The sequence below is a fragment of the Benincasa hispida genome, chromosome 3, assembly GCF_027475165.1.
Source record: "Benincasa hispida cultivar pf3 chromosome 3, pf3_genome.v1.1, whole genome shotgun sequence".
In the NCBI taxonomy this organism is placed as follows: domain Eukaryota; kingdom Viridiplantae; phylum Streptophyta; class Magnoliopsida; order Cucurbitales; family Cucurbitaceae; genus Benincasa; species Benincasa hispida.
Window position 1 is genome coordinate 60,994,011 of NC_143480.1, and position 72,089 is coordinate 61,066,099.

A 72,089-nucleotide genomic window follows, 5' to 3' on the forward strand; every position below is an offset into this window, starting at 1 on the left:
AGTAACGTTGTCTTTTGAATTAGAGTCATAGTTAAATTGTTAGTTCTTCCATTTGTTCAAATCATCTTGTTATCATTAATTGTTCATGCATTTGGCCTTGAGCGACCTCAATCTGGAAATCCTGCTTTTTACTTTTTCAATTGACATTGTCTTTTGCATTTTGTTTCTGAAAAACAGGACCCAAGGAGTTCATTGCTCTGTTTTATGGACTTCAAAGCTGGAGGGTAAGTTGAAGACTTACTATTTTAGCTAACATTATTTGTTGGTGTACGTCTAATTCTGTTAAACTGATTTTTTATTGAGTCTGTTTCAGGGTATTTTTGAGAGATTTGATTCAGACAGAAGTGGAAAAATAGATTCCAAGGAGTTGCGAGAGGCACTTTTGAGTTTGGGCTTTGCAGTCTCACCCATGGTCTTGGACTTACTGGTGTCTAAGTTTGACAAAAGTGGTGGGAAAAGCAAGGCCATTGAATATGATAATTTTATAGAGTACGTCTGTCTTCCTTACTCTTGATTTTATGTGGTACTCTTTTTATAATGAGAGGTTCTGAGTTATCCTTCTTTAATGTTAAGTTTCCACTTCCATTAATCACTGCTCTCATTATTCTTTTCTTTTTGCAAATGCAGGTGTTGTCTTACTGTCAAGGTGAGCCTCTGACTATTTTTATTTGCACATATCTTTTGTCTATTACAATATGAACTGTTTAAAGGTGATGGATCTTTGAATCCACATGCACATGCTTATTGTGCAATCTGTGTATTTTTAGTTGTCTTCATTTCGTTCCACTCACATATTGATGCCTATGAATGCCCCGAACACCTGTTACACCAGTTTTAACTCCTGTAGCTATGAAGTAGTTACTTATAATCCAATTTCACTATGAGAAATTGCTGTTGTTATTTTCGTTTTTTCCCCCCTTTTCATGTAACATTCAATGTTTTCCTCATACACTGATAGTTTAAATAAACTCCTCGTATGAACCTTTAACCTGATTCTTCAGCAACAAGACCATTTTGATTTTTGCAGCTTCCAGAAACATTTTATTGCCATGGGCAGAAAAGTAAAGACCTAAAACTAAAGTGATTTTGATGTAAAATTTTACAGGGACTGACCGAAAAATTCAAGGAAAAGGACACCACATACTCTGGTTCTGCAACCTTCAGTTATGAGGCTTTCATGTTGACTGTCTTACCATTTCTCATCGCATGAGGAGTTTTTCATTGTTCGTTCGAGCATGTGTATTCAGTGTAAAGCTTGATTTTCTTTGGCTTTTCCTTTCGATTTCCGTCATGTTTGATAGAATCTATTGATGTAGCCTTATCCTTATCAATGCTCTAAGTTTGTTTTTTGGTATAAATTGGCTATCTTAAGTATTCAATGATAGTTCTACGAATGTCTCAACTGTTATATGTTTTCCTTCCTGGATTTCCAATTTGGCAATTTGACAGTAAAAGTTAGGTCATTGTATCTTATATTTATATGATGAACTTGAAATTGCAACAGGCATTGTCATTCTGCTTTTGATGATAAATATTGTGGATGAACTTGGGACAATTAAATTGCAAGTGATTCTGGGTTGATGGCAATAATAATTTCACAAAAACAAGTCAAAACATCTTAATTTCTTGTCATTTTATTTGTACTATTTGCCTGGTCTTTATGTACCTGAAAAGTTAACTTGTGCAGGTGGGATACAATGGAGCTGTTATTTGTTTATTTTTGGCTTTGGTTCTTGTACTTTTAAATTTAGTTTATTTTTATTTTTGTACTTTTAAAATACTCATTTTGGTTTATACTTTTTTAATTTTGGTTCATTTTAGTTGACAATAAATTATTATTTATTTATTTATTAAATAATTGTAAAGTTTCATAATAAATAATAAATAGTCCTTGTGGTAGGTATTATTTAGAGATTTTTATATAAAACATCTTCTTTAGTCTTTAGGCCATATATTTTAAAAATATTTTTAAATTTAATTTGTTTTCAAGGAATACTTTTATTGTTATTTTTGGATAAATTTAGCCTTTTTATTATTTTTATGTCTTATTTTCATATATATTTCCTTATTTACAAAGCTCCCCTATGATAGAATGAGAAAATATATTTAATATGATTTTTTCTCATTTTTAATAAAATGCATTTAATATAATTTTTTTCCACTTTTAGTTGGAGGAAGAAAATGTTTTTAACGTTTGATTTTTGATATTATGTGATATATTCATTGTTTGTTTTGAGTACTATTTGTTTTTATGTAATATATTCTATTGTTTATTTGGTATATATCCGAGATTTGATATGCATGCATTTCTAATTAGGTATTGCTTGTGTGCTTGTATCATATTCCCCTGATGTTTGATATATATGTCATTCTATTGCAATTTTTCTATGTTGGTCTGACTTATTTGAGTTTGTCTTTTATAGTTCATTGTTTGGTTTGAGTTTGTTTATATTTTGCGTTATTATCTCATATATACCATAGTTTAGATTCATGGTTATTTTTAAATATACATTAGAACATTTGTCTTGGATGTTTGCAAATATTTTAACCAATATATGAAATATACTAGTAAGATTGACTAAAATCTATTTAAGTAAATTTAACAAAAGCTCTCTAACAAAAGTTGCTAATTCTTAATTAATGTGATCGATTTAAATTTAATTGAAAACCTTGTGATTTTCAAATAAACAAAGCAATGTATCATAGTATATAAATCAGAAATAAATTTAATGTGTATATCATAAAACAGAAAGTCTCAATAAAAAGTTGAAGATATATATCATAGTATATATCCTAAAATCATACGACATATATCACAATATATATTGGACATCCTACAAAGTTTCGAAAAATCGAAGAATGAGAAGTACATATACTACATTATATATAAAAAAATCTTACAAAAACTCTGACAAATCGAAGAAGAAGAAGTATATATCTCAGTATATATCGAGGAATCTTATAAAAGCTTCGAAAAATCGAAGCATCATGTGTTGTCTCTCATATTCAACGACGTTCTAAACCCGATCTACCTATTTGCCCATCTATGCGTTCATGCGTGTTTGTGACCACCTCCCGCCATGAATATCTTGTATAAGTTCATCCCGATCTGCCTGTGGTACTCTGACCTATACGTGTCGTCTTATTATTTGAAATCCGAAAGTATATGGATTATTTCAAATATACCCATATATATCCAATGACTAGATCAAGATCCATCGTGGACACCCATTTGCACACGTTGTCATCTGTCTGCAACCTCAAATTTGGCTTCATCGTGCTCTTCTCCGATCCCTCGTTCATCCGCAGAGCCCTCTTTTGCTTGCCGATTTCAAAGGAGGGGGAGATGATTTTGTAATTAGAGGAAGCCATGAGCGAAGGAAGAAGAAAAAGAGGGTGGGGGGAGAAGAAGAGAAAGAGAGAGGAATAAACGTAAGAAAGTTTGGGGGAAAATGAGAAAAATGAGGAATTTAAACAATTTTTTTTAAAAAAAAAAATTTAAAAAGGAATTAATGAATGCACGAATACACAAAATCATAGGCTATGCATGGAGGAGGTCCACAAAATCCTACGGTTTTTTTTATATATATTTTTTAATTAATAAAAATAGTGGATGAGGGTCTTAATGGTAAATACATCACAACATTAGTAAAAATTTATAACTTGTTGGACTATTACATTAGTAAAAATTTGTAACTCGTTGGATTATTTATGTAATAAATAGAGTGTAGAAGACAATTGTGTAATATATATCTACAATTAAAGCGTTTTATGTAGAAAGTCCTACTATTTAAAAGGATTTAAAAAACCATATGGATTATCAAACTATGTAAACTAAAATCTAAATTATAAAATCATATAGATTAATTTTTAATTTTATCCAAACCATAAAGACCAAACTTGGAATTTAACTAATTTAATTTATAATACATTACATAATACATATTTTGATTTTAAAAAATTGAATTGGGTTTATAATATGACATACTATCTCTATATATTAAAATAAGCTACGCAGGGAGAATATTTAACATGTCACTTTTGCCCTTACATTTTTCATAAATTTCCAAATGGTCCTTCATCGAGTGGTTGTGACTTTTTTAGTGCAGGTGTCCGTTCGAAAGACAGTGGAGGTGACTTTTCCAATTAAAACCCTTTATAGAAAGATACATCATTTACGAAACAACGCAACTCAAACGAAACCTTTTATCCAAGAGATACAAATAGGCACATATCTAACTTTTTCCATTTGGAGTCCAAACTTTGGTCATGGGCATTCAACTCTCTCTTCTACCTCACTTTACTTCATTATTAAACTGAAGAAACTCGAGAGGAATAATATCAATAAATTCACTTTGTGAAAATGGAAGAAATAAGGATCGTCAATCCAAACGCCTAAATGACGAACAATAGAAGAAATATTCTTAGCCTGAACATTTTGCATGTGGATAGTAAATCTTTGATCGGAGCGATTTTAAATGGTTAGTTTTGTTATTTTGCTCTTTTGGATATTGTATTGAAATCTATTTGTTTGTTTTTAGATTTTGAAGAATTTTGATTTAGAAATTTATTTATATCCAAAAACTCAAATGTGAAATGAAGAAAAAATCTTCTCAACTGCCTATATGGATAATGGATCTTTGGAATAAGTGAGAAATTTATTTGTTTGTTTTTAGATTTTGGAGCGATATGATTTAGAAGTTTGTTTATACGAAGAAACCCAAATGCAGAACCATGAAAATATCTTGTAGGTAGATAATGGATGTTCGTAACATGCTAACTTTTTTTGGCAATTTTTTTGGGATATTGTATTGAAATGTGCTTGTTTGTTTTTTTTTTTTTTTTTAATTTTGAGTGTTGATTTTGATTTCTTTGTGAGGAATTTGATTTATGAGTTTATTTACTTGGAAAGATGGAATATGAATTTCAAATGGGGAGCGTATAGAAGATGTTTGATGCTTTGGGTCTTTGACTCAATTGGAAGATTGATTCAAATTAGTGGCAATTTATTCATAGCTTTTTCGATTATAATTGAGGATAAGTGTAACGATTTATTTAAATTTATTTATTCCAACTTTTAATCATCCCTTCAATTTTGTTTTCATTTCTATTTTGCATGAAATTGAAAAGAAAGAGATGCTAAATAATCTTAAAAGCCAAATAAGGTACGTTGCCCCTTCACTTCCCTCACTTGATTTTATAGATTATGGATCAAATGATTTGTTTTTTACTCAAATTTTCCTAATTTCAATGTAATTAGATAGGAAGATTCACATCAGTAAAATTTATTTCAACTATTAATTAGGTCAAATGTCTACTAAAGATTGGTCGGAAAAATCTATTATGACTTGATTTATTCATTTTCCATCTTTTAAAAATATTAAATTTATTTGAATATTAATAATAAATTGACAAACGTAAATGACTAAATTATATATTTGAAAGCTTAGTTTAAGACTAAGTGTTAGCCACAACCAAATAAAAATATTATTTTACTTTATTGACTTTTATAAGGTGAAAATTTGAAAAGAAGATATATAACCTTTTGACCAATCAAATTGTGCTAAGAATGTTACCGTTTTATCACTTTTATTATGAATTATTTTAAAATTTATTCTTTAAATTAATTATAAATGGCCGACCTAAAAAGTAATATAATTGTATATAAATCTATATATATAAAAGCAAAGCTAAATATTTGAAATAATAAACATAAAAACTATATGGCAAATAATTGTGCAATTAATACAAAACTTAAAAAAAAAACACAGTATTTTAAATTTGATTTGCACATTCATTTTATACCATATATTTTATATTGTAATGATAATGATCTAGTTCGAATTTTATAAAAAAAATATTTTAATTGATAAAGCGCATCAATAAATAAATTTTTTAGGTTAACTTGCTTGTTTGTTATTAAACTAGTATTTCTAAACGTTTTTATCTTTTTTTAATATAATTCTACATTTTAAACTTTAAAATTCAAATTCTAGGTATAAAGAAAACATACAAATATTAGTTTTCAAAATTTGCACGATTTGGATCACAAAATCTGAAGATGGTTTTCAAAAATAGAATTTACGTTGTCTGTCAAACATATATTCACTGAACTCAATAAATTTAGAAACATAGAATAGAATCCGATTTCTTGAATTCGATAATATCCGGAGTAAGAGACTCAAACTTCTAAACTTTTGATTGAGAATGGAGTTTTATTTAGTTTGATGTGTGGTAAAGCACAAGTACAAGAAGTTTATTAAGATAAGTACAAGTAAGGAAATTTGGGGACCTTCATAACTCTCCAACCTCTTACAAGCTCAAAAGAGATTATGATGGACATTATGTTTTTTTTTTAGTCAAAAGTCTTAAAGGAAAGCTCACAACTAAACTATATTTGACATTCAAAGTAGAATTTACTACATTTCTAACTTATCCTTATAATCAATAAACTCATCTTCTCATACATTTGCCCTCTCTACTTTTGAGATATAAAGATTTTGATGTCAAAAGTTCTTTAGGGTGGGCCTAGCGGTTGGGTGCATAATATAAAGGGAAATTGAATTCGTAGCACTAATTATACTTTCATTTAAAAAAATAATAAAATATGGAAATATTTTGAATTATGGCAAAATGTGTGAATTTTAATCGAATCCCTTTTTTGTTAATCCTAAAATATCTCCTTCAACTTCTTTAATTACACTAATTAATCCATCAAATTTATAATTGAGGCTATGTAGATTTTCTTTCAGATTTTCATTGTGAACTAAGTTTCTTTTTACATGCGGATGTTTTGGCATAAACTTCGTTTATTAATTTGAAATATCTTCAAATTTGTATTTAATCATTCTTCAATCTTGAAATGTTGTTTTGATTTTTTAAAGCTCATATTATATTATCTTTTCTAACTGACTTTATATATATATAAGATATTCAATCCTAACTCAATTATTCTGTTTTAAATTATTTTTATCATTATCTTTATTATATTTTCATTTTAAACATTAAATATGAGGACACATCTCATTTTTTTTATTAGCTATTCTTATTTTTAAAATCTAAATCATCATTATCTTTATTTTAATTTCGCAAATATAGTGTTTAGTTCATAATTTCTTGTTTTCATCTATACAATCAACTTTATATTTCATAAAATTAGATTATAAACGACCATAGTCAACTCTCGATTGAGTATCCATTAGGTCTTTTATTATTTATTGTTCTCAACTTGTCTCATGGCTTGTTATGACTATTCAACGATTGAAGATTTTATGTTAATAGTAAGTGAGATGAAATAACCACCACCATCATGACTTTCGATTTATTGAAATTTTTGTCAATACAAACACATCTTTGTTCGATGGAGAGCTCTGGAGAGCTTTGCTAGATTGACAATCAGTCGATGGAGAGTTTTGAAAAAATATGTCTATGGAGTAGTTTGATAATGAGCTAGAGGGTTTGAGACTATTTTTATTGGTTATTTTATTCAAGGTATGAAGTGACTGATACAAAACCTTTTGTTTAGGGGGAAGATGAAAAGTCTACTACATTTCAAAAAGACCTTTTTGTTTTTGGGAAGAAATTTGAAGATTGATGCATACATAATCTACCACCTCAAAGTATGTTGGTTTTAATGAAAGTTGTTTAAGAATTTTTGTTAATAAGGTATAAACATCTCTTTTACATGAATAGGTTAATTTGGATTTTTATAAATTCATAATTATTTATTTTTAAATTTGTTTTTCCATTTTTTGAAAAAATAGTTTGCTATTTTTTCAAATGAAAAGTTAAAATCTGTTATTCTAATATAAAATGCGCCTTTTATGAAAAGTCTCAAGGTAAAGTCTTGGACCTAGGGGTTTTTTCATGATTTTTAAATGATAATAATAATTGTGTTTTTTCTTTTTTATGTTAATTTTTTTTTTAATGAAGTTGAAATGAACTTTTTTTCCACTTCAACTATATTTTTTCTCTTCTTTATGTATTACTTTTATATATAGTGTGCCATACAAAAAAAAAAAAGTCCTCGTTTTTTTTTACACCTTATGCTTAAACTCCATAAGACTATGGTGTTAGAGCTTAAAAAAGACGGTTATGGTAAGGGTTGAATGTGATTATTCTTCATCTTTCTTAGTTGAGACTTGAAAATTTTTATTTATAAAGGCCCCAGAAGGAAGTGTCGTACTAAAATCCTAACCGAGGAAATACTTGTATTACTACTTAGATTTTTACACGGTGGCAGATATGTTTAAACGACAATTAACCACTTCAGTTTGAACTCGGTTCGTAGGCGATTGGTTGGAGGTTTGTTGCAACTTTGTGCCTTTGCAAGTAAAGATTTCAGTTAGACAATCAATGGTAATCTTTTCTCGTCTATAAAGATGAGCAATGATATTCTTTGGGATTTTGGTGTAGCTTCATTGCATGCTTGAAAAATGTAGTAGTTACCATGGATGTTTTGTGGGAAGACTCCATTTGAAATGGCCCAAGTTAAATAAATGATATATGGCAATATATATCCTCGGCCAAAAAGTTAGGTTCAAATTTTCTCATTTTCACATGAACTAAAATTTTTTGTATGACCCCCTTTTTTAACTATTTGATTTTAGGTTTTATTTTAAAAATTAAGCCTATAAATACTCATTCCATCTCTAAATTTCTTCGTTTTGTTATGTACCTTTCTACTACTTTTTTCAAAAACTAAGTTGAGTTTTGAAAACTAAAAAAAGTAGTTGAACTTGTCTTTGTTTTTGAAATTAGAGTTTAATTTTTTTACTTAAGAAAAAAAAAAACCACGGTAAAAAATTAAGGGAAAGTAAACATAATTTTCAAAATCTAAAAATCAAAATCTAAATAGTTACGAAACATGGCGTAAACTTCTCAAAATTTGTGGCTGATGATTATTATATCATCCTATATTTAATTTGACGTGGGAATTGGTTGAGTTTAGCTAGGTATGTGAATCATGTGATAGTTCTTGTGGTGCCAATTGTCTACTCTTTTAACAAATCCCTTGATAGTTCCCAAGCTTTAAATGTTTGAGAAGTAATTGAAATACATAATACAATAATTTTTAAATGTTTCAAGATCTTTTATCTTAGATTTTTATTTCAATTTTAAATTTTGTATATGAAGCAATTGAATCCTAACATGAGCCATGAAGTATAAATAGAGAAGGTTCCATTTGTATGTTGCTTGACCTCATAATCCTTTTTGGTGGACGATCATAGGATCTCTAAAATTAAGTAGGTTTAGTTTGAAGCAATCTTAATTAGTAATGTCTTTTGTTGGTCTGTGGAGATAACATTTACTCTTATAAGTATTTAAAGTAAGTAACGTATATATCTAAGATTTCTTGATTATTATGAATATTTTTGAACACTAATATTATGATTGAGACATTTGCATCACTCATGATATTCACTAGACAATTTTTTCCCCCCACAAGACTTAAGAATTTTTCTATGTACTCTGATTTATGGGGTTTTAACTCTATTATAAACGAATGAGCCTTTTAACTTAATTGCTGATGATTAAAAAAAGTCCAATTAATTAAATTTCCTCCCTTATGTGAAGCACATTATGCCACGTCACAGACTTAAAGAGAAAAAGATGAGTAAAAAGAAAAAGTCTTTTGTCTTACTCGAGAAACTTCTTCAAGTTAAGTGGTTCGGTCTAATAGACTTAAATCCACTTTCAAAGGTATGATTTCTTTCTTTATTCAAGTGATTTTTAAGTTGTTTCCAGGGCTTTACAAAAAATACCTCACAAAAATTGAACTCTCTTACTTGGCACGCTTACGAGAGATTTACAAAGATTAAGAGTAGTTTGTTATTTTAGTTGTTGATAGCCTTTTAACAAATTTCGTTTTTCTTATATGAGGTGAGCTGGAGAAGGACTCAGTTGGAGTTGCTTTGAGTTAAGGTAATTCTTAATTCACTTTCTTTACAAACTCAATTTCCGTTTAGATTATATTATTATAGGTACTTGAAATTATGATGCATTGACCAAACGTGTATTAAAGTAATCTATGAACCTAATACAAGTGCAGAAGAGTCTAATTATGTAATATTTTTTTTTCTTGAAGAAAGCCTCATTATATAATATTGAAGATACAATTTAGGATATAAATACACTTAACATTATGATAGGTTCTGTGCTTAACCCAATAAAAATAAAAATAATTAATAATTAAAAAAAAACCCTTCACTTATGTGGAGTATAAAATTGAATTTTTCTTCCATCTAGTGCTTGTGTTGGCCTTGCATTTTTCTTCAAATCCTAAAGAATGAAACATGCAACACAAAATAATAATAACATAATAATAACAATAATAATAGTAATAATAATAATAATAACAATTAATAAATAATGAAAGAAGTATAAAAATTATGTATTATTTGATCTATGACTTGAATTAAATTTATTGTTTATCTATAAATTTTCAATTCTCAATTAAAATATGTGTATTTTTAAATTAAAATAAAGAAGAAATGAAATACACAAAATAAATTATATATTTTCAAACAAAATTTTAAAATGAGAATAATAATGAGAAAATAGTTTCCTTTTTATCTCTATATTTTCACATTTTTAAATTTAGTTATCCTACTTTTCCTAAAATTAATCCTTACTTTTATTTAAAATTAATTTTTACTAAATCATTGCTAAAAGATAAAGTAATAATTTTAGATAGATATTTTTCAAAACTAATAAAGGGAAAATTAATAGTTTTTTTTTCTTCAAGAATTAATAATAAATTTAACACAAGAAACTAATTTTAAAATTTATCGAAGGAATAAGTTTTAAATTGAAATAGGTCTTAAAAATAGATGATAAAATAATATAATGTTAATCTTCATAAAACAAAATTTCTATTATAAAAAAAAAAAAAAAAAAAAAAGCACCACACTTAAACAATTTTTTTTTTAAAAAAAAAAGGAAAAAAAAGAAAAAAAAGAAAAAAAGGAAAGGAGAACCACTCACCTCATGTATAGCATTTTTCAAAGCTCTCACTTGTTCCCTTGAAACTGTTCTTACCTACAACAGTCAAATGATACTTGGTTGAAATCAAACAATATTTCTATAGTTTTAAAATTTCTTTCTAAATTGTTTTTTTTTTCAAATATAATCAAATGAATTAAAATATTTACATAATATAGCAAAATTTATTGTAATAGACTACTATTTATATCTATCTATATAGACATAGTTAGTAGTCTATCGTAATCTATCGTTGATATACTATGATATTTTGCTATATTTGTAAATATTTTTAGCAGTTTTGTCATTTAAAATAATTTTCCTATAAAAAATTATTGTTATGCTTTTTTTTTTCAAAATTTTTAATTAAAATATAATATAATAAAAAAAAGTGTTGTACATGACCATAATTTTCAAACCCAATAACTAAAACATGTTATTGTACTAATTTAGTAGGTAATAATATATGGTATGTTTGGTTTAATTTTTCATGTGTTTAATTTTGAAAATAAGTCATTTTGAAAAATAAAATTGAATTATTAGACAACTACTTAAAATAATTTTTGAAATACTTTCGAAGTGTATTTTAAACCGTTTTTACAAAAAAGAATTTAAATAAATTTTTAAGTCATTCTAAAAATGCTCATAGTCTCCATGTTTCAAATTTTGTATAGATGTATCGACCACCAAATTAGAAATCAAGATTAATTTAGTAGAATTTTTCACAGTAGGAACTTAATTACAAACTTTTAAGTATAGATAAAACAATTACAAACTAAAATTCAAGGATTAAATTGTTAAAAAATAATTTTTTTAGGAAAACAAATCTGATCAAATAGAAGTCTAAACAAAAAAACAAAAAAAAAAAAAGAATTATATTACTTAGGTTCCATTAAATAACTTTTTTTTTTAAAAAAAATTAAATATATAACCTCCAGATTCTATGCATTTTTATCATTCAGATCAAGTTTTGAAAACTAAAAAAAAAAAAAAAACACACTTTTAAAAAAATTTGTTTTTATTTGTAGAATCTTATAAAATATTTTAACGTTGGTTTAAGAAAGGTGATAATCATAATTAAGAAATTAGACATAAATTAAAAAAATAGAAAAATAAAAAGGAAACGAATGAAGAATAAGAAGAAGAGAAACCTTCTTTTGAATAGTCCAAATAACACCTTCAGTACAAGGAGGAACAGTGAGGGAACCAATGTATCTGTAATATTTTCTTCCACCAAACTTGATGTCTCCTGGATTCACTATCCCTATTTCTTTTTCTTCTTTCCCTATTGATTTTATGTGGTGGAATAACTATTTCCACACAACAAAAATAATCATCATCAATATTACAATTTATTTATATATATATATACTTTTTCGGTTCCTTAAGTTTTAGGTCTAGTTTTTATCCGATTTCCAAGTTTCAAGATGTTACGTATTTAGTCTTTAATTTTTTAGTTTGGTTTTAATTTAATCCATAATTTTCAAATATTGTACTTTATATTTCAGATTTGAGCTTTATATTAATTTGGTCGCCACTTTTGATCTTGTTTTTCATGAACTACTATTTAATGAAAAATTGATGTTAGAAGTGTAAATCTTAAATTTAGGGATCAAATTGAAATAAAATTCAAATTTTAAGGTAAAATTGTAATATTTTGAAATCTATAAACTAAATTGAAACCGAACTCAAAATTTATAGAATATATTTTGAAACGTAAACATCGTATTGAAACTAAATTTAAAAGACTTAAAAGACTACAAATTATCTTGAAACTCACTTGGTTTCTACAACAATTTCATCATATGTAAACAAGCACATTCCAAAGTATTAACCTAAAATTGAATAGATAAATGGATCCAATTATTTCTAGATGGTAATTCATTATTTAATTTTTTTTTTGGGATTAAAATTTTGTTAGAACTTTTTATAGTTTGTATTTTTAATTATGTGACTAGTAATATTGATTTATTAGATAAAAAAATAAATTTTATATATAAAAGATTCTAGTAGGTCTATGGTTTATATTTTTTTATTAAAAAAAGCCGAGAATAGGTCAAGGACCTATTAAACACAAAATATAAAAAAAACTTAGGGACTTATTTGACACAAAATCGAAAGTTTAAGGATTTGTAATATACTTGACCTAATAGACACAAACCTGAAAGTTTTAAAAACCAATTAGACAATTTTTAAAGATTTAAGATTGAATAAACGGGAACTAAAATTGTCAACTCTAGAAAAAAATTACTCCTTTTATCCCCTAACTTTTGAGTATAGTTATCATTTGGTTCTTAGATTTATGAATTTTGCACTTTTACTTTTAGAACTAATGCTCATTGGTGCAATAACTTTCTATTAATTAATTAAAAATAATAACGATGTGGATTTTTTTAATAAATTTTAATAGTGAGTGAAAATTAATATTAACTAATTTAATTGTTTTAAATTAATTAGAAAGAGAATTGATACAAAAGACTAAAATTGTGCACTAGTAAAAAAATAAAGTACATAATCTTGAAAGCATATAAATCAAATGGAAACGGAACTAAAACTTGGTAAAAGATGTATTATTCTGAGATCTAGAGACCAAATAAAAACTAAACTCAAAATTCAGAGATAATAATGTAACGATTTGACGCTTATAAATCAAATGAAAACTAAACAACTCAAAACTCAATAGTAAAAATGAAACATTTTAAAATTTAAGGATTAAAAAAAAACTAAGTCATTTAAAATTAAGAAGGAAATGCATAATATTTTGAAATTTAAGGACCAAAAATCATATCCAAAATTCAAAGACCAAGAAAGATACTTTCATTTTAGGTTAAAATATCATTTTGATCTCTAAACTTTGAAGTTTATTCAATTTTAGTCCTCGTACCTTTAAATATCCAATTTTAATTATTGTACTTTCAGTAAATCTAAAATTTAGTCCCTTTACTTTTTCATTGTTGACTTTTTTTTTTTTTTTTTTTTGTTATTTGTTAATATTTTCAATATAAAGTTTGAAAACATATTCACATATTATATTTCTTTGCATGAAAGTTATTATTATTATTTAGTCAAATTTGATGAAAATTAAATTCAATAGACTAAATTTAAGGTTTATTGGAAGTATAAAAATTAAAACGAAACATTTGAAAACGAATTTCAAAGTAGAGGAACCAAAATGATATATAATTTTTTATATTAGGCAAATTACAAAAATTACCCATGAAGTATGGTGGTAGTTACAATTACACTCTCAAACTTTTAATTGTAAAAGTTTAAGTTTGAAGATCGAGTTTGACCCAATTTTAAAACCTATATAAGTTTGAGGGTCCCACTATTTAAAATTAAAAGTTTAAAAGTGTAATTACAACTATCACCATATTTCAGGGATGATTTTCATAATTTACCAAAAATTAAAAGTTTAAGAGTATAATTACAGCTAACACCATACTTTAGTAGTGATTTTTACAATTTACCATTTATTTTATTTAGCATGAGAAGAGAAATGAGAAAAAAAAAGAGTATAAAAGTAAACGTACTCTTGAAAGGAAGCGATCAGGGCGTCCAAATTTGTATAGAATTGCAACCACAGCGGTCTCATTATGATCGTTTGTATGAACTACATGCATCTCCAAATCATATCTATAAAGTTTTTAACAACTTCATGTCAATTATCATATCAAAGATCGATGATTTAATTTTACAATTGAACTAAAAGAACGAAAAAAAAAAACTTCTATTTTGTTGTTTTTGGTATTATAAATCTTCGACCGAAGTTTACTCAATGGAGAAAGTCTTTTTTTTAAAAAAAAAAAATTTGTTATGACTAAATAATAATAATAGTTGGATTGAAGTATCGTTTTAGACCCTATATTTTGAAGTTTGTTCAATTATAGTCTTATACTTTTAGTAGATCTTATATTTAATCTTCATTACTAGTTTATTATTGTTGATTTTTTAGAAAGGTTTTTGTTATCTATTAACTTTTTTTTATATAAATTTTAAAACATATTTAGATATTGAATTTTCTTGCATGAAAATTATTTTTAACCAATTTCGATAAAAATTAAGTTTGAGAGATTACTTAAGACTTTGAAAATACAAAGACTAAAATCAGACATTAGGACTTAAAATGATGGTTTAACCTAATTATTATTATTATTATTCTGCAAGAGATGTAAAGAATGAGTGTCTTAAGTGCTTTAAAAAAATACTTTTACGTGAAAAAGACAAATGTTTTTAAATACTTAACCTTTGGGATCATAACACGTAAAGTATATTATAACAAAAAGTCCTTCAATCGATCAACTTCAATTTATCTAACAAATCATACTGGAGATCGTTAATAATGAGATAAACTAAGGTCACATACGATGTGCAGACTCACTACTTAACGTCAAGTACTACACAAACTAAACCCGTGAACCAAACACCCTAAAGTAGAGATCATTCTATAAATTTAATGTAATTTGCAAATATGGAGAGAGAGAAAAAAAATGAGAAGAAAGGAGAAACCTTATTCCATTGAAAGAATGTTCAGATGGGGCATGCCAATGACATTGGGATAATTTGTAATGAGTCCCATTGATTATAATTTTTCCAGCATCTTTTTCCCACCTTATCTGAAAGAAAATAATGATTATTAAAAAATAAAAACTTAATTCATCAATTTATTTTCGCTTGTTAAAAATATTTTCAAATATTTTCAAAGACGGTACTCGTATTATTGATCACTTCTAATTTTATGGCTAGAATTTTGCTAATACATTCATGATCCCGTGGCTATAAATATTGTCTAATTAGATTATTCTTTAACAATTACACATTTTTCTCATATATTCTAGAGAGTTCTACAATATGTTCTAAGCATCTAATGCAAGTAATTTCTAAAGCATATTCTGATACTTGATACTTCTCGAAACTGGACTTTTGTCTGGACTAGGTCCAATTACTTCTAACCTAAAACCAACACAAAATGTATTCTTTGTTAAATCTATCAAACATAAACAAAGTTCTAGATAATACTTTTTTAAAAATTAAGACTTTGTTTGGTAATCATTTAGTTTTTTGTTTTTGTTTTTGAAAATTAAGTTTATTTTATCCACATCTCTTACAATGATTTGCATCTTTCTTAACTACAATTACTGAATTCTTAGCCAAATTCTAAAAACAAAAACAAATTTTTGAAAGCTATTTCTTTTTGGTTCTCAAAATTTAGCTTGGTTTTTTAAATAATTGGTGAAAAGTGAATAACAAAGAAAGAAATTTGGAGCTAAATAATGTCCATAGCCTGAATTTTCAAAAACAAAAACAAAAAATAAAGTGGTTACCAAACGGGTCATAAATTACAAATTTGGATAGATTTAGAATGGAAAAAAAATATTTAGGTTTATCTCCGAGAGAACCTATTTTTGTGCATCCCACCAAAATTGTTCTATCATAATATGATATATGGCAAATTAGCTATTTTTATTTATTTTTTGAAATATATTAATTATTTTTTGTAGGGGTGTTCATGGGTTGGGTTGGAGTACTTTTAGACCCAACTTAATTGTTCGGTTCCTAAATTTCTTCAATCCAAATAACTCTTATTAAAATATGAACCCACCTAACCTAACTATGAAATATTTGGGTTGAATTGGTTCAGATTACTCGAGTCATTTATTTAAATTTTTGTTCTAAAAATAAGTAAAATATCAATATATAGAAATTTGATTTAATTATTTTTATATATTGAATTAAGACTAACATCTCAATTTCAATTTGTGTAATACAAATTTTCTTTCCAAAGTGCTAAAAAAACTACTTTTATAAGTTGTTAGAGAATAAATTATATAAAAAACAATGAAAATAAAATAAATATATCGTAAGTAAAAAAAACAATACATTTTAAAGTAAATAATAAGTTCAGATTGGTTTTGGTTATTTTAGATGAACCCTTGAACCAACCCGACCCAAAAGATTTTCATTATTTGAACCTAACCCAACTCAAACCGCATAGGTTGAGTTGGGTTGATCGGTTTTTTCGAATCATCTGGTTTTTTGAACCCCTAATTTTTAGAGTGAGTGATAGAAGGGGGCAGCTAAGATACACCCAAGTATTACCTTTTAGAATGTAGTCTTATAATTTATAATTGAAATTTTGTCCCTAAAATTTGTTCCTAAATAGTTAATATGATAGAAAAAATGCTACTTTCAAAGTCATTCTCGAACATAGTGTGATATAATAAAACTACAGGTATGTCAATGAAAATTAACGACAAAACGAATGATGGAACGAATATTACCAAAACGTCGTGTCCTCGATTCTTGACGACAGCTGGGGCAGGGTTGTAGTCCCTTCTGAGTTTTCCAAGCTGAGGAAGAACTTGAACATCTTCTTCAACGATATTAATGGGAGATTGATACTTTCCTTTCTCACAAGATTTCCAATCCGATTTTAGCTTTCCCCATTCTTTTGGTCCATTTCCATTTCCCTCATTGTAACTAAATGGAGATTCATCACCTACATTTGCATGAAATCTAGGTTTTCATTTCTTAACGTGTCGGTGATAACGGTTTCACTTTTCGTTTTTAATTTTTGATATTTATGTTTCTTTCCTCTCAACTATTTTACTATCGTTTAATTTTCACCATATGTAAAGAAAACATTTGAAATATTAGTTAAATTTCAAAAGCTAAATTATAAGGAATATCCTTGAACTTTGTCATTTTGTTTCAAAAATACTCTTATACTTTCAAAAGTTACCTATTATTCTTGATTATTTATCAACGTTTTAAAATAGCCTTGGAGTTGAAATTGAGATATGAACATGAGTAGCAATAAATTTAGATCACTGGATTGTTTAGATCATCACCACACAGTTTAAGTCATGATTTCTGTTAGAAATTTTAAAGGATTTTTACACCAAGGGTATTTTTTAAATGTGTATGAAAGTTCAAGAGTAATATTGTAACGTTGGAAAGGATAATAAATAATCATTATAATTTAGTTAATTTAAAAAATTAAACAAATGTTTTTCTAAAAAGAAATTAATTTTAAAATTTGGCTTAATTTTTGAAATATTATTACAAAGTATATATGATAAAATAAAGAAACTTTTAAGTGGATTTAGTATTTAAAAGTTTAATTTTTAAATATCAAATTACCAAAAAAGAAAATTAATAGTTATATGTACAAGTAAAATAGGTTCACTAGACATTATTTACTAGTAAAACTATCCATTTTTGTCATTGCTCATCTGTAATCTTGTTATCTTAATAAAATAAAATAAATACATAAAACTATAATATTGTTTAGAAAAATAAAACTAAATTTATAAAAAGAAATTTGGTGGAGGCATGTCAGAGTTTTTTTTAAGTATAATTGGAGTAGAGTATTTAAACCATTTATCTTTAATTTATTAATATATTTATATATCAATTGAATTATATTCGATTTCACGACGGATAGATAAGACTTTCCTTATGTTTTATTTGAAAAAAAAAAAAGAAAAAATTATAAATTCACTTGATTCATGATCCCATGTTTGGAGACAGGAAATCATGTCAGTACTGTAAATATGTAGATTTCTTGATGTTTTTTTGTCTGAAACATGTCACCTAGATTTCAAAAAAGAAAAAAAAAATTTCAAAATTTGAAATTAAATTTCCATATTTTAACTTAGTCAAATGTCAAACATTTATTTCTCATCACGAATCTTGAAAAGAAGAGAAATTTATGATTTTGAACCATATAATCAAAATTATACCAATTATACTTTGAACTACAAAAACTTTCATTTTAGTTCTTAAAATTTGATTTTTTTTTTTGGATAAAAAAGTTTGTGTTTATTTATGTGAATAAATCTAAGTACATACAAAAAAAAATTTGGAGGTTAGGATTATAAAAAAAAAATCATATACAAAATAAAAGAAATTGAGAGTCACGGTTTTTGGAGGAAAAAAACATGTATGGTTCATATATGCATCAATGTGCCTTTATTATTATTATTATTATTATTATGTATGTGATTAGATTTGTTTGTATTAAGGGTGTTCGTGAATTGGGTTGAGTTGAAACACTGCTTGAACCGAACCCAATTGTTCGGGTTGTGAGTTTCTTCAACCCAAATAACTCTTATTAAATAATGAACCCAACACAACCCAACCATGAAATATTTGGGTTGGGTTGGTTCAGGTTGCTTGATTCTTTATTTAAATTTTATTGTAAAAATAAGTATAATGTTATTATAAAAAATTTTATTTAACTACTTTCATATATTGAAATAAGATTAAGAGCTCAATTTGAATTTGTAATATGAAAATCAAAGTGTTAAAAAATTATTTTAAGGAATTGTTGGAGAATAACTTATCCAGAAAAATAAAGATATTAAATCAAATTAAAATCAATATATATAATATTGTAAGTAAAAAAATACTTTTTGAAGTTTATAATAAATTTAAGTTATTTCGAGTTGGTTTGGATTATTTAGGTGAATTCATAACCAAGTACCTAACATAAAATTTTCATTTATTGAATTCAACCCAACCCAAACAACATAGGTTGGATTGGGTTGATCGAGTTTTGTGAGTTATCGTGATTTTTTTAACACCCTTAATTTGCAGAGGCAGATACAAACTTTCTGCTACGTCTATGAAAATTTAACGGCAAAAGCCTATCGATTACAAAATAAAAAAATTGAAATTTTTAGAGTTAAAATGATACATATTAAATGTTTGAGATATAAATCAACAACTCTAGAGAGTATTTTGATAATTTTATAACCAAATACAAATCAAGCTTTATTCCGCTACAATAATATAAAAAACTAAAAACTAAATTTCACTCAAACACAATTCTTTCTCCATTTCTCAAGGAAGAACTTCATAGATTTAAAAAACATAAAAAAAAAAAAAAGAATAAAGAAAAAATAATCAAAACAAAAACAAAAAGAAACAAATTTTCTTAAAGAGAGAGACAAAAAAAGAAAAAGAACATTTTTCATCCACCATAAAAAAAATAAAGAATAAGAAAATAAAACTACAAAAGAGAAGTGACTAAGTACGATGTGACGGATCGTTTTACATGGATAAATATAAAAGAAACTATAAAAATATTTTAAATCTCTATCGAAAAATTACATAAACACGTACAAATTTCAGATCTATATTCAACGATTATTGATCGTAATAAGTCTCACATTTAAATTTTTTTTCATAATCTAGAAAGAGAAAGGAAACATACCTACTTCAGATTGAGATGCCATGGAAATGGAGGAGAGAGAAAATGAAGAAATAAAGAAGAAAAGAAGAAAGAGAAAAAGGAAATTTTGGAAGAAGAAGAAGAAGGCCATGGCTGCTCTGCAGCTCTAAAGCCTATCCCCAAATTCAATTTTCTTTCTATTTACTTTGTATATATTTATAGTAATTTCTAGACAACATAGGGACAATCTTTTTATAGTTGGAATAAGAATAATTATTATTTTTTCTTCAACAAGCATCATTAATATTTTCTTTTATTATAATATAATTTTGGTTCACATACTTTAAAATCTGAAAATAACTCTTAATTTTCGTCATTTCAATTGTTAGTTTATTACTGATTTTCTCAAAAACTTTTTAGGATCTTTTTTTTGTGAAATTCTTATAAATAAAAAAATCTAAAAAATATTTACATTTTATAAAAAAAAAAAATTCCAAAAATGGAAGTTTTTAATATAAAATGTAAATAATTTTAAATATTTTAAATATTCTTTTTTAAAGTTTCACCATAAATTTTGAAAATCTATAGTGTAATTTATTGTAGGAAAATTGATTTTATTATTTAACCAATTTGATTAAAAAAAACTAATTTTGATCGACTAAATTTTATAGATTAGGAAATTAAAAAAAAAAATTGGTTATTCAAAAGTAAAAAATTAAGATTGAACAAGTATGATGACCAAAATTCTATTTTACTTTTTTTTTTTTAGAAAATAAAAATAATAATGAAGGAAAATTATTTCAAATGGTAAAACTATTGAAAATATTTACAAGATATAGCAAAATTTTAGAACTATCAATAATAAATGTTAATAGACACTGATATAGTCTATCAGTGTCTATCAATATCACTATCAACATCTATAATTCATAGTTCTAAAATTTTATTATATTTTGTAAATATTTTGGTTTATTTTTTTTATATTTAAAAATAGTCCAATAATGAATATTAAGCAAACCGAAACTGGAAAAAAAAAACTGAAAAATATTGAATGTCACTTTGATATGTGGTGTGTAGAATTCTCAAAATTTTCCTTTTATTTAAACGTTACTAATTGATTAATGCTTGAAGGAAGAAAAAGGAAAGACATTCTTTTATTATTCGAAAATTTAATGCGTTTCTTAAATAAGTATTATAAAGATAATTACAATTACTTAAAAAAGAATATATAAATACAATAAAATTGGTAAAAATACCATCAAATAGATTTATAGTCTTATACTTTAGAAGTTGTATACATCAATTAAAACCATAAATTAATAATCGTATTATTTGAATCTTAAACTTTTAGAAGTGTGTTGATTAGGTAACGGTATGAATTTATATTGTGGGGTCGTTGTATAATTGATCTTCACCATTGTACAGAGGAGTTTGTGTTGTGAATAATCGTGTAATAATTATGAAATACGGTGTGTATTAATAAATATTTTGAAAATCAAATTTATCATAAATGTATGGAATAATTACCTTAAATAAAAATACATATATGAGAAAAGTAGAAATTCGAAACTGAAAATTAATTCGGCAGAGATAATATTAAATGTTGATAGAATTTGCAAGGAGAAAAAAAAGCGAAAAATCCAATCAAAAGTTGAAAATTTTCATAAACATTTACATTGAAATATGAATGGATTTTTAAAAAAATAATGTAATTTAAAGAATTAATTACAAAAATAGGATTATTATGAAACTGTTTCGAAGTTAAATAAATTGTGCATCATGTCCATGCATAAGTTAATGTATGTAATGCATCCATGATTAGGTGTAAATCATGTATCACGAATAAGTTACATGACCCGAACAACATCTACCATGTTATGAGAAAAATCGTGGACGTCGTACATGAGTTTCACAAAAATCATGTACCATTGGTATTTCGTGTAATTATTTCACAAATTTTTTATCCTAAATTTGTCAATAGTTTTGATCCCTGCTCCCAGTTACAAATTCTTTTTACATGATTATTGGCTTGATTTCTTGTTGTTTATTCTTCAAAAACATAAATAATTTATTAATTTCCACTCTTAAATTATAAAACATACAATAAATTATAAGGTTAAATTACAAGTCTAGTCCTTTAACTTTTCAAGTTTGTGTCTAGTTAGTCTTAAACTTTCAATTTGTGTTAAATCGATTCTAAGATCCTATTTGATAATTATTTGATTGTTTGTTTTAGTTTTTGAAAATTTAGCATATAGATACTACTTTCACCTCCAAACTATGAAGCATAGATGCTTCATGTGAGGTAAAGAATCAGTATTAGATACGTATCATATACCGATACTTCCAGATACTTTCCAGATATGTATCTAACACGCAATTTGACGTATCTATTTCTACGCGTACTTTTTTTTAAAAGAAAAAAAACAAGTAACTCATCTAATCTTTCTCCATCTAAAATTAGGCAACCTATTTAAAAAGTTCACTACTCGAGTCCAAAACTAAAAGAAAAATAAATAAATAACGGACCAAACTGTAGACTAGAATCATCTAATCTTCATCTTCACATTTGAGTCCCCACAAAGTCCACTAAAATATAAACCATTTGGATATCTTCAACAATAAGTTTTTCATTTATCTTCATACTTCTCTCTCTAATCTTTTTCTTCTTCTTTGCAATATGAGTCACTTTTCTATTGCATTTTATTAACTATTATACTTTATCATCTTAGATATTTCTTTTTTGGTATTGTACTTTAGTGTTTGTATTCTATTTTGTGCTATTGTTATTAACTTGTATGCTAAATTTATCTATATCCTATATTTTTTAAAAGAAAAAAAATGTATCTTCAATGTATCAGTATCGTCATTTTTTAGAAATATATATATTAAAAATATATAAAAAAAAAATGATGTATTCTTAGACGTATCCGTATCTTAGCTTTTTAGAAATTGACAAATCACAGTATCTAATCGTATTCGTATTGTGTAGCCGTATCTGTGTCTGTGCTTCATAGCCTCCAAATTTCTTCTTTTGTTATATATTTTTTACCAATAATTTAAAAAACCAAGCGAAATTTTGAAAACTAAAAAAATATCTTTTGAAAACTTCTTATTGTTTTTTGAATTTGACTTAAGAATTCAACCATTGTACTTAAGAAAGATGCAAATCATTGTAAGAAATGAGGAGGAAATATGTTTAATTTTAAAAAACCATAAACAAAAAACAAATGATTACCAAATGGCTAGGAAGTATAGATACTTCTAATTGTGCAAAGAATGGATATAAGATGTGTATCAGGTATGGATACGTTCACTTACGTGCTAGATACGTATCTGATATGCGATTTGAAGTATATGATTTATTTTTTTATTTTTTATTTTATTTTCAAATATGCATATCTGGTTGAAGATATGTGAAAGAATACACTGTTTTTTTTTTTAATTTTTTTTTTAAAATTAAGTCGAACCACTTAAAAAGCTTAACCTGTGCCCATTTTATTTAAGTGTGCTTAGATGTGATTTTAAAATCATCAAAATCACTTTTTTTTTTTTCATTTTTAAAATCACTCAAACTACATTTTTATTTACTCAAAATCAATTTGGTTTTCAATTTTACACTTTTAAATGCAATTTTCATATCACAAAATTAATTTTGAAGGATTAAATATGTTTCACAGTGATTTTGAAAATGACAAAAATAATTTTAACCATTTTAAAATCACTTCCAAACATAGATGTCCACTTAAATTGAGCAACCCAAGAACAAAACAAATTAAAAATGATAAAAACATAAAAAGTTAAAAGAAAAAACCCAAAACATTATTAAATTTTCATTCTTATATTCTCTCTCACTATCTAAATCATGATTCACACCCCCCTTCATTCTCAATTTCATTATTTAATCTCCATCTTCTACTTCTTTCCTATCGTCTACTCTAGTCGATCAATCAGCACTCGACGTTACTAGATTTTTTTTTTCAAGTTTTCACTTTCTTCTTGAATCTATTTTAATGTAACTTAAAATAAGTATTATAACAATTAATTGGGCATGATTATATATATATACAATAGCATATTTTCAACGTATCTGTATCTTAGTTTTCAGAAATTGGCGTATCACCGTATCGTATCGTATTCATATCCATGTTTGTGCTTCTTAGCCAAACAGGTTCTAAACTTTCAATTTCATGTCTATTATTAAGTTTTATACTTAAACTAACTAATATATTATTAAAAAAATCTGACTAATAAATGTATAAACTTTCATTTTTGTGTTCTATAGATCCCTAAAATCTTAATTTTGTATTTAAGAGGTCATCTTTGACCTACTATTCAAAATTTGAAATTTTAGGGTTATGTAAAATTCAATTTTGCTCATATCGACGTTGATTTTACTTGTTGAAAGATTAATAGAAATAATTTTCTCATAAAATATATTGAAAAAAATTATTGGATAAGTTAAATAATATAGTTATCATGGATTTATCCAAAACATAAAAACTCGTAAATGACCTTATTAAATCAGTTATTTTTTTACCATTTTTCTATTACATTTATATGTATAGGGCTCTTATATAAAATTTATGGACAGCTGAATTTAAGCCACTGGTCACACTAATTCCCTTCTAATATGTTTTGTATTTTTGTATATTTTTGTCTTTGAAGTGTATTTTAATTTTCCTTACCCTTTTGCTCTTTAGTTTTTATTAGGAAAAGCAAGCCTAGAGTGATATAGACAAAATAAGAGATGGCAGTGTACTATTTTACCAAAATAAGAAGAAAAGAATTTAATATATAGCATAATAAATATTATAATAATAAATAGATGCTTATTGCTTAGTGCCCCAAAAGTCATGTGTCACCCTTCATATTATCCATGTGTCTTGTAATTATTCATATTTGGTGTCCATGTAAGTCCACATCCTACTTGCCATTTTGTCTATAAATATGCATTTGGTGGATCTTAAAATCATACATATATTTGTGAGAATTCTACTTCAATATTCCACTAGTTTTCATATTATCTAATTTTATAACTTTAGTTATTTTATGCTTTTAGTTATTTTATTTTATATATTCAATATTATTATATTACATTTTCTCTATATCCGTGTTCTCATTGTGCTCCTTAATTTTACAACACGTTATCAGCACGAGCTCTTGTCGTTTTCTCCGCTAAAGGTAGGTCCCAAAGTGCTGTCATGATAAATCTCACAAAATTAGAATTTTCCGCCCTTGATATTAACGACAATAATTATTTGTCATGGGTACTTGATGCCGAAATCCATCTGGATGCTATGAATTTTGGGGAGACTATTAAAGAATGAAATACGGCATCCAGTCAGGACAAAGCAAAAGCTATGATTTTCCTTCGTCATCATCTCCATGAGAGATTGAAAATGGAGTATCTTACAATAAAAGATCCTTGTATCTTCTAGAAAAATTTGAAAGAGAGGTATGATAATAATAATAATAATAAAAAAACAGTTATTCTTCCTAAAGCTCGTTATGAGTAGATGCATTTGAAGCTACAAGATTTCAAATCAGTAAGTGATTACAACTCTGCATTATTTAAAATCAGTTCGAAAATTTTGTTATGCGTAGAGAAAATTACTGATGCCGATATGTTAGAGAAAACATTTTCTACATTCCATGTCTCGAATATGCTCCTGCAGCAGCAATATCGAGAGAAAGGTTTTAAACAGTATTCTGAATTAATTTCATGTCTTCTCGTGGCCGAACAAAATAATGAGTTATTGATGAAGAACCATGAATCTCGACCAACTGGAATAACACCATTCCTTGAAGTGAATGATGTGAATGTTACTAATCGTGGTGGAGGTTGTGGTCGTGGTCAAGGTCATGACCATGGTAGAGGAAGAAATAATAATTATTTTCGTGGTGGTCATTCTAATCATTTAAATTTCAGAAGAACCACACAAAATGATGATCACAAAGGAAAAGTTCCACAAGATAAAAGTTCAAAGAGTGTTGAAAATAAATGTTTTCGATGCGGAATGACTGGGCATTGGTCAAGTACCTGTCATATGTCAAAACACTTAGTTGATCTCTATCAAGCCTCCTTGAAGGAAAAGGGGAAAATGTAGAAGCAAATTTTGCATATTGGATAATGATATATTTGACTCAACTCATATGACAAATTTGGATGTGGAAGACTTCTTTGAGTCTTCTGAAGAGAAGATTGGAGTAGTTGATGGAACATCATGTAAACCTTGAACCCTAATTTCCCTACTTGTGTATGTTTACTACTGAGACTAGTATGGTGAGTAGGTTAATGTGAGGATTAATGTTTAATTGTTGGAAAAATGGTGAAAAGTTAGAAGAAATATTTAAGTTTGGGAAGCTTGACTCTCGGGTGAAGCTAGAAATTGGCTAAGTGTTGTATGTAGCCCATGTGTTGGCTTTGTGTTAGGCGTTGGAGTTGAGCCATGGGCGTTGGCCTTACTTATTTGTTGAGGATAATTGGGCTCTTAAGGAAGCCAAGTGTGGTCGAGTGAGGAGAATCCATGCATTGGTTGTGCACACCAAGAGGAGTAGTGTTGAGAGTAAGCAACCCTATGCATGGATAAGGCATGCGGCAACCAAGTGTGAGGTCAGTATGCGTGTGGCAGAATCATGTGTGCATGAGCGTGGGCGCTGGGAATTGAAGTGTTGCACATGGACGATCGCATAGATGCTTACGGGGCTGCACGATGTGCTAGACAATAACGCTAGATGATAAGCGTAAGCACTAGAGGATGAGCGTCTGTGCTGGATGATGAGGAGAGCGAGAGATAGACGATGGGTGCACAACTAGTGAGGCTTTGTGTGCGTGCAGGCTAGGATAGGCATTAAGCGCAAGGTGCTGGCTATTCACTGTGCATTAAAGCTATGTGCTGAAGTAAGGCTGGGTGTGCATTGATCAAGCTTGGCATGCGATGAGTAGAGCTTGTGTTGGTCAGGCATTGCAAAGTTGAAAGGGCTGAAGTTGCAATGATGATTGAAGCTGAGATGAGGCCAAAGCACAAAGCACATGCGTTGGAATAGGTTTGCGTGAGAACTATGGTGTGCATTGAACTTAGCGTTGATAGTAGGTGAAGTAATCAGTCTTAAACCACTAATTAAGGGGCACCAGCTGCCCTAATCTCTGGAATTAATTTCACTTGAGCTGGAGGTGTCATGCTAAGCATTTATAATAAACGGTGGGAGGCAGTACAAAATGGAGGATGAACTTCAGTTTGAACAATTCTTTCGTGCAAATTGAGAGCTCTTGGTGTCTTTGGGATACTCAATGAGTCTAGTTTTAAAGGCAGTGCTATTGGAAGATGACGATGCGGACATATTAATTGCTCCATATATTGATTTAGACTCACATGACTTGTCTCTTGCTGTTGTTGATGCTACCAAAGTAGATGAACCTTCTTCTGACTTCGATATATTTGATTTGCAGGTACAAGGGACCGAGCTGAAGGCTCTCCCTAGTCATTGGAAATATGTGTACTTAGGAGAAAGGAATACCCTTCCAGTCATAATTTCTAGAGAATTGACACGGGCCCAAGAGGAATCCTTGATCGACATCCTGAAAACTTATAAAGAGGCCATTGGGTGGGCCTTAGATGATCTTAAGAGAGTAAGCCCTTCCTTTTGCATGCATAGAATCACTCTAGAGGAAGGAGCCAAATCCATAGTCCAATCCCTCAGGAAGCTCAATCCTAACTTAAAAGACATTGTTCTCAAGGTAATAATCAAGCTTAATGAGTTAGGGATCATTTACCCCGTTCTTGATAGCAAGTGGGTAAGCCCCATTCACATTGTTCCTAAGAAGACCGACATGACCATTGTAGATAATGACAAAGGGGAGATGGTGCCAATGTGTGTGCAAAACGGATGGAGGATGTGTATTAATTTTTGAAAACTAAACAAAGTCACTAAAAAAGACCACTTTCCTATCCCTTTTCTGGATTAAATGGTGGAACGACTCACTGGAAAACCATTTTTCTGCTTTCTTGATGCTTTTCTGGATTCTACTAAATCCCCATCACCCAAGAGGACCAAGAAAAGACCACGTTCACTTGCGCTTATGGTACAATGCCTTCAGACGTATGCCATTTGAGCTTTTTCAATGCCCCAGGTACGTTCCAAAGGTGTATGATGAGCATATTTTTAGATTTTATAGAAAAGTGCATAGAAGTGTTTGTTGGGGTTGATGCCCTAAAGTCTTGTGTCTTGTAGTCTGTAAACAGTTTGTATGAATGCTTGTGTTGTATAATATATGATATTTACTTCACATCTTGATTTTGCTCAGTTGTATGTTTTATTTGCTTCACCACAAACCAATAAACATAAAATCCCTGGTTATCTATATGTAACTTAAACACATGTATGTGGTGACATAAAAGTAGATCATGTCTTGAGTGATAACCAAAATGGTCTGTAGTATATTGATATAGGAGGAAAACCTTATCCTGGTAACGCTATGGATGCGACCTGCTTTGTGGAATGGTCACAAGTGTTGTGACTTGTCACAGATGGTCTGATCCTGATAATTCGTGTAGGGGATATGCGAGCGGGGGCGTCCTATATAAAGAGTTTGTATAAGATCTGACCACGAAGTGTTAACGTCTCGTTATATAACACCGTTCATGACAGAGACTTCACTTCACTAGAATGACCATAGGTAACATGACCTCAATCCTGATTGAGTTGGAAACTCCTGCCATTGAGGGCGGTCCTTCGATTTATATGGGTGCGAGTGGCCAGGTCACTGATTTAAACCTACCATTTTGGGGATTCGTCTGATTTGGGAGTTGGGAACTCAGGTACACAACACTCCTTCCCGAAGCAAGGGTAAGTAGATAGATAGCTCCCTTAAGGCTGATTTTAGGGCTTGAACGATGTGGCGCCACACACTTTCTCTTGGCTCGAGAGGTGTTCACACATAGTTGGACTATGTTGTATTGTTCATTAGAGGAATTAGTAGTACTTAAGAAGTGAGATGTAACTACATGGGAAAAACGATAAATTGACCCAGTTGTACTTACAGGCATCTGTGAAGGGTCATCGTACTCATGATTGGTTATATCCGATGGACACAGAAATATATCTGTGGTAAAAAGAGTTCAACTGTTGGTCTTTAGTGGAATGCCTGACAGTTAATAGATGGTGGATCTCGTGGCTAAAGAGTTTAGTCAACTATTCACGGACCGTTAGAGCTTTGAGCCACAGGTCCATTAGGTCCCCTAGGTAGCTTGGATAAAGTCGAGAATCAGTATTTGGGTCAATTTGAAATGTTCAAATTGATAAGAGGGAGTTCGATTATATATGATATAATTAGACTGGTTAATTATATATGATATAATTGAGTAAATGTATGAGATATATTATTTTGGAGGAAATTAGAAATAAATATGATTTATATCAAGTAGAGGAGAAATTACTATCGTAGATATGTGATATCAAAGTATAGGGTAAGAATATAATATGATTATATTCATTAATTATTAAATTGGTTAATTATATAATAATTGGCCTAAAATTTCTCTTGGACGTACGTTAGTGGGAGTAGTCGCATTCAGTTATGGTAACCGAAGAATAAAATAAAAATTTGTTTCATTTTGCAAAGGTTTGAAAAAATTGGCATCTGTGTGGAAACGCAAACAATCACATAGTTGAGAGCCTATACGATATTCGCTCAACACCTAAACGATCGCACACCTCGCACCTAAACAATTGCACGCTAGTCCCTAAACGATCACTTAGCTTTTCTAAACATCGCATAATGTGCCGTGTTTTCTAAACGATCGTTTACCATTTACTAAACGATCGCTTAGTAAAACCTACACGATCGTGTAGCTTCTTCTAAACGATAAGCATTTAGCTATACGATAGCTCTTTTTCTCTCCCACTTGCTCATCATCTACATGATTTATTCTTTCTCCAACCTCTACCAAACTCACCAAAGACCACACTTTGGATTCTCACTCCGAAAATACCAAGAGCTCCATTTTGGTGGTGTCGTCCTGCTGCTGTTCACTTGTTCGTGATTGTTCATGTTGCTGTCGTTTGTGTAGATGATCGTGCTGCTACAAACGACTTGTTTTCTCGACGATAGAGATCGCGTAGAGGTCTTCCGCTGCGTCAGAGTTCCAAACTTGAAGAGGGCCTTCAATTGGTATGAGAACTCTTTCCCTTGTATTTTAGTGTTCAAATCATGCTTTTAATTAGTGTGAATTTGCATAACTGTATGTTAGATGTATATGTTATATTTTAGTCATGATGAAATCGAAAAGATCTGAACGTACTCATGGATGCTCTTCGTTAAGAGATCCTTCAGTGTTTATGGATGATTTTACAGTTTACGGAGAGTCTTTTTAGGATTGCTTGCATAACCTTAGTCTACTTTTAAAATGATGCATTGAGGCTAATCTTGTCTTAAATTATGAAAAATGTCACTTTATGGCTTCCCATGGTATTGTGCTAAGGCATTTAGTTTCTACAAAAGGAATTGAGGTAGATAAAGCTAGGGTGGATATTATTACTAACCTCCCCTATCCGACATATGTTAGGAAAATTCGTTCTTTCCTTGGAAGTGTAGGTTTTTACAGGCGGTTCATCAAGGATTTTTCGAAGTTGGCATTACCTCTATCGACATTATTGCAGAAGGATGTTCCCTTTGAGTTTGACAAAAAATGTCAAGAGGCTTTCGACACTTTAAAGGAGAAGCTGACCACTACCCTAATTTTGCAACCTCCAAGGTGGGATGTGCCATTTGAGATCATGTGCGATACTAGCAATCTAGCTGTTGGAGCGGTGCTGGGAAAAAGGGTCGATAAGAAAAGCCACGTCATATGCTTTGCATCAAGGACCCTAAACCCCAACCAAATTAATTACACCATAACTGAAAAAGAATTTTTGGCCATTGTTTTTTATTTAGATAAATTTCGTTCTTACATCATTGGATTTCCTGTCACTATCTTTACTCACCACGCCGCTTTCAGGTATCTGATGACCAAGAAGGAGTCAAAACTTCGATTGGTCCGTTGGATTGTCCTTCTCCAAGAGTTCAATTTGACCATCAAAGACAGAAAGGGGGCAGAAAACTTGGCAGCTGACCATTTGAGTAGGATAGTACAAGAAGAAGAGCCTATACCCTATGTGAGGACTTTCCAGATGAGTTCCTATTCCATATCGATGCACTCACTCCATGGTATGCTGACATGGTTAATTTCCTAGTAACAAGTAAGTTCAATCACGATATGCCTAGTTCTAGAAAGGCCAAATTGAAAAGTGATTCGAGATACTTTGTTTGGGAACCACCATACCTTTGAAAGATTTGTTCTGACCAAATCATTAGGAGGTGTGTCCCAAATGAAGAGTTTGAATCAATGTTCACCTTTTGTCATGAGATTACTTGTGGGGGGCATTTTAGTCCTAGGAGAACTACTAGGAAGGTCTTGGATAATGGGTTGATTTGGGATTCTCTGTTCGTCGACTGCTTTGCATTTTGTAAGTCTTGTGAGAGGTGTCAGAGGTCAGGATCTTTGTCTAGAAGGAATGAGATGCCTTTAAATTCTATTTTTGTATATGAGATCTTTGATGTATAGGGTATGGATTTCATGGGCCATTTTCTTTCTTCATTTGGCTACTTATACATTCTTATAGCAGTTGACTATGTTCCGAAGTGGGTCGAGGCAATCTTCACTCGGACTAATAATGCTACTGTGGTTTAAGGTTTCTTAAGAGCTAATATTTTTTTTCTTCTAGATTTGGTATACCTCATGCTATAATCAGTGATTAGGGTGCTCATTTTTGCAACCAGACCATCGAGGCACTCATGAGGAAATATGGAGTACACCATCGTGTTGCCACTCCGTATCACCCTTAGACGAATGGACAAGCTGAAATATTAAATCGAGAGGTCAAAAATATCCTGGAAAAGATGGTGAACCCAACTAGGAAAGATTCGAGCACACGCCTTGAAGATGCTCTTTGGGCGTACAGGACTGCATTCAAAACACATATTAGAACAATGCCCTTTAAGCGGGTCTATGGTAAGGCGTACCAGCTACCAGTCCAGACCGAGCATAGAGCATATTGGATTGTCAAACAGTGTAATATGAACTTGGTGCAAGCCGATGAGCAGAGACTGCTAGAGCTACAAGAGTTGGAGGAATTACGCTTGGAGGCCTATGAGAACTCAAGGATCTACAAGGAAAAATCAAAGTAAATTCACATAGAGGCCTTTTGAGAAAGGAATTTTGGGTTGGGCAGAAAGTGTTACTTTATAATTCTCATCTATCACTTATGCCTGGTAAACTGAAGTTTAAATGGCTTGGTCCCTTTGAGGTAATCAATTTATTTCCCTATGGTGTTATGGAGATCTTAAGTCTAGAAACTGGGAAGGAATTCAAAGTGAACAGGCATTGCTTAAAAATTTTCAATGAAGGAGAAGCCAACTGTGTTAGTGCAAGCTTCTTGTTGGCTCCACCTTCCATCACTTAAGCTCGTATCACCGGACATCTAGCAAAGGACGTTAAACGTTGCGCTACCTGGAGGTAACCAAGAGTTTTATTTGCTTTCTTTTCTTTCTGCTTTATTTTTCTTTTTATTTTCTTTTAATTTAAAATCTCGGCTGACTACATTTACCTTCTTTATAAGAGATGTGAAATTTTGACTCTTGAGGTATAAGATGATCATGCCTATGTTTGAAAATCCAGGGGAGTTTTTATATTCCCTCTTTCCCCTTTTTCTTTTTGTCCTTAGCATGATACATTGAGGACAATGCATAGTTTTTAAGTTGGGGGTGGGTGAAGCATGCTTCGCGTGATTGAAAAGTAAATTGAATCTGTCATGGTGGGTGCCTATTTTTGTTTGCTCTGTTTACTGTCTCCTTTCAATGACATATTGATGATGCACTTAATAGGTTGCCTGTTCTTAAAAAGAGTAATTTTCACAATTTGAGCTTTTTATAAACATTTTTTTTCATGAGTCCCATATTAAATGAACCTAAGTTAAAAAAAAAATTCAGTTTTAAATCCTTTAAAGTCTTAGAAACAGATTATCTATCTCGGATTTTCGTTGTCACCTCGAAAGGCTTGGCTTAGGAGTAAGTTTTAGTGCATGAGAGTAAAACTAGATAGTGAAAAAATAATAATAAATAAGCCTAGTGTGTGTGAAAAATAAAAGAGAAATATACTAGTTGGAAAAAAATATTAAAATGAGGCATTTCGACATGTTTGCAAAAAAAATAATAGTGTGCGTATGTGCATGGATAGAGGTGAAAAGAGCTACCTTCGCTGTGTCTTGTTAGGGCCTGCGAGAAAAGAGCAACAGGTTTCTGACGGTTTAGTGTGAAACTAACCCTCTAGGTAAAATAAATGCCTTTTATTTTTTGTGTGCGTGAGTTTTTGGGCTTTCCTTGATAGTGTTACTCTTTGACTAGCAATATCAGTATGTCTCTAGTTGATGATCGAGCCAGAGTAGAGGAAATATGAATCAGGAGATGGATAAGACTTTTCCGGGCACTTTACGATTTCTGAAAATTTTTTCTTAGATTCTCATTTGTGCATGGTTTTGAATTGAGTGATTATTTGGTTTGATTTATTATGCGGTCCTATAGACTGTTGAGATTGGAGGAAGGATTCGTAAATAGAGTGAACATTTTCTTATTAAAATCCATGACTGAATTTTATCTTGCTCGGGACGATCAAGTCTTAAGTTGAGGGTATTTGTTAGCTCTAAAAAAGTGCTAAATTTATGGCCTTAACTTCCTATATTTGGGTAATTCCTGGATTTTGTTGTCTTATTTTATAGGAGAATTAACCCTATGGAGTAGACATGTGGAAAAGACAAAGTATTGAGCCAAAAGAGCAGAAAAACTGGAGTCTAAACGTACTAAATCGAGTTGAGTTGAAAAAGGACGATTTTCCCTTGCGCCAGTGTTACAATGCTCATATTAAGCCTAAGTCCAATGCTCATTTGACGTTGTAAGGCAATAGCATTAGGAGCAGGGCAGAGTCGCAATACTGCCTTGAGCATCATGACGCTCCGGAGTTGAGACACTGCCACCGTCGCAACATCCCCTAACGCTGAGGACCTGGCGCTGGAAGACAGAAGTGCAGCGTCGCAATGCTCCTCTTGAGCGTTGCTACGCTACAAACTTTGACGAAAAATCAGAGGGGCACGCGGCGCAACCGAGCGTCACACCTATCATCGCAACACTTGCTTGATGCTTATTGAAGAACATTGCAGTGTTGCGACGCTTAACCCTAGTGTTGTGACGCTACTGGGATGCTAGAAATAGGACCCTCGAGGTTAGTCCGAGAGGACGACTCATTCGAGAACCAGCCCGAATAAAGAGTAATTTGAGAGTTTTGTCCAGTTTTTGAGTGTTTTGAGTAAAATTTTGAGCAATTATTGGTATAGTCAGTCTCGATTATCTTTTTTTTTATCATTATATTCTAAATATGCCTTTTAGAGCTAAATTATTTTCTTGAGATAGTTTGTATATCTTAATTCTTGAAGGCCAATTAGTTTATTTTATTCAATTGTTGTGAACCCTTTAAGGGATTGGTTTTTTTATTTTTTTATTTTTTTTTATTTTTAATTGAATTTAATAAAATTTTCTGACAAATTGATTTGTTGAATTTCAAGTTTGTAAAATCTTTCTAACCTATGCATCGTTGATCGATTAAGTTGCAAATATTTGGATCGCATGGTTAAGGTTTAGACTTTTTCTTGTCGAGTTCATGTGGGTCCTAATATAATCTTTCCCAAATAAATCATGCAACAAGATATGACTTTCCAGCTTGTTGTATGTCTCACATTTGAATCCTTTCTAATTGCTTTTCAGTTTTAACGTGGGTGTCGCTAATAAGGAAAAGTTTTTAAACTGAATTATGGCTGATTTAGTTTTTACCAAAAATTGGCTAATTGGGCTATTAGAATTTCTAATAGGCTGAGGGGTTTACATAATTGGAAAAAAAATTAACTAGTGCCTAAGGATAGAAAATAAAAAGCATACAAATTAATCCCAAGATCTTATCTCAATTTTATTCAAACCCTTTTTCTATACTTGCTCTTGTTTCTTTTCTCTATTTGTTTAATTTTCCTCATCAAAACTAAAACCATCAAAACTCCTTTTATTTGAAATTCGTACATTGTCTTGGATTGATTCAATAGTCTCCCTGTGGATTCGACCCCGATCTTACTGCTTTGTTACTTCTGTGGTACAAGTTTTAGATCGGTGAAAATAAATTAAATTTGTTCAAATTTGGGGTAACGATATCGATGTCGAATCCCGAACACTATGAACTCCTGTTTATTTGAGATTATCCTTAGATTTGTATAGGTGAGGATTGGCTCAACAGCGTCGGCTCAATAAGTCTCCCATTTTAGGGGTAAGACCGGGTAGATAGTTGAGAACATAGGGTGCAATAAGGAATTCACGAGGGATAGGAGAAAGATTGTTCTCTTAAGTACTGAATCTAGGTCTTGAACAAAGGACCCCACCCTCTCATTGGCCCGAGAGAGATCTAGCTTAGTGATTGGATCACAAACTAATTGTTCATTAGAAGATTAGTGGAACTTAAGGAGAAAGATGTAATGTCGGGGGTAAAATAGTATCTTGACCCAACCGTTATTACGAACAAACTGTGAAGGGTCGACTTACTAATTATGTTAAATCAAGTGGACACAAATATATCTACAGTGAAGAGAGTGCAACTATGGAGCTATAATGGTATGACTTGATAGTTAACGAATACTAATTACTTTGGTCCAAAGAGTTTTAGCCATAAGGTCCATTTACTAGCTCGTAAAACTTGAACACCTTGAATTAATAAATTGAGTGAATTTGGAATAATATCAATTTGAATTGTTCAAATTGAATTTCGATTTGAAATGTTCAAATTAAAATTAGGGTTTGTATAATTATATTTGATATAATTAATTAATGTTTAATTTATTGAAATTAAACGAAATTGGAGAGTTTATAATATTGAAATATTGATTTAAATATTAATTACATGAATAGGATTCATATTTAAAATTAGTTGTGTGATTAATTTAACATTTGATATTAAATTGTTATTTAATTAATTAAAAATCAAATTAATTTTCAATTTCAATTCAGTTTGAGAAATTGAATGTTGATGTTTTAAATTTAATTAATTATGAATTAATTAAATTAAATTTTAGTTAATTTTGGAATCAATTGAAATTTGTTTTTGAAAAACAAAATTGGAAATTTATGGTTTAGTGGGATTTTCTCGCAAAATTTCTTTGGAGAAGCTGTTTCCTCCTAATCACACCACCTATCCATTTGAACAATCAACTTTAGTGCAGGCATTCAGATGGTCTATCAATGCTTAAGGAGTTGATTAAAAGCTCTCCATTTTTGCTGAAGAGAAGTTAAGGTTGCTGGAAATGGTTTCTGCTGCAACTTTCATCCTCATCTGAAAACTCATCCTATTCCCTTCACAAATTCATTCTAATATGAGTTCCATCGCTCAAATTCAAGGTCGAGAATAGTAGAGAAGATCTCTTGGTAGTTCACTATTGAATTGGAGCTGGAATCACATGAAGAGCAGCTTGGAATTGGGAGAATTCATCAAAGGTATGTAGTTTAGAAACCTTCTTTTGAAGTTTCTGTTTAAGCATGCTTTTAGAACTCAAATTAAATGTAATTAGAGTGCTTATTAATTCTGTTTGATTCCGTTGCATGCTAGTAGATCTTAACACTACAATCGTTATCATATTAAGACTAAAGTGAGAATAATGTAGAATATCTATATATCATTTCCACTGTCTCAAATGAAAAATGTATATTGGAAGAGTTACCTGCTTTATCTTCTGGATTATATTATACTCATATACGAGTAATTGAAACATATGCAACAATGAACCTGAAGTTCATGAATCCAAACATATCTACTATTTGGCATGATCGATTGGGTGATTTAGGATCTACAATGATAAGGAGAATTATTGAGAATTCAAATGGACACCCATAAAAAACCAAAAGAATGTTCAATCTAATGAATCATCATGTGATGCTTGCTCTCAAGAAAAATTGATAATTAAACTATCACCAGCTAATGTGGAGACTAATTCACCTGCATTTTCAGAACGAATTCTCGGTAATATATGTAGACCTATTAACCCACCAAGTGGACCATTTAGATATTTTATGGTATTAATAGATGCATCCAATAGATGGTCACACGTGTGCTTATTATCAAGTTGAAATCTTGCATTTGCAAGATTACTTGCTCAAATAATTAAGTTAAGAGCGTAATTTCCTAATTATACAATTAAAACCATTCGTCTTGGTAATGCTGGTGAATTTACATCTCAAGCTTTTTATAATTATTGTATATCAATTGGGATAAGTGTTGAGCATCCTGTAGCTCATGTTCATACATAAAATGGTTTATGTAACATCCCGCACATTTTTTTTATATAATAATGCAATTTCAGTAAGTTATCCTTGGTAATTCAATAATTGCTTAGTTGGAAGGCATTTTTGGAATTTTGGACCTTAAGTGTAATTGCGAGAATTTAATTATTGACATTGAAAATTATTTATGTTGGAAATTGATGGCAAGAATAAATTCCATTTTGGAAAGGGAGGGATTTTAAAGAAATAATGTGGATTAAGAAAAGAATAAAATAAAATCTACTCTTTTATTTTTTTATTTTATTTTATTCAATTCTTTTCTTTTCTTTTCTTTTCTTTTTCTTTTTCTTTCCCTTCCCCTTCCCCTCTCCTTTCACATGCAGCAGCCCTAAGCCCTCTTCCCCGATTCGAGCCGTCGCCCAGCCACCACGCTCTATCACTCATCCTCCGCAAGCTAGCTGCCTCGCCTCTTCAGCCGACCCAGCCCACTCTCGTCACGTCGCCATAAAAGCTCAGCCCTTCGCCATTTTTGCCCAACCGAAACCCACTTAGTCGTCCTTTCCCTTCAGCAGTGCGCCACCCTGGCCAAGACCCGATCTGCACTTCAGTCGTCGTTTCTGACTTTAGCTTTCGGCTGCCCCTCCACACTCGCCTAGCTGCCGATCGAAACGCAGCTGCTGCTACAACCGTCGACTCTAGCCCTATCTCTGTTTCACTACTATTGTAGCCAAGGTACCGCCTGCGCCCGCACTGTTTGCAGCGGTCCGACCAACTTCATCCGTCCTGTTGTGCCGTTTTCTTTCTTTCGGTCACGACTGTCGCCGCCGTTGTCATTTGGGTCTCGTTGGATTCTTGAATAAATTGGGTAAGAGTTGAGTTTTGGATTTTTCTTTGAGGGGTTTGATTATCCCATTTGGTTTCGGGTTAAAATTGTTAATCTCTTTATGTTTGGACTATAGATTCAAGGATTGGAGATTTTGAGACATTGCTTTGGAGTTTGAGACTATTTCCGATAGAAATTGTTCAGATTTGGTAAGTTTTTGGGTGAGTAGTTTGGTTGGTTGTCTTTTGGGTTAAGAGTACTTGTGAAAAATTAAGTTATTAATTTTGGATTCAAATTATGTTCAGGTTGGATTTGTGACTAGAGTTGTTGGATTGTATTGATTTTGTAGCATGGGGTACGTTCGGACCAATACACTTTAGTCCTAATTCAAGATTCATCTAGGTTAGGAGGAAGATTATTTTGCTCGTCGCTTAGACATAATTTTGGGTAAGTAATCTTACCACTGAAACTACCCACGGGCTAGGTTTTAGTTGTATGCTAGCATGATAAGTGTGTGTTATGGTAAATGTTAGCATGTTGATTGACAGTATGACCTGAATCAAAGTATGTTCTTGCATAAATTTTGATTTGTTTACATACACACCTAAGTGCTTGATCGTTAGTATGTGATAGTATGTGTTTTCATATGTCGATGTCTGATCTGCTGGTGTTGAGGCATACTTGCATGTTGTGGATTTATGATATAAGTTATACATGGATGATGTATAATATGTTATTAAGAATTATGTATATGTGATGAAGCCATGGTATCAAGGATTTTTATGTAGGATTTAGAACTGTACAATGTTGAATCATAGCACATTAAGACTGTGTGAATATCCTCATTGATTAGTTAGATGCTCACTAGTTTGTGTTTCCTTCGGGATTCACCAGTTTGTGTTTCCTTCGGGATTCACCAATTTTGTGTTTCCTTCGGGATTCACCAGTTTTGTTTCCTTCGGGATTCACAAGTTTTGTGTTTCCTCTGGGATTCACCAGTTTTGTGTTTCCTTCGGGATTCACCAATTTTGTGAGCATACTTAACTACAATAGGATAGGACTCAGTCTCTCATCTATTATATGTATTTATGTGCCATATGCAGGTATCTAGAGAACATAGATGCCTAGCCTGACCCCAGTGGTGGGGCTACTTACTGAGTATTTCATACTCATTCTTTCTTATGTTGATGTTTCAGGTAAGGGTAGAGATGCACCAGCGATGGCGCAGCGGAATTCGTGATCGTGTTACTGGGACTAGTTTTTACGCTTCCGCATCATGAGATTTAGAGTTCTTTTCATGTTTATCTTAATGTTTAGTTTTGATGTTTGAAACTTATTATTAAAAATTATTTTTCATATGTATTTATTAACCTTTATGATTTATGGGTACCCTATTATTGTTGCATTTAATAAATGTCTTTTGAACTTCTCTTGTTTTAATTAACATTTATTTCAAATAACTGAGCGTCGTTTTAAATTCTTTGCATGCATTTATTTTAGTAACGACCTAACCTAAGTCCTAGGGGGTTGGGTCGTTACAGTTTAACAGAATTATTTATAAAACGTTTGCAATTAATTGCAAGACCATTACTTATGAGAGCTATGCCTCCTTCATCTGTTTGGGGACATGCTATTTTGCATGTAACGTCACTTATATACATTAGATTAGTAGCTTATCATAAGTAATCACCATTACAATTAGCTTATGGTCATGAGCAAAATATTTTCCATCTAAGAATTTTTGGTGTGCAGTATATGTTCCAATTGCTCCACCACAATGCACTAAGATGGGTCCTCAAGAAAGGTTAGAAATATATGTTGGATATGATTCTCCATCAATTATTAAATATCTTGAACCCCTGAGATTGGTGATGTGTTTACTACGCAATTTACTGATTGCCATTTTAATGAGACAAATATTCCAACATTAGGGGGGGGGGATTAAGAAAATAATTTATTTACAAAATATAGCAAATCAATTACCATATGCATTTATAGATGCAAAGAAAGTAACTAAGTCGCATATACTAGCTACAAATGTTCCATAAAAAGTTGATATCCCAACACAACAAGTTGTCACTAATGAGTCAGGAACACGCCAGAAGCGTGGTAAACTAGTGAGTTCCAAAGATAAAAATCCTCGAAAATGAAAAATAATTAATAGTGAAAAAGACTTGGTTGAGGATGTAAATACCCATAAAGAAATCCTCGACATGACTAGGAGGAAAGTAAAAAAACTTAAAGATAATAATGAGATTTCAATAAACTATATCATGTCAGGAAAAAGATGGAATCTAGTGTAATTATTGACAACATTTTTGCATATAATGTTGCTCTTGATATTATATCTGAAAATGAGTATCTTGAACCAAAATCTGTTGAAGAATGTTGATATAGAAAATATTGGTTTCAATGGAAAGAAGAAACCGAGGCAGAATTAAATTTACTTTCAAAACGTTAGGTTTTTGGACTAGTAGTCCGAACACCAGAAGGTATTAAATCTGTGGTATATAAATGGGTATTTATGAGGAAAATAAATGAAAATAATGAGGTCACAAGATATAAAGAAAGTCTAGTTGCACAAGGTTTTTTTTCACAAAGACCTAGTATTGATTTTGAGGAGACGTATTCTCTGGTGGTGGATGCAATTACATTAAGATATTTAATTGACTTGACTATGTATAAAAGTCTGGATATGCATCTTATGGATGTAGTCACAACATATTTATATGGATCTCTTGATAATGATATTTATATGAGAATCCCAAAAGAATTTAAGATACCTGAAACATATACATCAAATTCCCGGGAATGGTATTCAATAAAGTTATAAAGATCACTATATGGATTGAAACAATCAGGACGGATGTGGTACAATCGCCTGAGTGGATCTTTTCTGAAAGAAGGATATCAAAATAATCCAATATGTTCGTGTGTTTTTATAAAGAAATCACAATAAGGATTTGCTATTATAACTGTATATGTTGATGACTTGAATATAATTGGAACTCCTGAAGAGCTTTCAAAGGAAATACAATATCTCAAGAAAGAATTTAAGATCAAAGATCTCGGAAAAACACAATTTTGCATTGGTTTGCAAAGTGAGCATTTAGCATATGGAATATTTATTTATTAGTCAACTTATACAGGAAAAATTTTGAAAATATTTTATATGGACAAAGCACATCCATTAAATATTCCAATGAAAGTCCGTTCATTGGATATAAAGAAAGATATATTTCGACCTCGAGAAGATAATGAAGAACTTCTTCATCCTGAAGTACTATATCTTAGTGCAATTGGTGCACTTATGTATCTTGCTAATAATACAAGACCAAATATTGCATTTTCAGTAAATTTATTAGCAAGATATAGTTATTTTCCAACAAAAAAACATTGGAATGGAATTAAGCATATACTTCGTTATCTCTGAGGAGTAATCGATATGAGTTTGTTTTATTCCAATAAATCAAATTTTGATCTAGTTGGTTATGCAGATTCTAGATATTTATCTGATCCACACAAAGCTAGATCTCAAACAGGTTATCTACTCACATGAGGAGGAACTGCTATATCATGGTTATTGGTGAGACAGACCATAACGGTCACTTCCTCAAATCATGTTGATGTTGAAATTCTTGTAATTCATAAGGCTAGTCGAGAATGTGTATGACTACGGTCAATGGCTCAGCACATTTGTGAAACATGTGGCTTGTCTTCAAATAAAAATCTTCCAACAATATTATACGAAGACAATATAGCTTGCATAGCCCAAATCAAAGGACGATATATTTTAGGAGATAGAACAAAACATATTTCACCAAAGCTTTTCTATACTCATGATCATGAAGAAAATGATGACATCACTGTACAACAAATTTGTTCGAAGGATAATCTGGCAGACTTATTTACAAAGGCATTACCAACCGCAACTTTTGAAAAATCGGTGCACAACATTGGAATCTTGAAGAAAATTGTGACATCATTGTACAACAAGTGATGATTTCATGAGGGGAGTAAATATATTGTATTATTTTAGGAGTATATATTTTATGAAATATGTACTCTTTTTCCTTCACTAGAGTTTTTTCCTAGTGGGTTTTTCATATTAAGGTTTTAACTAGGTATATTATATATATATGACATCTAAGGGGGAGTATTATGAATATTATAATAATAAATAGATGTCCATTGCTTAGTGTCTCAAAAGCCATATGTCACCTTTCATATTGTCCATGTGCCTTGTAATTATTCATGCTTGGTGTCCATGTAAGTCCACATCCTATTTACCACTTTGCCTATATAAATAGTGGCATTTGGTGGATCTTAAAATCATATATTGGTGAGAATTCCACTTCAAAATTCCAATAGTTTTCATATTATCTAATTTTATAATTTTATGTTTTTAGTTATTTTATTTATATATTTAATATTATAATATAAATATATTATTATATTATATTTTATCTATATTTGTTTCCCATCGTGCTCCTCAATTTCACAACAATAGTGATATAAAGCTAGTTTTAGATATTAAAATTCTCATACCATACACTATCACTAAAACTAAAATTAAACATAATTTAATAATAATTAACATGTAATAACCCATTAAGACAGAAAATTGAAATCTTTATATTCTTACTTTTTTAACAAAACTAAAATAATAATATTAAAAAAATTGACTTAATTTTTTAAAAAATAGAAAATAATGTAAGAAAATTATAGGTAGAAGAATAGATAATAAGCTTAATTTTTTAAAACATAAAACTAAAAAAAAAATACATGTCAAAGGCTAATCCATAATATATATTAAAAACACATAATCTTCAATGAATATTTAATAAAGATAGTTTTGTCCTTGGCCGAATTTCTAAACTGAAATTTATCTATATTCCTATTTATTTGCCTTTAATTCCACGTTGGGGTGATTATACTTTTATAAAAAATTAATATTTTTAATCCCTAAATTTTGAAAAATATGCGCACAACATATTTTAACAATTTATCTTTAAATGACAAACAATTTATTTTAACAATTTTTCTTTAAGAAGAGTTTAACTTTTACAATTATGTAAGTTTAATATTTAATTTTCACGACTAATTAAGTTTACCATTGAAACAACTATTATAATCTTATTTGACTTCTCACGAAAGAAGACAACTGATAATTTGACATATTTTTCATTTATGACATACTTTTTATCACAGTTTTGATCTTATTATATCTAAAATGATAAAATATGTACTTCATTAAGAATTTTCAATTAAAACACTAAACGACTATTTTACACAAAAAAACATGTAATTCTAATTTTAACTTTTATATTTTTTGTGTAGATGAACTTGTTTTTTTTTTTTTTCCCATTATTTACTCAAATGAATTTCCTTCTTATTTTTTTAAAAATGAGTTTCTTTGGTAGTTTAAAACTTTTTATAAACCCCACACAAAATTTTTTCTTTCTATTTGATTTAAAAAGTCAATAATAAATTTTTAATATCAATCATAAATCTCAAAGCAACACAGAAAATAAAATTATAAGAATACTATATTTCATTAATTTAAGAAAATGAAAAAAAGAGTTCATAAATATTCCTTTATTAGTAACGATAAATTTAATTTATCGAAATAAATAGAGAAAAATTTAAATATAGAATGAAAAATGGATGGGAATGGATATAATAATTGAATCACCATTAAGATTTTGAAAAAAAAAAAATCATAAGATTAAATCTCTCTTTCTTATTTTTTCTGTTTTTTTTTTCATGCATTATTATGATTCGATTTACTCCAACATGGGGAGAGCAAATTTGAGGAGCAACCATCACAAACATATGTGGGTTGCACCACAAAAATCAACTCCTATAAAAAGGAAAAAAAATTGTAAAAATGGTGACTACCTTGTTTGTAGAAGAGATGATTAATTTACTAGAAATGTGTGTTTTTATAAAGAAGTAATTTTCCAAAAAATTCAAAATGAAGGGATATAAGGAAAAAATAGGAATCGTTACCTAAATTTAGAAATTACATTTTTTTTCTGTCACATAAATTAATTTTAAACGACTATGGCAATCGGATTGTTGCCCAGGTGTGTTGAACTAGACAATGAAGATAAGAAAAAAAATATGTGGGGGACCTACCTAACCAAATTAACGATTTTCTATTACTTACCGTCTTTTTATTAAACATCCTCCCTTGTTCTCCTTCTTTAGAAGAAAAAAAGAGGGGGAAGAAACTCACCTTGATCTGTAGAAGACTTTACTATGAGTGCCTTGGGTGTTGGTGACAATAGAAACCCACTGACTAATACAACAGAGATGCAAATGAGAATTGAGACCATTTTGAAATGAAGAATGAAAACTCCATTCTAAAATTCTTTCGATAATATTATGAAAATAAAGAGATGGGGCCAAAGAAAATTAAGAAAGTTTGTATTTGTTATTTGAAGTTGTTTGGTAGTTATAATGTGAAGGAATGTGTCAGTGTGAAGTGATACAATTTTGTGAAGGGATGTGTCTATATTAAGTAATCCGTTAAGAGAAGTCAAAAGGTATCATGGTGTTTGTTCAAGTGTGGTGCCAAAATAAAAAAATATTGAATTAGAGCAAAATATATTTTTTTTAAAAAAAAGATTTAAGGGAAAAAAGGAAATGAGAAAATTCTTCCCTTATGGTATATATAGGTATATAGGTATATAATTTTTAAATTTCATTGACTAAAATACCTTTTCTTAAACTTAAAAAATTCAAATAGACATCAAATAAATATTAGAGTTCAAAAGTATATTATATCCTTAAATGTAAACAACTTCGTTTAGTGGGTCAATCATAGTTGGTCACTAGAGATGGCTATCAAGGATAGACACCAAAATTGACCGTCAGAGGTGGTTTTTGCTAGAATTGACTACCAAAGTGGTCGTTGGAGGTCATTGTCAGAGTCGTCATCGAAGATGATCATCAAAGTTGGTTGACAAAGGTGATAGTCGAAGTTGGTCGTCGATGGGTGGAGTCATTGGAACCATTAGAATGAGAGAAAGTTGGTTATAATGACCAACAATTTGTAAATGGTTTTACTGTAGCAAAACAAGGGTTAAAATAACCCTTACTCTTTATTATTTTAAAAGATTTTTTTAAAGAAAAATTATGAGTAAAATAAAGGAAGAATATGAGATAGTTCCCCAAAAATTAATATAGTATAAATAATACGTTTATGAAATTTCATAGACTAAAATACATTTTCTTAAACCTAAAAAATTACATAGATATCAAACAAACGAGATCAAAAGTATATTATATCCTTAAATGTAAATAATATTTGATTAGTGGGCCAATCAAATAAAATACCTTCTCTTATATTAAAGTGTCGAGGGAAGTTATATAAAGCCTTAAAAATGGATCTTCCATGGACATATCTAGTAGTTTATTGCAATACTATTTACTACTTGATATTAACATTGCAATTTTTGTCTAGGTTTGAGGTTTGAACAAAATTATAAGTTTTAGAGCAAAAATTGATACAATTTGACAAGATCATATGGAAAATTTGTTTTTTTCCCTTTATTTTATTTCATTTACTTTCATTAAAAAAAAAAATCTATGTTGTTGATATTAAAAGTCATACCAACGGTAAATTTGTATTTTATTTAAGGAGAGTAACCCGATATCCTGCAAAAAAAAATGAGTAAAGCTAATATTGGTGTGATGTTGAGCCAAATTCAATCTGACGCTCAAGTTAGAATTGGGTTTAAATAAAAAATTAGTATAAGTTTGAGAGCATACCCCTCTTGGATTGTGCCTCTAGGATTATATAGGTCGTCCATTTAAACCTTTCAGCTTCCAAGCCATTACCAATCTTTAATTTTCCTGTTTCCCACTTGATTCATCATTATCTGAGCCGTTACACATTTTAGCCCTTGATGTGCTCGACTCTTTGATAGAACTATGATATGTTATTTTTAATGTAAACACATGGTTTATGCATACTTAGGTCATAGTGAGGATTTCTTTTACAACACCTAATATGGCCTTTGCATGGTAATTTTACTAAGAAATGTTTAATATACATACATATATATACACACACATTTCAGCATACTATGCATGTACAAAAAAGGCCATGTAATCTCGTCACTTTGATAGGTGGGGTCGACAACCTTTATATATATATATATGCACGGCTGGGCTAACCTCCTTTAAGGTCAACCACTACTGGCTGCCTGGCTGCTCTATGATAAGGGAGGGGCGATTTTGTGAGTTCAGTCTTCCAGCTCGACTCGCTCTCTTAACTCGACTTACATTCTTAGCTCAAATAGGTCAAGCTAATTGAAACATTTTCTCGGCTTAACTATCTTTGCCCAAATCTTGGTTTTAATTAAATTAACTAGGTTTAATTGTGTAGGATCGGTATGGTAACCCGGGTGTATAGGGTTTATTAAAACTAATTAAAACTTTTTACTAATGTGGGCAAAATTAAACAAATTAACAAACTTTTGTTAATTAGTAAATTAAACAAAAATTTTATGCAAATACATTCAATTAAAAAAGATCAATAAATTGACATAAACAAATTCAAGAAAAAAAAACTATAGAAATTAATTCTATGCAATGAAATATGTTAATAAATTAATTGCAAAATTAAATAGGAGAGGGATAGAGAAATTGACACAAAAAAAATTTAGAGTGGTTCGACACAACCAACCTACATCCACTTCCCAAACTTCTCTTGGGTATGTCTCTACGAACTTGATTTTTTCCATGGCTTAGAGTCGAATTGCTACAATATTCTTTTTTTGGAAGCAAGAACGAACCGATCCTTTTCATGATTGAGGATCAAACCGTTACAACCACTCTTTTTAAGATCAAGAACAACCCTTACAATGAATTTGGAAATGAAGAACAATATGACAAGAATTTGAAGAGTAGATTTACAAGCTTTTGCTCACAACAAATCAATCCTCACACTACATAAGATATTTATCTTAAGAATTAGATGAAAAGAAGAAAATTAAAACCTAGAGAGAGAATAACAATGGTGGCTTTGCGTTATGGAGGATTGAAAAATAATAAAATTTATTGAAATTTGGAGAAGATGAGTTTAAATAGAGAGTAAATTTTTTTGGAAAAGAAAAATCAATGGTGGAGATTTTAGAATAAATTAACCATAGAAACACACACAAAAAAAATTATAATATTAAATTCTTTTTCTTTTGAAATTCATTTTCTTTTTAGAAACCCAACAAAAAGCAAAAACATACCATGAACCGTTAGACATAAACATAAAATAATATTAAATTCATTTTCCTTTTAAAACCAATCAAAAAATAAAAAGTTCACCATGTATCACTTCTCCATTACTCTAAGTGACACTTTTCCATTTGTCCACATTGATGAGAAAGCTTATGTTACGTCATCAACTTGGGATTTTTCTTATAAGCTTGTTTCGGCCCTATCATCTTCGTTTGAGTTCCGATTTGGGTGATTTAAATTGCGTTAGAATTGTTGTCCCGAGCTCTACGCAACAGACACTTCAAAATACTCAAATTGTTAATAAATAAATGCACGTTTGTTATCATCAAAATATTAATTAATTAATTAATTAACTAATGAATTAAAATTAATTAATTTGAGGTTAAGGACCAAAAAGCCAACAATCTCTCCTTTTTTTTATGATGATAAACAAGTCAAGAAAAATAAAATCCAAATAGGTGTATGATATAAAATATAAACAAGAATCACACTCAACACACATAATTTCAATTAATTTGAAAGTAATGAATATTTCAATAACAACATGTTTTCATAATTACCTCTCCCCCTTTTGGAATCAATCAAAAAAGGATAATTAAGAGAAATATCATAAAGATATGAAAGTTCTTTAAAAAAAAATGAACACATAATTTTGCATTTCTTCTCCTATTAACATACCTTCTAAAAATAAGTAATAACATTCTAAATTCAGGAGGCATATCAGGCAAATTCTATTTATGACCAATTTCACAAATTTCTCTCCTTTTGATATCAATTGAACACTCCCCCTTATTAAGGGACAAAAAGACTTAGCACATAATTCAATTTGAGGGTAGAAATATCAAATAAATTTTCAAAACAAACCTATATTCCAAAGACAATTACTCCCCCTAAAAGGATAAACAATAAGAATAAGAGAGTTACACAACGATAAAGTAATATGAGAATCAATTTCATTCATATATAAAAATATATAACTCCCCTTAAAAACAAGCAATCTTCTTCTAATAGAAAAAATGTTATAAAAACCAAGGAGATGAAATCAATCATGTAAAATTCAAACAATTGAGATACCAAAATATCAAATATTATAAGATAAACACCAATTGTTGTAAAACAAATGATACCAAATAATAGCAAAGTCATATTAGCAAACCAATATAAGCATTGAAGCAATACAAATGAATTTGTACTAATTTTGAACAATATGCTACTAAGGATTCTAGAATGTAGCAATTTTATGAATGATCAATTCTTTTTAACATCTATGGAAAAGAATTTAACATCTCTTAAAAAAAATGATGATCAATTTTTTTTAACATAGGACAAATATCAACTCAAACTGATTTTCATTCAACAATATAAATCATAGAGTATACATAATTTCATGCTCAAAAGACGTTTTATAAAAACTCTAATCAATTTCATCCAAAGGATAATTAACATATTTCAAACTCTAGATTCTTTTAGCTAAAAAATTTTCAAGAAAAACACTACGATAGAGCAAAAATCTAATTGACCAAAAAACCAAATAATAAACAATATAGACAATGCCACATAGATAAATATACAATCATTTTTCATGGTATTAAATCTAACAATCCTTGTAATTCAAGAAATCAAATTCAAACTTTCCTAAATCATTCAAGAGATATACTTTTCATAAAGATACCAAAAGCATAATTATCTCAAGAGATGAAAAAAAAAAAAAATGTTACCAAATATGCAATTTTTTGTTGGATTCAAACAAGCCATAAGAGTTGCTCCAATTTGAAATAAAATCTTATTTAAAGTCCAAGCAAACAATTGATTCTTGAATCATACCTACAAGGAAAGCTCAATCAGAGGATTTTGGTACCCATTTCTTGGGTCCTTCATTATTAGTGAGTAAAGATTTTGGAACCCATTTCAAATTAGTTCCAAAACTACTAGCATTCATTTTTGGCAAATAACAAGTATGATATTTATGACCAATTTTTCCACCAGAGTAACATACAACAGTAGGTAAGAATTTCTTCTTAACTAATTCATTTTTTACAATTTTTTTTCTCAAAGAAAATTTTCCTTGAAACATTTTTTAATTTAAAACAATTTGGTCTAATATGACCTTTAACTCCACAAAAATGACATATAAGAACAAATTTTGATTTCACATGCATATCCCTAAAATTACCATGATTGTGCACACTTTGAATCTTCATGAATATGTTTAAGTTTTTCATGCTTTGGCACAAAATTAGATACATTAGGCAAAGCATATTGAGACATATAAGGGGTGTCTTTAACGAAAGAAGTGCTTTTAGAAGTAGATGAACAAATTTTATTCATATAGCCTAATCCCTTTTCTTTATTAGAAGATTTACCTTTATTTAATTTTTGTACGCCAATAGTTAATTTCTTAAGAGACTCTTTTGCAAATTCAAGCTCTTTAGTAGCAAGCAATTCTTTTTCTTTAAACACATGCAAAAGATCATTTTTCTCATTATTGTCACATTCAAGAAACTTAACTTTATCAACAAGAGAAAATTTATCTTTTTTTAAAGATGTATTGCTATTTTCTAAAATAAGAATTTTATCTTTCAAGCTAACAATTTCATCTTTCAACTCTAACGAACAAGCTCACCTAATGGTTTAGAAAAAAAAAAAAACAAGAAAAAAAATTCTCATATCGAATTCTAATTTTCTCATTTTCATCTCTCAAATCACTCAATTCAATTTTCAAGTCACATGATAAAGATTTGATCTCATCATTCTCATTTTCAAGAAAAATAATTTTGTCATTCAATGCATTTTTCTCATTACAACAATCAACTTTATTATGCAACAACACATTAGTAACTCTATTTTTCAAACAATCATTTTCATCTATCAAAGATTTATTTTCAATAGACAATTCCTTAAACTTCTTTGATAATTTAATATATTTAGAGCTAAGCTTTTCTAAATCACGTTACATATCTTCAAACACATCATATAATTCATCATAAGAAAGAGATTTATGAATTACCTCATTTTCATCATTCTCATTGTCGGAATCTTTGTTCAAATGGACCATTAAACACAATGAGGAACCATCACATTTTTTCCTGATCCCGTCATAGAAAATTCCTTGAATTTGAGAGTTATAATTCTCATTCACATCAAATAAATTATTAGTAGTACAAGAAGAATTTTGTACACTATAATATTATCAAGGAAGTTCCCAAATGTCATTTGCATAATCAAAATGTAGAATTGTTTCATATATTTGTCTATCTAATGCACAATATATATGATATTTATTGCTTTAGTATTATAAGTAAGAAACTCATTATTCAATTCCAAATTTTTGAAATCATGTTCACAAACATATAAAATATTAAAATCTATAGCAAGCATACAAGTTTTCATTTTATTTCTCCAAGCATCATACTTACTAACATTTAAGAAGGGAGGTCTATCAACATAACAATTTTCTATAGTTGCCATAGTTCTAGAAATTAAGCTTTTAAATAAATTTTTTTTCCAAAAATTAATAAGATACTTTATAGATCAAAATAATATTTGAAAAATAATTTACGTAGAAGAGTTACTTTCTCTGATACCAATTGTAGGAGTGAGAAACTCAAATAATGGGTATCAATCTAAAATAATTTACGAAATTTTTTATCACAAATTGTTGGAGAGGTACCGACACGCAGCGAAAGACATCAAGATCTATAAGTACGCGAATTGATTAATTTTGGCATAAAAGAAACAAGCTTAAACAAAATTTAATGGGTTTCAAGAACATACATTTGAAGAACCTTTGAAATCTCTATTTCCAGCTGCAAATTCCTCCAAATCCTTGTGTAGACCACCTCAAGATCTTTCCAACTATTCTCTTGGTGCTCGAGATTGAGTTGTGTGACTCAAGATAAGTTGGAATCAAAGGAAATTTGGAGAAAACTCGTTGCAACAATCCAAAATGAAGAACATCTTCTTCATCCGATTTTTTGAGAAAAAATTCATTTGGTTCATCTGTAGGAATGTATCAATAGCGACAGAAATACAAGGATCATCTAAGCACTCAAATTTACTAATTTTGGTATAATATAAAGCATAAAAATGGGTTTCAAGACATACCCCTTGTACAACTTCTTCAAAGCTCATTCTCCAGCTGCTATCTTCTCCATATCTTGTTGTAGACCACTTCAATGTTGGATTTTATGTCCTAAAACTCGTAGTTTGTAAATTAATAAACATATTTTGTTTTGTTTTTCGATAAAATTGTTATTGAAATTGTAATCTCGAATCCAATAAACTAAGGTCCTGAGGCTATTTAATGTAGTTTGAACTTTATGTAGTGACATAAATGTGGATCGAGTTCAAATATATAGCCAAAATGGTTTATAGTATAGGGATAAGATTGGGCGCCTTGTTCTGGGGACACTATGGATGTAGCACACTTTGTAGTTAGTACAAACGATGTGATCCTCAATCGTTCATATAGAGATATGTGAGTGGGGGCATCCTATACAATGAGTTTGCATAAGACTGAACCATGAAATAGTAACTTTTTACGTTCTAAATGTCGTTTTATGTATAAAACTGACTATTTCGTTAATTGATGACCTAGGTAACTTAATCTTAATCCTGAGCTAACTATGAACTCCTGTTCACTCGGAATTATCCTTAGATCTGCATAGATGAGGGCAACTCATTATCGTTGGCCCAATAAGCCTCCCATTTCAGGGGTAAGATCATGTGGATAGCTGGGAACATAGGGTGCAAGACGGAATTCACTCCTACCCGTTATAGGGATAGTAGATAGGTTGTTCCCTTTAGTACTGAATCCAGGTCTTGAACAAGGGGTCCCACCCTCTCCTTGGCCCGAGAGGGGTTCGGTTTATAGGTTGGACCTTAAACCAATTGTTCATTAGAGGATCAGTGGAACTTAAGGAACAAGATGTAGTCTTGGGGGTAAAACGGTTTTTACGACCCAACCGAGATTACGAAAAACCTGTGAAGGATTAGCTTACTAATCACGGTTATATCAAATGGACACAAATATATCTATAGTGAGGGGAGTGCAACTATGGGACTATAGCGGAATGACTTGTTAGTTAACGAATGTTGATTAGCTCCATTTAAAAGAGTTTTAGCTAGCTAATCTCGAATCATTGGAGCCCATGATCCATAGGTTCATTAGGTTCCCCTACTAGCTCATATGGAATAAACTTAGAACAGTATGATAGAATAATTCGAATTGTCCAAATTAGGTGAAAAGAGAGAAACCGATAAGTATATGTGATATAGTGATCGATTTTTCAGTTTAGAGATACAACTTTAATATTTAAGTGTGATTTAAATATCAAGAATATGAATACGTTCATATTCGGAAGCTCGAAAATAATGGAAATGGTCAAAGATGTAAAAAGTCAAAGAGTTGACTTTTGACTTTGAAAAGTCAAACTTTGATCGACCTTATATTCAAATGTGATTTGAATTTTGAGAAAATAAATGCGGATTCATGCTCGGGAGGTCAAAATTAGTCAACATGAAAAAAATCATAAAAGTCAAAATGTTGACTTTTAGGTAAAAGTTTGACTTTGACAAAATGACTATTTTGCCCTTTGATTAAAGTTAGTGGAAAAATCCAAACTTTTGTTGGATAATTCCACTAACAAGATAGTGGGCTAGGTTTGGCTTATAGTGGAGACATTAAGCCCACTTAGATAGTGGATTCTAGGTGTTGGGTTTTTATGAATTTGTTATATGCAATTTTGCGTGACCCTTTTCTATTAATATGAGCTTTTCAATTTGGATTAAAAACTTTTGCCACTTTTGCCAAAATAGTTTTCAAAACTGGGCTGAGAAATAAAAATCCAAACCCAACCCAAAATCTTTCTTCTAATTCCATCTCTTTCTCTCTCTCGGGTTCTTCATCCATCGGGTCCCACAACCCGGTTCTGAGTCCAGAGGATAGTAGGTCAGCTCTAGTGGTGGTCCGTTCATGTTTGGGTGGAGATGAAAAAGTTTCGGGAGCTTTAGAGGTAATTTCTTTAAAAAAAAAACCTGATTAATTAAGTAGGGTTGCATGCTAATTTCCTTTTAATTAAAAGCAATTAGAGTGTAATTAGATCCTTATTCCGCTGTAAATGTCTCGTGTTCCATCATTCAAGATCTTCCTCATTATTCTTTTGGTGCTTTAGATTGAGTCGTGGGACTCAAAACAAGCTTGAATCAAGGGATGAAGGAGAAAAGAGAAAAGCTCACTACTGCAGCAAGGTTTAAGAACCTTTCTTCAAACCAGTTTTTCTCTCAAAACTCCTTTCATTGCATGCCCGATTTTCACTCTAATCTCTTCATTATATTGCAGATCAACATGCAAAGAGAAGAGCTGCATGAGTTGCAGCTCATGCTTGGAGAAGACAAAGGCAAAACAATACTTTATATGTGAGCTGGTTCAAAGATGGATAATGGAAAAATCTATTTTTCCATTTTGTGTTTTTGTTTTCTTTTCCTTTTTCAATTTTATCTCAAAATAAAAAATTTGATTTAAAAAATCTATTTTGATTTTAAAAAATAAATTTAATTAATTTCATAAATTAATTATTAAATAAAACTTAATTAATTTAATATCAAATATTAAATTAATTATTAAATAAAACTTAATTAATTTAATATCAAATATTAAATTAATTTTAACATATATCCATATTTATATATTTAAATCATATTTAAATATATAAATTCTCATATTCCGTTTAATTCTAAAATTAAACATATAATTATATCTCATATAATTACTAATTCCCTTAATTCTAATTTGAATATTTCAAATTAACTTATCACGCTATTCTATAGCTAGTCCGTTACGAGCTAGTAGGGGGACCTTGCGGACCTACAGATCATGGGCTCCAACGATCCGAGATTAATTGGCTAAACTCATTAGACCAAATTAATCCCCATTCGTTAACTAATGGGTCACTCCACTAAAGCCCATAATTGCACTCCCCTCACTGTAGATATATTATGTCCACATGATTTAACCATAATCAGCAAGTCGACCATTCACAGGTTGTACGTAATAACAGCTAGGTCAAATATCTGTTTTACCCCCGAAATTACGTCTTATTCCTCAAGTCCCTACTGATCCTCTAATGAACAACTGGTTTGTGATCCAATCACCAAACCAAACTCTCTCAGCCTAGTGAGAGACTGAGGCCCCTTGCTCAAGACTTGGATTTAGTACTTGAGAGAACAACCTTTCTCCTATCCCTAAATCGGGTAGGTATGAACTCTGTCTTGCACCCTATGTCCCCACCTATCTATCCGGTTTTACCTCTGAAATGGGAGTCTTATTGAGCCGGTACTGTTGAGCCAACCCTCAACTATGCAAATCTAAGGGCAATCCCGAATAAACAGGAGTTCATAGTTAGCTCAGGATTAAGATCGAGTTACCTAGGTCATCTAGGTGAAATAGTCAGTCTTAAACAGTAAACAACGTTATAAACTAAGAGTGACTTATTTCTTGGTCTTGATCTTATGCAAACTCATTGCATAGGATGCCCCCACTCCTCATGTCATAACATGTACGAATTAGGATCACATCGCATGTAGCACTTTACAATTCTCTGTAACAACTACAGAGTAGGTCGCATCCAATGGTATTACCAGAATAAGGTACCCAACCTCATTCATGTACCATAGATCATTTTGACTATTTGCTCGAACCCGATCCACTCTTATGTCTCCACATAAAGTTTAAGTACTCGTACAATAGTCATGGGACTTAGTTTATTAGATTTAGACTTCCATACAATTTATGAGATCAATAACAAGTATATTGATAATAGAAAATGTTTATCATTTTACGAACTGCGAGTTTTTAGGACATAAACTAGAGCATGGGGAGAATAAAATGTACAAATTTACAAAATGTACAAATGTACATAAACTAGGACATAAACAAATATATACAATGTTTAGTTTACATGGAGAGAATAAAATGTATAAATACAATAAACTAGGGCATCACAATACCCATCAATTCTCCCACTTGCCCTAGTGATACAAAACTGGTAGACCTAGTCCTACTAGGTGACCCTCGAACACTTTAGCTGAGAGGGCCTTCGTAAATGGATCAACTAAGTGTTCTTGGGAAGAAATCTAAGTGACAATGATGTCTCCTCTGTGTACATTCTCCCTGATGAGATGGTACTTCCGTTCGATATGGCTTCATGTTCCTTTGAATTTGCAACTGCTCCACTGTTGTCACAATAGAGAGTGACAGGTAGGTGCTTGTTAGGAACTACTTCCAGATCTGTCGGAAACTTTCTAAGCCATACTGCTTCTTTTGCTGCTTTGCTTGCAGCTACATACTCAGCTTCCATTGTGGAGTCCACAATACAACTCTACTCGATGCTCCTCCACACAACTACTCCTCCGTTAAGAGTGAATACTAACCCAAAAGTTGATTTCCCTAAATCAATATCAGTCTGAAAGTCAGAATCAATGTAACCAGTAAGGATCAGATCCTTAGGACCATACACGAGCATTTAATCTCTCGTTCTTCAAAGATACTTGAGAATATTTTTAATAGCATTCCAATGGTCATGACCAGGATTGGACTAAAATCTGCTGACAATTCCTACGGCATAGCATATGTCGGGACGAGTATACAACATTACATACATCAAACTCCCGACTGCAGATGCATAATGAATTCGATTCATCTCCTCAACCTCTTGAGGTGTCTTAGGACTCTGCTCCTTAGACAAATGAATTCCATGCCTGAAAGGTAAAGATCCTTTCTTGAAATTTTTATTTTATATCTAGACAACATCTTGTCTATATAAGATGCTTGAGATAATGCCAATATTCTTTCTTGCAATTCCGAACTATTTGGATACCAAGAACATACTATGCTTCTCCCAAATCTTTCATTTGGAATTGTGGAGCCAGCCATCTCTTAACGTCAGCTAGATATTTTACCTCATTTCTAATGAGTAGAATATCATCAACATACAACACCAGAAAACAACAGTTTTGTTGACGATTTTCTTGTAGACACAGGGTTCATCAATATTTTGTTCAAAGCCATAAGATTTGATTGCAGCGTCAAATCTCATATTCCAGGATCTAGAAGCTTGTTTTAATCTATAAATGGATCGATTAAGCTTGCAAACTTTTTGCTCTTGATCCTACTGTATAAAACCTTCTGGTTGAGACATATAGATACTCTCTTCAAGATAACCATTCAGAAAAGTCATCTTGACATCCATTTGTCATATTTCATAATCATAAAATATGGCTACGGACAAGAGTATTCTAATAGACTTTATCATGGCAACTAGAGAGAAGTTTTCTTCAAAATCTAACCCCTCTCTTTGGGTAAACCCTTTTGCCACAAGTCTAGCTTTGTAGGTCTGTACCTTACCAGCTTGGTCTCGTTTTCTTTTGTAGATCCATTTGCAACCGTTAGGTTTTATCCCTTCTAGTTGATCTACAAGATCTCAGATAGAATTGAAATACATAGATTCCATTTCAAGGTCCATGGCTTTAATCCATTAGTCTTTGTTCACATATTCATTGCTTGATTAAAAGACAATGGATCCTCTAAACTATCATCTTGTATGATGACTTGAGTTTCAGTTAAACCCATGTACTGGTCAGGCTGTTACACAACCCTCCCACTACGACAAGGCATTCTCAACTCTTGAGAAGGATGTGAAGTATCAGTTTCATCAAAAACTCTTGTTGACGAACCTGCTCTATCAACAACTCTTGTTGAAGGGCCTGCTCGATCAACAACTCTTGTTGATACATTTTTTGTTTCTTTAGACATTTTTTGGTTCTTTATATAATCTTCCTCTAAAAAGGTTGCATTTATCGATACAAATACTTTATCTTCCTGAGGATCATAAAAGAGACCACCTTTAGTTTCTTTTGGGTAGCTTACAAATAGGCATACTTTTGAACGGTGTTCCGGCTTTTTAAGATTCTGCACCAACACATGTGCTGGACAACCTTAAATCCTGAAGTGACGTAAATTTCTTTTACGTCCCATCCAAAGCTCGTAAGGCATTTCAGAAACGCTTTTTGAGGGAATTATGTTCAAAATATATACCGCAGTCTCAACTGCGTGTCCCCAAAAAGAATTTGGTAACTGAGCAGAACTCATCATGGAATGAACCATGTCCAACAAGATTCTCTTTCTCCTCTCTGCTACACCGTTTTGCTGAGGTGTGCCAGGGGCTGTGAGTTGAGACTGAATTCCATGTTCTATCAAATAGTTCTAGAATTCTGTGTCCATATGCTCACCACCTCAATTCAATCGAAGTGTTATAATCTTTTTACCTAATTGGTTTTTAACCTCAACCTTATACTCTTTGAACTTTTCAAAAGTTTCAGACTTTTGGTGCATTAGGTAAACATACCCATACTTGGAATAATCATCTATAAAACTGATGAAATATTCATACACTTCTCTTGCTCTAACATTTAGAGGCCCACAAAAGTTTGAGTGAATTAGCTCTAGGGGTTTTTTGGCTCTAAAATCTTTTCCAGAAAAAGATCTTTTTTGTCATTTTACCCTTAAGATAAGACTCACATGGTGGTAATGAACTGTCTTCCAACTTATTTAGATGACCGTTTTTAACCAACCTCTCAATCCTGTTGAGATTTATGTGACCTAGTCTCAAGTGCCAAAGAGAGGCATTTGGAGAAATCTTCCTCTTCTTATGAGTCCCAGCAGTTTAAACATCTCTATGTTCAATACTGCTTTGACATCAGTTGGTTTTAACATGTACAAGTTATTTTCTAATTTTGCAGAGCAAATTTGTTTATTTCCCATTTTGATGAACACTTCACCATTTTCGAAATAAACTTTATAATTTTGATCTAGCAAACAGGAGACAGAAATTAGATTCCTTTTCATAGAAGGAATATAATATACATTTTTCAAATAAATGTACTCATCTCCTATAAATAACTTCAAATCTCCCACTACTTTGGCTAAAACAATCTCCTCGGTCCCAACCTTAAAGATTGTTTCACCTTTTGTCAACTATCTCCAGGAACTTGTTTCCTGTAAGATAGTACATACATGATTAGCGGCACCTGAATCAATTATCCAGATTTTATCGTTTTCCACTAAACATGCTTCAATAACAAGTAAATCATATTTATCTTGTTGTTCGAATTCAACATTCTCATCTACATAATTCATAATTTCAGATGAGTTGGGAGATAGAGGACAATCCTCTGGTAAAACTCTTTTGGTATAATCAACCGCTAGTAATTTGTTTGTTGATTTGATTTTACTGTTATGTACATCGGAAGCGAGTATTACAGAATTCGACATGCTGATAAAATTTAAACAAATTCTAATTAGCAAATTATAATTAAATCCAAAATCAAATTTTAGCAAAAGCAATAATGTACCCATAACCATTATTTATTTGCAACGATATTTTCGTGAGTCAGAATATGTGCTACCGTAGGGCAGTCTGATACTCCTTCACTAAAACAAACAATTTTGACCAAACACTATCCCCAAAATAATTTTTATTCCTATTGTCTCCGAAATAACTCTTATTCCTATAGTCGTTTGGTTATCGTTTTCAGCCAAGATCTTTACTAACAACTTAGTAATTCTTATAAATGTGACCCGCCATTTTCAGATCCTATAGGATGGTATGAATTTGCCTTCGAAATAGAAGATAACATCCAAGACGAAATTATAAGACCCTATTCATTCTATTGGGTTTTTTCGAATCCTATGTTACAATCCTCTGTGGGGATAGTCGTCGCTAAATGACTAACAAAGGGCCGCTTAAAACTAACCAGCAGACGCAACATAGGAATCTCACGATTCAGACTAATGGAGGAGACCGTAGGATATATTGACACATATCCTTCACCCACTTACTATGAACTACTTCCTCCGTTTACCTTGATATTGACTCATACAAATTACTTTCCGTAGGGAGGTCACTCCCAGGGTGACACGAAGTGTCATATGAATCTCACGATGTAAACTATATGGAGACCTGGTAGTTGAAATCTATTTATCGTATAATAGACTTATATTTGAACAACTTCCTCTTATTCACCAAAATCTAGATTTAAACTAAAAAAATACTCTCCATAGGGAGGTCATTCCCAGGATGACACGAAGTATCACTTAAATCTGGATTGTGAACTCTTAGAGACGTGAAAGCTAAAAATAACGTATCGTATATGTTATTAATCTCCCATTGAAGTTTTCTAATAACTTTATCATATAGAAGTTATTAAACTAGATTTATACTTAGGTTCTTTTCGGCTAATAAAACAACCCTAAGTCTATGTGGTTTATCCAATTATAACTCTTATAATTAGATTTTAACCTACAATGTCTAGGTGATAAACCATTTTATTACCTTACATCACTCACGTATGCTCATAAAACCGGTTACCAACGCTCAAATTTGGCCATAATCCCCAGGTAGGAGGTGTTCCATAACCCGTCAACTTAAGTATCCCCAGCCTTAGACAGGATTATATACCGGCTGAGTTTGTAACCTATGTTTTATAAGTTTAACAATTGAAACAGGTTGTCACCCTATGTGAGCATGTAGCTATTGTTTATGAATTTTAAATGTCTAACCCAATTTTATAACAAATAAAACTTTAGACATACTAAACGTCCACAACATACATGAGGCATTCAACATTTAATATAACATTTATATTAAATACGAGAAACCCTAACATGCATACTATATATTATAACAATTATAACATACTTTCAATGCATGTTACATGCTTCCTATGGTGGGATTTTAAATCTAAATGACATATTAAATGCACATACAAGATTTATTTAATTATAACATACATCAAATGCATAAATAATTAAATACAAACTGATATGGTTTTAGTTTTGGCAAAAACAGCTTCTGAACCACTCCAAAACGAACTCGAGTAGCTTGAACCAGACTCGAACCGTCTGAACCAAACCAGCCAAGAACCATTCGAAGCTGAACCAGACCAGACCACAAGAAAACTAGTCAAACCGGCAGCCCTTGCATATGTTTAACATCTCGCTAAGTGTCATCGTTTAGCAATGACGACCATCATCTAGCATTTTTCCAAATCGTTTAGTAAATGCTTGATCGTTTACCGCACGAAAAGGTAAACGATCGTTTAAAGCCATCGCATAGCATTCAACGCATTGCCCAGCTACCGCATAGAGGTAAACGATCATGTAGAGCCATCACATAGCAATTCAATGCATCGTTTAGCTCCCGACCAAAGATAAACGATCATAGTAAGCGATCGCTTAGGGCTATCGTATAACACTTCATAACTATCGCTTAGTTCTATCGTATTGAACCAAACAATCGCCTAACACCATCGTCTAGCGCTGCATGTCATCGTTAGGAGTTCATAGTTTGCTCAAGATTAAGATCGTGTTACCTAGGTCATCTAGGTGAAATAATCAGTCTTAAACAGTAAACAGCGTTATAAAGTAAGAGTGACTTATTTCTTGGTCTTGATCTTATGCAAACTCATTGCATGGGACGCCCTCACTCCTTATGTCATCACATGTACGAATTAGGATCACATCGCATATAGCACTTTACAACTCTTTGTAACAACTACAGAGTAGGTCGCATCCAATGGTGTTAACCGAATAAGGTACCCAACCTCATTCGTGTACCATAGATCATTTTGACTATTTACTCGAACCCGATCCACTCTTATGTCTCCACATAAAGTTCAAGTACTCGTACAATAGTCATGGGTCTTAGTTTATTAGATTTAGACTTTCATACAATTTATGAGATCAATAACAAGTATATTGATAATAGAAAATTTTTATTATTTTATAAACTGCGAGTTTTTAGGACATAAAACCCAACATCATCACCCTAACTTCACTCCAATCTCTTCAATATATTGCAAACTATCATGCAAAGAGATTTGCTGCATGAGATGCAGCTCATGCTTGGAATTAATGAAGGAAGAAGTGGGTTTCTTTGTGAGCTACTTGAAGATGAACATGAAAAATCTATTTTTTCATTTTTGTGTAATTTTCTATTTCCAAAAACTATTTTTATTTTAAAACCATATTTTATTTCTAAAATCAAAATTTATTAATTTTACAAATTAATTTCATAAATTAATTTTGTAATAAAATTAATAAATAATTATTTAAACAATTTAAATAATTCTACTTAATTTATTATCCAATATTAAATTAATTTTTATACAAATTCATCTTCATATATTTAAATCATATTTAAATATATTTTTTCCAATTCCATTTGATTCTAATTTGAACATTTCAAATTAACTTATCACGCTACCCTAGAGCTAATCTATTTTCAAGCTAGTAAGGGGACCTCGTGGACCTACAGATCATGGGCTCCAACGATTCGAGATTAATCGGCTAAACTCATTAGACCGATCTAACTCCCATTCGTTAACTAATGGGTCACTCCACTAAATCCCATAGTTGAACTCCCTTCACTGTAAATATATTATGTCCAATCAATATAACCATGATTAGTAAGTCAACCCTTCACTGGTTGTTCGTAATAACGGCTGGGTCAAATCTTTGTTTTACACCCGAAATTACCTCTTGTTCCTTAAGTCTCCACTGATCCCCTAATGAACAATTGATCCGATCAACAAAACTGAGTCCCTCTCGGTCCAATGAGTGGGTGGGCCCCTTGTTCAAGATCCAGAATCAACATTTAAGGGAAAAACCTCTCTATTATCCCTAAAGCGGGTAGGAGTGAATTCCTCACCCTATGTTCCCAGCTATCTATCCAATTTTACCCCTGAAATGGGAGTCTTATTGAGCCGACGCTGTTAACTCAACCCTCACCTATGAAAATCTAAGAGTAATCTCGAATAAACAAGAGTTCACAGTTAGCTCAGGATTAAGGTCAAGTTACCTAGGTCATTGCTTTGAAATAGTCAGTTTTAAACAGTAAACAACGTTATAAAGTAAGAGTGACTCATTTCGTGGTACGATCTTGTACAAACCCTTTTACACAAGGACATCCCCACTTCTCATGTCCAACATGAACGAATTAGGATCACTTCGTTTGTAGCACTTTGCAACTCCTTATAACAACTACAGAGTAGGCCGTATCCAATAGAGTTACTAGGATAAGGTACCCAACCTTATTCATATACTACAGATCATTTTGACTATTTACTTGAACATGATCCACCTTTATGTTTCCAAATAAAGTTCAAGTACTCATCCAATAGTCAAGAGACTTTCAGGTTTATGGGATTTCTATCAAACAATAGACCTATTCAATAACACCTTTATTGAATTTTCAGAATAAGTTTCATTGTTTACATACCACGAGTTTTAGGACATAAAACCCAATACAAATAAGAGACCAACTGGCTCTGATACCAATTGTAGGATCGGTACGGCAACCCTAGAGGGGGGGGGGGGTGAATAGGGTTTGTTAAAATTAATTAAAAAATTTTACTAATGTGGGCCCAATTAAACAAATTAACAAACTTTTGTTAATTAGTAATTTAAACAAAAAAATTATGCAAATACGTTTAATTCAAAAAGATCAATAAATTGGCATAAAAAAATCAAGAACAAGCTATAGAAATTAATTCTATGCAATGAAATATATTAATAAATTAATTACAAAATCAAATAGGAGAGAGATAGAGAAATTGACACCAAAAATTTTATAGTGGTTTTGCACAACTTGCCTATATCTACTTCCCAAGCTCCTCTTGGCTATGTCACTACAAACTTGACTCTTTCCACGGCTCAGAGTCGAACTGCTACAATGTTTTTTTTTTTTCTGGGAGCAAGAACGAACCTGATCCTTTCCATGGTTGAGGATCAAACCGTTACAACCACTCTTTTTAGGGATCAAGAGCAACACTTACAATGAATTTGAAAATGAAGAACAATATGAGAAGAACTCTCTTGAAGTGTAGATTTCCAAGCTTTTGCTCACAACAAATCAATCCTGGCAATACATAAGATATTTCTCTCAAGAATTAGATGAAAAGAAGAAAATTGAAACTTAGAGAGAGCAAATAACAATGATGGCTTTGAGTTATGGAGGATTGAAAAATAATAAAAATTGTTGTTGAAATTTGGAAAAGAAGATGGGTTTAAATGGAGAGGAAAATTTTTTGGAAAGCACATTTAATTTGGACCATTAGATTTTAGAAAAGAAAAATCAATGGTGGAGATTTTAAACTAAACTTTCCGTTAAACACAAACAAAATATAATATTAAATTCTTTTTCTTTTGAAATTTATTTTCTTTTTAAAAACCCAACAAAAATTCAAAACATACCATATGTTAAAAACTAGCCATTAGACACAAACATAAAATAATATTAAATTTATTTTCTTTTTAAAATCAATCCAAAAATCAAAAGCTCACCATGTATCACTTCTCTATTACTCCCAGTGGCACCTTTCAATTTGTCCACTTTGATGAGAAAACTTATGCCACATCATCAGCTTGGGATTTTTTTCGTTAAGCTTGTTTCGACCATATCTTCTTCGTTTGAGCTCCGATTTGGGAGATTCAAATTGTGTTAGAATCATTGTTCTGAGCTCTACGTAATAAACAAAACACTCAGATTGTTAATAAATAAAAGTAAATTTGTTATCATCAAAATATTAATTAATTAAATTGAGGTTAAGGGCCAAAAAGCTAACAAATTTCACCCTCCGTAGTTGCCTCTCTCTCGAACTGGGCAGCGTATAGCCTTTAGGCGAAGCCTAGCTTGAGAGTTATTTCTCAAACCTTAAGGGCATCCATGCCTTAGCTTGACCTTGGTAAAATGCCTCGTTTTTCATGTCAAATTTCCTTATAAAAAGGATTCATCTTGCTACCAAAATTCACCACACTCTAATCTTCATCTCTCTTCCACCATTCCAAGGTAATTTTCTATTTACCTTATTTTTGTCCATGGAGAGTACCCGAGTCTTAGCTTCTAGGATCAATGTGTCAACTGATTTCGACAATACCGACTTTGTCCCTAACCAAAGGCCTCGAAAGCGTATGCGGAGAGAGTGTGGATTCCAAGATGATGACTAGGTTTCCCATGTTCCTCCCTCGAGTCCCTTAATCATAGATACTTAAATTCTCTTATAAACAAATTTAGAATTCATGACTCGGTGCACATGAGAATCCCTTCCTTAAATGAGGATCCATCTAACCCGCCCTTGAGTGAAGTGGCTTTCTATCTTTCCATGTTCACCTTCGGAGTCAGGCTTCCACTCCATCCCTTTATTCAACAGTTTTTAGCTTACGTAAACGTGAAACCCTTCCAACTATTCCCAAACTTTTACTGTGTGGTATTAGGGTATTACGTTCTCTGGCTCCAACTAGGGAATCCCAATCCCATCACTATGGAGGAGTTTATGTCCCTTCATACCCTTAAGAAAATAAAATCTTCATCAAACTTCTATTATGTTACCATCCGCAAAGGCAACTCCATTTTTTCATGTTCAACTACCACAGAAGGGTGGAACAAACAATGGTTTTTCATCAGCGGTGACTGGCTCGCATCAAACCACGGAGGTCATTCTTTTCTAGTCTCGATCGAGTTTTGGAATTTTAGTAAGTTTCTCACATGTTTGCTCGATCTGGACCAACTTTTATAACTTATTATGAAAAAAAATTATTTGTGTAGTTGATTGCAAGTTTGCTGGCGCAACCGCTACTTTTCGAGACTCAATTCTTTCGACTGACAACTTACTCTACTACGGTCTAAGCTTGGTTCAACAAGAATTCCTTAACACCTTTGAGCTTGACCTCTCAACATACACTGGTTTGACTAGTTTTCTCTTCCTTTTATTTAAAACGCAAATAGCTGTGGAGAATTATTTTGAAACTTTTTCTAACCTTTTGTTTTTACATAAATGGCTCCTCGCAAAAGCATGCACCAAAGAATGGAAGCTGAACTGGGGATTAGTGCACGTATTCCCCAATTTTGCCTTTCAAACCCCATTCTCATAACTTCTATGGGTGCACCGATGGGGCTTGACACTCTTCAAAATCCATCTGACGAGCCGCCTTCTCAACACCCATGCGACATACTTCACCTTGTCAAAATCTCTCTACCCAAACAATGATAATTTCAACCCCTCAACTGCTGAAGGATCCAGTTCGTCCTCTACATATCCTTTCGACTTCAGTGGACCATATGAGTCTAAAAGTGATGAAACTGCATACTTTATTCGAGCCATGGCTCAATGGTTAGGTGTAAACAAAAAAGTGTTAGCTCCATTGCATGCCGACCCTAGGTAAGGGACGCTATTAGATCACACTTTTACATTTTTCAATTGGCTATATACATATTCTCATCTTTCACATTTTTTTATAGGCATCCTGCGAGATTCTGATGTCTTGCTAGAAATTGAGCAATGAAATGGAATTTAATTAACAAAACCATGCAAGATTATGGGAGGAGATGGAGATTCTTTTGCAAAATTCTGTCTCTCGAAGAAAATTTGATCGAGTTTTGAATTTGTATGCTGAGGCATCCACCATGCTTGCCCACTCTCAAGTATCTCTAGCAACACTTTATCTCAGTACAATGCTTTGATAAGTGAGCTAAAGGAGAAGTTATCTAAAGTTAACATTGAACTGTAAGAAGCTCGAGCCAAGCTATCAGATTCCAAATACTCGATTGAGAGTTTCCAAAAGACAAAAGCATACTGTCAGATGGAAGATGATTGCTTTCGATATGGAGTCATGCTAGCCATGGGCATTGTTAAGGTGAAATACCTTAACGTTGATTACAACTTCGTTTAATCTAAAGTTGATGCTTGGCGAAACGATGAAACCCAAGGTATCGATAGTGTGGGTGTTTTTTCTAGCCAAGCCTTTCCAACTACCCCTCAGCATAACTTTACTGATGCATTCCTCTAGGGTGTCTATGATTTTCCTGATTCAAGAACTCTGGCAAAGCTTGGTGATATCAGGAATATAAATGAATAAATTTTTTTTAGATCCCTTAACTTGTATTCTGGCATGTTGTCTTTGGATTTATTATTTTCTGTTTATTATTAGAGTATGTAATTTTGCTCACAGCTCGAGCTTGTAGCTTAACTTTAGCTGAATGAAACTTGCAACTTTGGCATTTGTTATAGAGCTTTGTGTTCGCCTTTTATTCATAGCTCAAGCTCGTAGCTTGACTTATTAGAACTTGCCCCTTTAGCTTTTACTTATCCAAAATTATAGCTGGCCTTCGCTTGTGAGTCAAGCTTGCAGCTTGTCTTATAAGAAGTTATAGTTTCAACTTTTGCTTTTTGAGTATTCTTTGCCCCTCACTCATGCACGAGTAACTTTATTCATAAGAGAAAGAATCTCGTTGCTTGAGTAAATTAAAAGACTAAGAGTGTTTATTGTAAACTTAAAAGTAATGACTCTCATTACTTGAATTGAAAAAGATTATGAAACTTTTGTTGAAATAACGAAGCAAAGTTGAAAAATACAAAACACTGTTAGGTTTTTAAATGATGCATATTTTCTATGTTAATTCCCCCAAATTTGTGTTGATTATTTGCTTTAAATGCTAATTTTTTAGGCAAAACAGTCCCTGGAGCATTTTGGAGTCATTAAGAGAAGATTGGGCGAAAAAGGATCCAAAATAACCAAGAAATTCAACCATTTGAAGAGAATCGAGTAAATTAAAAAATGTCATCGAGAATCGAGTATTCACCATCAAGTTGCCGCATCACGACCCTAGGAGAGGCGTTGTGCAATGCTTGAAGACTGGACACCTCATTCTACTACAAAACAAGGCAGTGTTGCAATGCTCCCTACAACGTTGCAATGCTCCGAACTTTGACGCAAATCATCCCTCGCGCGCGCCTTGCGTTGACGAGCGATTGGGGGTAGCGTTGCAACGCAAGCCCAACGCTTCTTGGCCTTTTTATCAATTTAGCGTTGTAATGCTACCCCAGCATCGTGACGCTACCCTGCAAACTATAAAAGATTTTTCCTTCATTTTTGCAAAGGGGAGGAAGAAAATCCATGGAGGCTGGGATCTCTCTCCGAGTTCTTTCATTTCATTGGTAATTCTTGTTCCAACTTAGGTTAGATTTTATATTTTTGTTGAAATGTAAACAAAACTCTTGTAATTCTTCATACAAATTGTCAATGAATTTGTGAAGTTTGATTGAATCTTGATTCTAGATTTCAAGGGTTCTTGCAAGTCTTTTGAGTTTTCTCTTTTTCCTTATCAATTAAAATCTTATTTGTGCTTTCTTGAATCTATACTTAATTCTTGGAGCATGTTGAATGATCTATATCTTGAACATGTATAGCCTAGATGCTTGGTTTTGTCACAATCATTGTTGAATATGTTGCTTTCAATGTGTTCGATGGAATGTCTAGCCAAGATCTACAAGAGCCAATAGTAATTGTGTGTTTGATGGCTATTCTAGGATGCACTAATTTCTTGATTTGGAGAAAATTTGGTTAATTGAGTAAACTATCTTAACAATTAATCGACGCAATTGAATCTTAGAACCTAATATGCATGTTTTATATTCTTTATCGTCGCTATCGAATCCAATAGAAGTAGGAGCATGTAGGTTGATTAGGGTTTGGCCTATCCAACCTTAACCAATGATTAGGACGCTCTTTTGACTAGGTTATTGCTAGTTGTCGACCTTTGTAGAGGCTAGCTTGATCGAGTTGAGCGAGTAATTGCGAGCATATTCCGATCGTCAATAAACTTTTAGAATTCGATGATAGGAACTGCATTGAACGTCTAACTTGAATTAGAAGCAAAATCGCTCCTTACTTGTTTACATCCATCTTTTATCTTTTGGTTTCTAGTATTTTTCCAATTTAATCAAACCCCTGTTTTATTGCTTTAATAGTCAATGTTAGTTAAGAAAGGATAAAAATTAAAACCTTCCCTATGGATCGACCTCTTACTTCCACTTTAAGTACGAGTTAGTTAGGTTTTTGTTCGAGCTTTATAAATATTGCTTCTTTTGGGTTAGGTAGAACTAACAACACCTACTTAACAACCAAACAAAATGGCGTCGTTATCGGGGAAGGCTAAGCCATTTAATATTTTTCTTAGCTAATTTGACTAGCAAACTTTAAAACACCAAAAATATTTTCTTTTCTTTGTGTTTACTTGTTTTAATATGACGAACATGAACATCTATTATACGCTTCAAGCGATGTATGTGGCCATCAAAGAGAACAAGAGGTAAGAGAATTTAATGAGCTTAAAAGTGAAATAAATGAACTAACCTCTCTTGTTCGAGTTTTGGTTACTGAACATATAGGATTCGCGTGGTCCTAAGTGCGAATGCTATGCTCCTTGGGTGATGCCTAACCAAATCTCGTTATCGATGTCATATCCTTCTACCAATTTAGGTAATTGTTCAAAAAAATTAGTTGATGAACTTTCTGACTACTCTTGTGAGTTTGTGCAAGAACATTCTTATCTTTCTTAAGAACCATCGAGTTTCCAGCAGAATAGTTTCTATTTCGAACATGAGGTTAGAACCGACTTTCAGAATCTGTGTGACCTCTTTGCCTAGATTATCGATTCAGTTAGGAGAATTGATGAGCCTTGGGAAGATGCATCTTCTGAGAATACTGAGTTAATTGGTGGGGAGATTCACATCGACAATCCAGTAGAGCCGCTAGTTCTTCGTAATTCCTATCAAGGTAAGACGTTGGATTTAATAATGTGTGAACTTACTAATGGCTTTTCTGATTGTGAGTAGGATTCAATTGAGTTTCACCTCAAGACTCAATCCCCCGTGCCGGTTGAGATCCGTCAAACCCTTGAACTTGCACACTCCATGCTTACATTGGAGAACCATTCAGAGCTTTTCGTCATCTATGGCACTGAAGCTGATCTAATTGTGGAGTTTCCTTTGACCGATGATCAAGATGATGTTTATTCCACGCAATATTCAGAACAAGTAAGTAGGGATCAGTATGAGCTCGTACCACACCTTAAGGAGTCTTAGGTAAAACGGTTAGAGGCTTCAAAGCCTAGAACTGTACTTTGTCTTGATATTTCTTGCATCTTTGATTACTTCTCATATTTTCCTTATGAGTCAGAGTCAGTTGTTGAGTATTTTCTTTCTTTCTACTCTTTTGGGTCATTTGAGTCTTTTGATTCTTTCCTTTTCTCTTTTTTACCAAATATTAGAAAATCCAAATTCGACCTATCTGGTTCTCGAAAGAGGATGAGTTCTCTTATAGCCCTACCAGGCTATATAGATTCATTTAAGAGAGGACCAGAGAAGTATAAAAAATTTTATGAAAATTTTTACATACCTTGAAAGGCATAAGAGACGGGTTGCATCGAGCAATCGACGTTAAAAATTTGTCCTTCCTGGAGGTAGCCAGGCGTAACAAATAAAACAACTTTTATTCGCTTTCCTTTATTTGTTTTCTAGGTTTAGAATTTTTAGACTAACTTTCTTCATTTTCTTGTAGCTTTTCTTTTCCTTTCTTTTCTTTTCTTTTTCTTTTTCTTTTCTCTTTTGTAAGAATAAACAAAAATGAAATAAAAACAAAAACAAAACAGAAAAAATTTCTACCACCACCCATTGCGCGAAATCAGGGGAGTTCTTCTGTTCCCTTTATCATTTTGTCTTTTTGCTTACTTTTTAGTTTTATAAACATTGAGGACAATGTTTAGTTTTTAAGTTGGGGGTGGGGAACATTGCATATTCTTAACATTTTTTTTTTGTTGTTAAAAATGAGTCTTACAAAAAATTTTGCTCTATTATCTCTATTATCCTTGCATGTCTGGAACCCTTGAGCACCTGAGCTTGGGTTATGTGGATTTTATGATCTTGATTGAATATATATCTCGATTAGGCTCTATTACATTCCTATGACATTCTTTTTATTCTCTTAAGAAAACACAATATCACTATCTTGACATCATTTTTCCTTTTTATATGACTCATTTTTTCTTTCAATACATGTTTCATCTAAGTATGTTCATTCATTCAAGAATAACATTCACTTTGTTTGTCATGATCATTTGTTTTTTTTCCAATCTTTTGATTCTTATCAATGAACTTTGATGACACATTCTCTCAAGCAATGATACAAATCAATTTTAAACTTCTTAAAATCTTTTCTTACAAGATTTGAAAATCATTTTCAAAAGAAACTTTCTTTTCCTTTTAACTTCATAAAAATTGAATACTTAGTCTTTAGATTTATTTAGATTCTCATTGCTTGAGTAAATTAAAAGACTAAGAATGTTTATTGTAAACTTAAAAATAAAGACTCTCATTACTTGAATTGAAAGAGATTGTGAAACTTCTGTTGAAATCATGAAGCAAAGTTGAAAAATACAAAACACTCATTACGAAAATATAAAGAAAGATCTATTGTAAATAAATTTTAAGATGTTCAGCATTTTATGGGTGAGGCAAGCTTTTTTTGCTCAGGTCAGCCAACCTGTATGTTCCAGGTCAAATAACCTTGGTCACTTGATAAGGGCCCTTCCAATTTGGTCCTAAAGCTTTACTGTTAGGATTTTTAGTGTTGGGCATGAGTTGCCTAAGGACTAAGTCCCCTACTCTAAAGCTTCACTTGCGCACATGAGAATTATAATATCGAGCAACCCAGTTTTTCTATTTTGAAACTCGAAGATTTTCAGTCTCACGATGTTCTTCTGAGAGGTCTAGATTTAAACGAAGTGCTTCATCATTCTCAGCTAGATTGAATTGTTCGACTCTAGGTAAAGGAATTATGATCTCTACCGACACTACAACTTCTGCCTCAAAGCAAGCGAGAAAGGAGTCTCACCAGTAAAAGTTTATGATGTCGTTCAATAGGCTCACAACATATTCAACAGCTCTTCAGGCCACAACCCCTTCAATCTTTCCAGTATAGCTTTGAGATTTTGCTTGATGATCTTATTGACAGCTTCTACCTGTCCATTTGGTTGTAGATGGGCTGGAGACAAAAAATAATGCTTGATGTTGAGATTGGCACAAAATTGATGAAATGGTGTATTATCAAATCAATGACCATTTTGAGTAACCAGGACATGTCGTATGCCGAATCGACAAATAATATTCTTCCAAATGAAGTTGGTTATTTTATGCTCGGTAATTTTTGCTAGAGCCTCGACCTCTGCTCATTTGTGAAGTAATCAACAACAACAACAACGAACTTGGTCTCCCCCTTTCCCAGAGGAAGAGGTCCAATTAGGTCAACCCCTCACTGTGCGAAGGGCCAAAGGCTCATAATGTTCGTGATAGGCTCGAGGGGTTGCTTAGGTACAATTTCGAACCTCTGACATCGATCACAAGATGTGGTGAACTTACACGCATCTCGAGCCAAGATGGGCCAATAGTATCCTTGTCGAATTATTTTCTTCGCGAGGGATCGAGCTCTTGAGTGATTGCTATATACTCCCTCGTGAATCTCCCGCATGAAGTAATCAGCCTCATCAGAATCAACACATTTTAGAAGA

General features: G+C 31.3%; 2 protein-coding genes, 1 long non-coding RNA gene and 1 pseudogene across 3 annotated transcripts in view; 3 read left to right on the forward strand and 1 right to left on the reverse strand.

The window, feature by feature from the left end:
* LOC120074670 (putative calcium-binding protein CML50) overlaps positions 1-1,408 on the forward strand; it is a 2,886-nt gene extending 1,478 nt beyond the window's left edge. The window contains exons 2-5 of the mRNA XM_039027879.2: positions 178-224; positions 314-489; positions 628-646; positions 1,106-1,408. Coding sequence (XP_038883807.1) covers positions 178-224; positions 314-489; positions 628-646; positions 1,106-1,210 — 347 coding nt within the window. The 3' untranslated portion in view covers positions 1,211-1,408. The remainder of the gene's footprint in view (positions 1-177; positions 225-313; positions 490-627; positions 647-1,105) is intronic.
* Positions 1,409-10,056: 8,648 nt separating this feature from the next.
* LOC120074640 (alpha carbonic anhydrase 4-like) lies at positions 10,057-20,348 on the reverse strand. Its single transcript, XM_039027826.2, has 7 exons — positions 20,204-20,348; positions 17,265-17,482; positions 15,493-15,599; positions 14,517-14,619; positions 12,135-12,293; positions 10,987-11,040; positions 10,057-10,281 (listed from the first exon to the last, which is right to left on the reverse strand). Exons 1-7 carry the CDS (start codon positions 20,310-20,312, stop codon positions 10,207-10,209), a joined length of 825 nt encoding a protein of 274 aa, XP_038883754.1. The 5' UTR covers positions 20,313-20,348; the 3' UTR covers positions 10,057-10,206.
* Positions 20,349-25,365: 5,017 nt separating this feature from the next.
* On the forward strand, positions 25,366-26,271 carry LOC150037430 (uncharacterized; annotated as a pseudogene).
* Positions 26,272-37,901: 11,630 nt separating this feature from the next.
* LOC120074232 (uncharacterized) lies at positions 37,902-39,812 on the forward strand. Its single transcript, XR_005480926.2, has 4 exons — positions 37,902-38,427; positions 38,522-38,594; positions 38,691-38,832; positions 39,582-39,812. It is a non-coding gene; the product is annotated as an uncharacterized LOC120074232 (long non-coding RNA).
* The last annotated feature ends 32,277 nt before the right edge of the window (positions 39,813-72,089 follow it).

Coding starts and splice junctions, on each gene's coding strand:
- LOC120074640 (XM_039027826.2), bottom strand. CDS start 20,312: ATGGCCTTCTTCTTCTTCTTCCAAAATTTCCTTTTTCTCTTTCTTCTT. Junction 14,620..15,492: donor CATTCTTTCAATGGAATAAG/GTTTCTCCTTTC, acceptor AAAACTTTATAG/ATATGATTTGGAGATGCATG. Junction 11,041..12,134: donor TTTGGACTATTCAAAAGAAG/GTTTCTCTTCTT, acceptor TGACTGTTGTAG/GTAAGAACAGTTTCAAGGGA.